This window comes from Electrona antarctica (genome assembly GCF_951216825.1).
Source record: "Electrona antarctica genome assembly, chromosome: 2".
Taxonomy (NCBI): Eukaryota; Metazoa; Chordata; class Actinopteri; order Myctophiformes; family Myctophidae; genus Electrona; species Electrona antarctica.
This window is the reverse complement of record NC_136807.1, coordinates 23373205-23445293: the sequence shown is the minus strand read 5'-3', so window position 1 is coordinate 23445293 and position 72089 is coordinate 23373205. Positions and strand designations below refer to the sequence as shown.

The following is a 72089-nucleotide window of genomic DNA, read 5'->3' as shown; positions in this document are numbered from 1 at the left end:
TACGTCTCTAAATGTTTTGATGAATTGAAAACGGTGATCCCTATTGTAAACAAGTGTAATGCTTTATGGTGTCGTCCACAGTTAACAGTTTTTGTATTGAGTTGTGTTTGAAATGTACTGTAATTCTACAAACTGTTAATAAATACTTCAAATCAATCAATCAATCAACATGAGTTACCTGATCAGCAGCTGTCCTGTGTGCAGGTCTGCCAGGTAGAAGAAGTGTCTGACCGACAGCGCCTTCCGCAGGACAGACAGAGAACACAGGTGGTACAGGTACTGCTCAAAGGCTCTGCTCCGCTTAGCGATGGTCTCCGCTGTGAAGTTCCTGTGCAGCTTCTTCCCTAGCAACACAATACACAAAATGGTTGCTAATTATGGATACAATAACATGTGGGTGAGACTGGTAATGAACAGTAGGTAATGTACAGTAGGGCAGTGGAACATTGTCATGTCAAGGACCCCCAAATTGTAGTTAGAAAAATGCTAAATTATTCAACAGAAATGTATTTGAGAACCACAGCAGCAGAGCTCTTCATGGGTCCAAAATGACAAACCCAAACTCTAATGGACCTGTGAAATGTGTGGACCCTGTCAACAAACAGCATTATGTGGACCTAGCAATTTGGGGCAAACCTAATGATTACAAGATTGCTTCTTCTACCAGTACATGCCAGTATAGGCTACTGTTCCATAATGGAATCTAAGCAATTCTTTTCGATGAAGAAGAAGGAACCCACGATCTCACGTGGTGATCACATGTGGTGCACGCACATTTGATCACATGGAGGTATAGTTCTCACAACTCACAACTCCGCTGTCAGCCTGGTACACATTTGCAGCAAAGAAATAAATTCAAAATCCTGTGTATAATCCACTGCAGTAATCTGATCCTAGGTCAGCCTAATCATGCAAGCACTTCATGCTTTTATCTCTGTATCATGCGGCCACTTTCTTGTTGTTTCAATATTCCCTTTTCCAAGTTCTCTCCCGTGGGGCGGCACCGCTAAAACGGATTTTGGTGTGCGTTAGCATCCTTGTGCACAGTGTTTATCTCTGTATCAACCTTGAGTACTGTCTCCTCGGACCAACTCAGGTAACAATACACATAATGATAAACACACCAAGGATCCACTGAAGGCCTCTAATGTACAAAGCTGTAAAGAATGGATTTAATGGAAAGAAGCTTGTCCTGTGATTTCTTACGGGGGAAGCAGACACGTTCCATGTGGTCTCCATGGTGCCGTCGCAGCGTGCTGTGGAGTCTCTGGAAGTCCGAGTATCGTCTGGTGATGACAGCAGGCGTCTTATCTGAACCGCCCGACTGGCTCACATGGATGGTGTATAACTGCAAGTAAGTAAGTAAGTAAGTGCATTTTATTGTGGGCTCGCTCCAGCGAGCATACAATAGTTCTCTAAAGTCTAGTTTTTGGCATCTAACTACTTCCACATACTTTGTGCTAGAAATCTAGTTCAAACTTCAAAATGTTCAGCTTTATGGAGGCATTTGTGCTTTTTCTTTTTGCACATTTTTATTTTGTAAAGGTTTTTGCATGAGGTAGAGTCAGATCTTTCAGGGTTCACACAGAGGTGCTATCTGTGGTTGCTATAACAACACATAGCGTTGTTAGAACAACGCATTCAAATCTTGATTGGAATTTTTTACTGTACATCATATACATTGCAGGTTTTCAGCGAGCCCACACAGTTATCTAGTTTATATACCGCAGGACTTCTCACAGAGAGAACTCTCAAAGTGGCTTACATACAGTGATGTAAAATAGCTTGTAGATTCCACAATTTTGGAAAATATATTCATTTTTCAACATGGAAATGATTATAGCCATTATGCAAAAATGTAGTGCGATTATTTTAAATATCAGTTAGGAGATTATGTAATATTTGTGACAGACCTATAGCTATGTGTTGTGCATCTGATTTTTTATACTGTACATCTATGTCTGAACTCCAGTAACAGCAGCAAAGCAAAAGGAGGCACTGGCATGTGGGGTGGCAGTGGCTCAGGGGTAGAGTGACCGGATGGGAACCGCAAAGTTGCCAGTTCTATGTAAAGCGCCTTGGATAAAGGTGTACCTGTAGAAAATATGCCGTAGCAGAAGTGATGTGTTGTGACTTGTGAGCTTGTAGATCATCTATTTTCCATGACCAGAGGTTATTGAAGCAGCATCTAACATGGCTACTACATAGCACTCGATGCAAAGAAAAATACATGATGTTATTAATCTACCAATCCTACTAGTTCAAGGTTTCTGTATTGTTACATCTTTACCCACACTTTAACCACTGTTGAAGGAGACTGAACTTGTGACTTATACAAAAGGCTAGTGTTGTTTGTCATATATATATATATATTCATTGTTGTGACTCACCACATATTTGGAGGTTCCATCTTGCACCACGCTGGCGTCAGTCACCTCAAACAACAAGCTGTCCGCCTGCGATCTGCAGGAGACGTTGCTGTCACTCTGCGCTCTACAGGAAGGGGCGGGGCCTCGCAGGCTCCTCCAACTCTCCTGAAGCTGCCGGGTAAACTGGGAGGAGGAGCTTGGGGGAGACACGCCCTCTGGACTGGTCTCTACAGAGAAAGATAGATGAAGAGAGAGTGGTAATTGTGCATAATAGTGGCTGCCATGTTTTTCACCGGCGCAGGTTCCACAGATAGAAATCCCATTCATTTCTCCATAGATGTTTCGGAAAATCCTTATGATTAAGAGTCTTACGCAAGGAATCAAGCCAGGCTCCTGGTGAATCGTGGCCATAAAACATTAGATTCTGTTCATAACAATATTTGGAAAGAAGGTTACATATTTTAAGAGTGAAATAATTATTTCTCCCATGAGCCATATTGTACCTTCCTTCTTTTTCACTCTAATCGTTCTATATTATTTAGTATTTATACCGGTAATGTGTTTTTCGGTACAGAATCTTAAACAATTTGAAAGAGTTAGATTTGATTAAAGTTTGAAATAGGTATAGGTATAGGTAGCCAGGTTGGGAATGGTTAAAAATCAGAACACATCAGCTGCATAATTGTCAATAATGATGTCGTCAAAAAAGGTTTTACTTACGTTGTCGAATAATGGCTACATTTGTAGCGATGATGTATGGAGTGAGTAGATCCATAGAGATCCATAGAGATCCATCAAACATTATTAGGCTGGAGTTTAGTGTTACAGAAATGGCTTCACAGCGAGGTGTAGTAAGTTGAAAAAGGGCACTAAACACTATAAACAGATTCTCTTCAAAAGTAACACTTGGTGCCAAGCAGGAAATCTGCCAAACTAGAATTCAAAGCGACCCTGCTGTTAAACGGAGACCTTTATTATACCCCTACTGCTGGAACTCCTCCCTCTGTCTGTCTGTCTGTCTGTCTGTGTGCTTTTTTGTTTTTGCAAAAATAGCAGATCTACAAGTTCAAGATGCATTGTGATGATGTGATGCAATGTGAGCTTGTAGATCAGTTATTTCTGCTATTTCTGCACGATAAAATCATAATGATTAATGAACACAGACGATATACCGTTATCATGTGTGCTACCATGTGTGCTCATCATCACCAGCCTCATGGCAAAAGGCCCTTCAAACAACTCACACACTGATTGGATCATGAGTTGTACCACTGTGTCATTGTTAACAAAGCACCATAAATCAATCATTGGATTCCTCAAAGATACAGAGAATAAAACGTAGGCATCAAGCACGAGTGACAGAAACGTTCTGTACACTGAATAACTTAAGTGAAGACTCCCACTCCCTGTTGCCTTTTTAAACATTATTCAAGTTCATTACCCCGACGCACTTGTCCGTTGCCATAGGTGTGCAAAAGGACACTTCTCTGGAAAACTGGAAAAGCATCTGTGGCATTTTATACTTGACCACATGACCCGTTAAGTGGTCAGATGGCTGGGCCATGTGCATTTTCAGAGCACTTTTATTATCAACCGGTTGTGCTCTGACTTGGATCAGTGGGACTAATGTAGTAGAGCTGTACGATTCTGGCTCAAATGTGAATCTCGATTTTCCTACACAAGAATTTGATCACGATTCTAATTTTTCCCATGAAAATATTCATAAAAAACAAACATAAGAATAACTAAAATGAATTGGACAGCCAACTAGTGCTGCACGATTCCTCACGATTCTTCACAAAATAAGATTGCATAGGTGTTTGTGCAGCACTATAATGTAGTATACCGGCTTAATCTATTAAAACTATATATTTATATATATATTAGGGATGTCCAGATACTCTTTTTTCATTCCCGTTCCGATTCTGATAACACAATTTCTGTGTTAGCCGATACCGAATACCGATACGGCTGTTGTGATCTCGTGTTGTGTTTATAGCAAATTACTGCTAAACGGCAAAAAAAACAAAGCCATGTTGTTCACTCCAAGCGCTATTGCAGCCCCAGTGAATATCTCCACTCTAGATGGAATCCCCATTGAGTGGATCGAGTGCTATAAATACCTTGGCTTTTGGTTGGATATACACCTTCATTTTAAATTTCATATTGACTCTTTGTGCAAAAAGCTCTCTCTGAGAGAGAGAGAGAGAGAGAGAGAGAGAGAGAGAGAGAGCAATAGTTGGCTATACCAGCCTATTCAATAGTTGGCTATTCAAAAATACTTTTTTTACCTCCTGACCTGGCTGACGCACCACCAGTGCTCAGTCTTGTTGTATTTGGCCAAAAATGATACATTTTGTAATATGATTATTAATAATCACAGAATGTCACTGCACTGAGAGACATGCAGATGCTGTATACTCCCACAGCTGCTCTATACATCTCCTTACAACCGTGTTTTACGGGATTTTGCCGTTTGTGTTAAAAACACCATAAAACGGCCATTACCCTTTTCATGTCACCCCCTAGAGGACGTTCGTACACCACAAGAGGTGCACGCACCACAGTTTGGGAACCCCTGAAATGGATTAAATAACACCGGGCGTTCGGGTGTCTTTGCTTCTCGCGTCCCTGGAACAAAGTAGTTATTTAAAGGAGGGGTGTCCTTGTGTATCTTTAGAAAGCAGGGCAGGACAGTGGGGTAATTAGCCAACATAATAGAACATGCCTGAACAGGCCAAAAAGCCACATCTTAAAATGCATACAAACTAGACCTGTGTTTCCACCATTGCTCCCACTGAAACAACAGACCACATTAGAAAGAAGTTTCATTGTGAATTGTCCTTTTCAATTATGTGTATTTGTATTTTGTTTCGTATCTGCAACTGTTTATTACCTTCTTGGCAATTTGTTTACTTTTTATAATATTATTTTATTATTTTAAATATTATTTTAGATAATTGTATTAAATTATCAATGTTTTTTTTATTAAATTGATTAGTTCAAATAATTGTTGCAGTCCTATCTTATTGCATTTACTGTATACTTGTCACAGAAGGTGTGCAGTTTGTGGTGTTCGTATCATGCAAGCCTTTTGTTTTCTTACTGCATAATTGAGACTAGTATACAAAGCTCACAAAACAGAACAAAGCTACCTCTGAACATGATCATGTCATTTGATCCGTGGTCAGTCATGTGGTCTTTGGTTTTTGATTGAGAAGACCAGATTGATTCAGAGCTGGCAGTTCTTGAATGCACCCACCCTCTGCTACTGTGACATTACATAATTGACAAAAAACTGATTTTAAATCGTCCGTTATGATAACATTCATTCACCAGCTTTTATGTAGTATGAGGATAAAAATGACTTATTCTCTATAAATTACATTCATGGAGAGTTTTTTTTTGTCGCATTCCTAGGAGACATTAGCATCTTTCATCAAAGTATCAGTGTCATTGTCAGATTATCATTGTCATCAAAGTATTGGCTTAGCAATGCGACAAAGACAAAAGAAATCTCCATGAATTCAAGGCTTCATTGGGTGTGTAATTGATAGAAAATAAGTAATTTTTTGGGTGAACTACTCCTTTAACTACATCTATTGCAGTGATTTGATATTGTCTCTGGGACCCGGCCCCCAAAGACCCAAACTACCCTGGAAAACCCTCAGTGTTACCCATTTAGGACTGAGGCCTATTCTAAAAACGCCTTCTAAATCCTGACTACGTTTTCTGAGTGAAAACCTTCAAATATTTATTCAAAAATGACAAAACAAATGTATGTTGCTATATACTGTAGCACACAGCAACAACTACCCCAAAAGTGGTTCCAGTCCTAAAAGGTATTGTTACAAAAAAGTGGTTCCTGTCCTTAATGGGTTAACGCTCCTTTTCCACCAAATAACTTTGGTTCTAGAACTGGTTCTGTCTTGGAACCTTGGTGCTTTCACGGTACCGGTTGTGAACTGGCTTGCATTTAAACCAGTTTTAAACAGAACCATTTTAATCAATGTGTCAAATATGACCGGTCGAAGTGTCCATTTCACAGGGCAAATGCAATAGTCATCCAGTTTCTTTTCTTTTTGAATGATTTTTCCATTGTTTATGTCTTGACTGCATCTTCCAACCTGCAGAATAGTGACATGCCCACTTTGGTTCCCAATTCAGGGAAAGAAAAGTATTTTATTTTATTTTATTATGAAACAAATAACCCAATTAATTTTCAGTGGAAACACTGACTGGTAGAAAAGGGTCCTTGTGGTGATCCCTGGCCCTGAAATTGAGAGATAGTGATCTATTGGGGCTACGGAATGCATGTGATAGATTGAAAATATATTCATCAATAAATATGTATTTATCAATCTGATAAAAAATATATTTCATTTGTATGTGTCAATATGGTTGAAAGTGCTTGTCCTCACAGGCAGGCAGTGCCTGCAGAGCCGGACTAACAATGGAATTAAGCGCCAGGGCCCGAAGCTTGCAGGGCCCGGTACGAGACTATAGGTACAACTGTTGCTTCTGTCGAAAAATATAACGCAACACAGGAACCCCCGCTAGTGTTTTTGGTCTTCTCGTCTGACAGTTTCTGTAGCAGCCTGATACTAGCAGCAAGAGGGGGGCAGTCGGCCTGGGGGGGTTCCCGACGGCTGCGCGTCGCTTCCTCCTCCGACAGAGGGGAAGCGAGTAAGCGACGCCGTCAGAAGCCCCCTCGCTCAGGAAGGCCCCCTCTCTCAGACCGACCAACGTGTGTTGTTGTTGCGACAATAACATAGCCTACAGCCTATGTAAGAGGAATATAAACACAAGACCTTGGCGCAAAACTTCATATTTACCCTGCTCTAATGCAACAAAAGTGTGTTCTTACATCCTCCATTTCACGATTTCAGCACTCGTGAGTAAATTAATGTAATTGCTAATTTGCTATTATGAAAGTTTTCAGTGACGTTGCACCCACCACAACTTGGTTGCATTGTCGTCAATAATTAATCTGTCTTTAAAACGTTCTAATATTAATATAGCATATTGGCATTGTCTGTTGGTACACACGTTATATGGACCTTGTAACAACATGGTCAACAGCACTGTTTGCAAATGTAGCTACATTTGTTGGCCACAAAGACAATTTAGACAAAACATGCTGCTGCATGTTTAATGTTATGTATTAATAACCATAAAGTAATCTCCTAGTCCTTACATAATAGTTTAGCAGAGACTGAAGTTGGAAAGGCTGTGCCCAGTGCGGCTGTGTCTTGTGTGTCAGGCTGTCAGCGGGCAGGGCAGGCAGTAGTGGATATGCGCTAAACGGCGAAATGCATGTTAATTAATTAATTCATTAATTGGCTGAATCTGTAGGGCCTTTTGATTTTGTGAAGCGCCAGGGCCTTGAGAGGGGTTGATCCGTCACTGAGTGCCTGCAACTTTGTTTCTGTCTGATGGCTTCCTTCTGGTATGTCAAACAATAAATAGATAGCAGTTTAATCTTGGATTGTTTAGTGTCACAATGACTTGGGTTGCCAAGGAAACGATGGAGCCACAGTTGATGGCGCAGAATGGAGAAATAAGCCGTCATGGCTTTCTGCTAGAAATATCTACAGGCCTCCCCTACTGGGCGGGGGTTCTTTCGCTTTACAGAAGTCGTTTTACAGGAGTTGGGCCATTGTCACATGTTTTACAGACTAAAATAAAGCTCTCATCATGCCTCACAGGTTGTAAGCCACACCTCCACAACTAAGCCCCGCCTCCACAGTGTCTTACCTGTGCTGCTAAGCACCTCCTCCATGGACTCTCCCATAAAGTCAGAGTCGCTGTCCACTCCTGACCCCTCCCCCTCCTCCTCGTCGCCTCCGCCCCCATCGAAGCACAGTGTTCCAACCAGCCTGTCCGTCACACACTCCTCCTCTTCCTCCAGCTCCGCCTCCCATTGGTCCTCGTCCTCCAGGAAGTGTTCTCCTCCTCCTCCGCCATCCGGATCAATTCCTGGTTGGTCGGGCTCTACCCCCTCGGGCCCCGCCCCCTGGCCGTCTCTGAACAACGAGCGTTTGAGTCGGTCCAGCAGCCGAGATGCCATGCAGGCCTCCTCCTGGCCACCAGGTGGGGCTGGAGAAACAGGAGGAAAGAGGGGTCAAAATCACACATAATAGGGCAGCAAACTATGGATTATTTTCTTAGCGATTGTTCAAATATATTTTGTGTGGTATGAACTTTATATTTCATTTATTTTTTACATTAACCACTTAAACTCTAGCATCCTTATTTTGACGGGAACATTAGCCAAAAATAACAGATCTACTTAGCAGTATAAGGGGGGTAGGGGGCAAGGGGGGTAAAAAGAGCAGACCAAGCACAAGTTTTCTAAGTATTGAACTGTCTGAAAATACACTCAAATAAGCAGCAGAGCTGCCTATAAGCTCCCCTATTCTCAATATTAAATTAAAAACAAAAATCCGGCTATTTATCATACCTTTTCATTTTGCACTAAAACATGCTCAACAGGAACTGTAACCAAATAATGGCCCGGTGCAGGCCGGTGCCTTATAAACGCCTGGGGTCCAAATTGATTTAGCATAATAACAGCCCGACCTACTATTTAAAAAAATACGCTATGTATGCATGCATGTATGTACAGTACTGTATGTATGTACAGTATGTATGTATGTATGTAATATGTATGTATGTATGTATGTATGTATGCATGCATGCATGCATGCATGCATGCATGCATGTTTAGGGTACCAACGTGGCGCTGTTGAGCGTCCCACCGTGCACATGTGCATGATGGGAAGCAAAGTTTCTTTGGGAGGCTGACAGTTTTTTGGGAAGCTAGTAAGCTACAATATTTACCTTCTACGGGCCACATGCATGTTTCTGCATTACCCTCACTCCCCCCCCCCCCCCCCCCCCCCCCTCTACTTCGGACGCTGTGTCATCTGTCATACATACTGCTCTCACCCATTTGGAGGGGGGGGGGGGGGGACTCGTATGTCAGGCTGCTGTTTCTGTATTTCAGTTCTGCGTTTAACACCATCATTCCACAGACTCTTGGCAACAAGCTGCTGCTGCTCGGATTAACACCAAGTCTGTCAAGATCCACGGCACCTCTCCCGTCATCCTCAACACCAGTTCCCCCCAAGGGTGTGTCCTGAGCCCCCTGCTGTACACGCTGTTCACACATGACTGCTCAGCAAAACAACCGGGCAGTCATATTTTGAATTTTGCAGACGACACGGTTGTAGTGGGACATATATCCCACAACGATGAGTCGTCATACCGGCAGGAGGTGACAGACCTAGTGGACTGTTGTGCAGAGAATAGCCTCTGTATCAACGTGGGGAAAGCGAAGGAGATGGTTGTAGAGGAAGAGACCATGCCCCCCACCTCCCCCTGTTCATAAATGGAGCTATGGTGGAAAGGGTCCCTAGCTTCAAGTACAGTACCTCGGGGTGCACATTTCAGAGGACTTGAAGTGGACCACAAACACCTCAAACATCTTAAAAAAGGCCCACCAGCGACTCTACTTCCTCAGGAGGCTGAGACAAGCTGGCCTCAATACCTCAGTGCGGGAGGCGTTCTACAGGTGTGTGGTGGAGACTGGAGAGTATAGTTCTCACATTCTCCATCACCTATGGGAACTGCTCTGCTGCTGACAAGAAGGCACTGCAGAGGGGGTGAAAAACGCCCAGAAGATCACCCACAGCAGTCTCCCGTCCATCGAGGACATCTACACCAGCAGGTGCAAGAGCACTGCAGCTCACATTATGGAGGACCCCACTCACCCAGCCCATGAACTGTTTACCCCGCTCCCCTCGGATAGGAGGCTGCGCTCCATCAAAGCCAGGACTGAAAGGCTCAAACGCAGCTTCTATCCGGGGACTGTCAGGCTACTGAACTCTTAAGTCAAATAAAATGCACTTTAGCTGTTTCTTTGAGTGGTGTAAACTACTCCTACAACTGGCTTTGTTAGTTTACGTGTCTGTCTGTCTGTCTGTTCGTACCAAAAAATTAGCATGGTTGCTATGGTCACCCAGTTCACACGGGTGTGATTTCATTACGTCAGACATCACGTCAGACCACAGCTGATCAGTCTATATAAGACCTTACACCACTCAGTTCACACGGGTGTGATTTTTAATATGCTGCTCAGTTTTAATGCACTGCACTTTGGCATTTTATGCTTATTCTTTTTATTGATAAGTTTTAAATATACACTGCTGGTCCTGAGTACGATTTTCGTTTTATATGTGTAAACATGTGAAATGACAAATAAAGTGAACCTTGAACACACTACCACCGTTTTACTAATCATTCAAGACCCACAGAATATTTTGTTCTATGAAACACCAAAGCTCTAAATATTTAACTTTAATGTTAAGATGATAGTCAGTCCAATTGGGGCCTGGAAATTTAGAGCTGACTGACGTCATCATTGGGAGCCAGTGAGCCACACCGTTACACTCGGTCTTGTTTTGTCTTAATTGTCATTGTCACTGGGCTCCATGGACCCCTGGGGTCTGTAAGAGGGTTCCAGGGGGTCTCCAGCAACGTTGACAGTGTACAAACAAATGGAAACCAATGGAGCCATACAGGTCCATTTGGTTCCATTTGTTCACTGTCAGAGTTATGGGGTATACTATCATGTGGCGTATTGCAAAAACACTGCAGAGGTTCTTGACATTAAAAAGTTTGAGAACCACTGTAGATAACACTAAATCCTAATTGTATACTTTGTTATACTATGTCACTCCTTGGAAATAACGCCTCTACAATCATAGACGTGTTACATACACAGTTGACACTGCACATTTTTGCACTGCACTCTCTTTTTTTCATCTAGTTTGTCAAAATCCCACACCGCACTCCTGTGTGAAGCTGCCTGCCAGCAGCACACACACAAACTTGAGGAAATGAAACTCACGCAGCTGCACATCCCAGTTTCTATCCTGCATGGCAGAGATAAATAACTGCTTTATCATGCTGCCTAATGAGTCGAGAGCATAAACTAAGTCCTTCACATTTTCAAACAGAAAGTCACCATAGATGAGACTGAGAGTAATATTCTAAACTAATACAAATAAAAATAAATCTAATTGTTGTCAACTCTCAGCCCATTCCTAACATATAGGCAGACTGTGAAAACAGACAGATTGACAAAACAAATATAGACAGATTGCTAGAAAAACAAACAGGTCAACTGTTAACTGGGTCAATCAGAGGTTTCCAGTATAGGTCAGTGGAGCTGGATCCAGTTACAGCACTGGGAAGCCAACACTGATGGAAACAATGTCACACATTTAATAATGCAACAGTTACATCAGCCTCTAGCCAGAATAAAACAATACACTAGCATGGACACATTGATTTAGCCTAGTGCATGCTTTGCTGAAATCATGCATTAATTTTAAAGAGGATTTGACATAATTACCACAACATCATCCGTGTATATTGGTCAATCTGTGGTTGGCAACTCAATCAAACTTTTTGTTCCTGTTTCAAGTTTAATGTAAGCCTCATGTCCTAATCCTTTCCCTCTGATTTATTCATCTAAACGCCTCTTCCATTGCAACAATACTATAATTCATTATGAAATTATGTTTTGACTGCTATACACAGATTAGATTAAAGTCTCTCATATGACATCTCTTATCCTGATTCCTTGCCTTAACTAAACGAACAAAACCCACCCATGTCTACCAAACTTTAACCAAAGTTATTCAGACAGATTAGCCTCTGCCACCGCCTTAAACAGTAACAGTTGTGCAAAGTTAATCTACCCAACAATCTAATATAAATTTGATCACTTAACTAGGTTAACAACCTAGTAGTTAGTGATACGAGTTGTTGGGTTGGAGAGTTAACTCAGCTGCTCATCATTATTAAGGAGATATAAGTTACAAACTTACACCAGTTAAACGCTAGATAGTTTAGTCGTGAACTTTTCTACAGTCAGTCTACTGGGATACTAACCAACTAGGTTAGTAAACTGACGGTGTTTATGAACACCATGCACATCATGAATATTGCAACTCACCTCACTCCAACCAGTCCGTTAATGTTAAATAATATTCCATCGTGGTTTAATGTTTATAGAACGCTTGCCCTGTCTGTTGAGTCAGCCCGTCTCTCTGCTGTTGCACCAACGGCGGTGATCTGTTTAATTCTGTGACTCAAGAGGTCGCTACTTTCTGAGGGTTTCTGACGAAAACGTTTTAAAATATTATGTCATGACAAACATTGTAACATGTCACAATGTATCACGTGACCACTGACCAGTGATCTATGTATATATTCTATATATATATTCCGGTTTCCGGGAATATTAAACGCGACATTGACCTGTCTACCGTGACACAATATTTGATAGCTCACCAAGTTCTGTGTGGCAGCTGTGTGGGATCGCGTGTACGGTTCTGTCGGGCACGATGGGCGTGTTCACGGTTCATGGAGGGGGCGCGCATCATTCATGAAAATCATATGGACGAAACTACTTGAATGGCACCGCACCACGTCCACGTTACACTATTGTTATGAAAGAATTATATAGAATAGAATAGAATAGAATATATTTAGAATAGAATAGAATAGAATAGAATATTTGAGTCATGCATCATGCATGATTGTTCATATGAATTGATAGTTTTTTTTAAAGAAGGTTTTTGATCAGCTGTAATAGCATCCAGCCAGGCAAATTGAGTGCATTTGACCTCAGTTAATCAAAAACCTCCATATCAAACATTAGAAAGAAGAAACCTATGGGTGGGTAAGACTGGAGGTCTCCCTTGCATCAGTGCTCCATACCATTCCTGCCAGGCCTGCCTCAAGGAACTCTTCACACCCACACCACCAATACAATCTCCACCTGCAGTCCTGCACCCTCCGCTCTGGAAACACGTCATCCCATGAAAGCCCAAGACAAATTTCCCATGTGGACAAACTGGACAATAATTTACCTCGACCTTGCCCTTGATCCCCCCAAGACGAAGCCCCGCACTAGGGCGACCTGCAGCTCATGCTCCTCGGCTGCTGTAGAATGCCCTCTCTGACCATCTGGGACCATCAGTCCGTTGACAGTTGACTTGACGCTTTTAAACATATTCACTCATACTGAGGAAGGTCAGAGGGCTGAAACAATTTGTAGTCTGCAGCAAGTAAGTAAGTAAGTAAGTAAGTAAGTAAGTAAGTAAGTAAGTAAGTAAGTAAGTAAGTAAGTAAGTAAGTAAGTAAGTAAATAAATAAATAAATAAATAAATAAATAAATAAATAAATAAATAAATAAATAAATGTTTCTTCTCATGCACAGTGTTCTATATTAGGACATGCCTGATGAAGGTCTGACGGCCGAAACGTTGCAATAAAAACCAAACTGAGTGAAGACAGTGTGCGGGATTCTCTTTTTTCTACTTATCAGTTCCTGTTATCCGACGCACCTGTCCTTTGTAGGTGTGCAGAAGGACTTTTCCGTATATTAGGACATCCGACATACTCATACACATGTACAGGGATTTTTAAAATGGAGCCGTATCCCTGGCCCTTTTAAGACCCAGATGTGTCTTCATCATCATCCTCTAATTGATTGATTGATTGATTGATTGATTACTTTATTATATGAAATATCAAATTAATGTTCAAGCTATATATTTTTTTTAATAATGTTTTATTGGGTTTTTTCCATTTTTAAAATACAAGACATTCAAGGAACATAGTACACAAAAAAACAACAAAAAACAACAACATCCATGACAAAACAAAACCAACAATAACTGATCCCCACCCGCCCACCCGCTAGCCCTGAGGGGAGAATAAACTTGTAGAAAAATTTATGATAATAAACAATACTTACAAAAAATAATTAGGAAAGAAACTTGTAGGCGAGAAATTACCATATAAAAGAAGCTAAAGAAGAGAGGGAAATTAATCAAGCTATAGTTAATCAAGCTATATACCAGTTAACCATGTGTCATGTGTCACATGGTGTGTTAATAGAACTAGGCCTACTTTTATCTTCTTTTTATTCCATGCCCACGACGAGTGCTCATATAGGCAGTACAGGATTAGTGAGCAGTCTCTCTGGTCTCCCTGGTGGTCCCCAATGGGTCATTTTTCCTCAATTATATGCCCATGATGAGTGCTCATAGGCAGGTGAGTAATAGTGTAATAAGTGTAATAGTGGAAATGACACTGCACTGTACTGTAATAGTGTAACAATGTGTATATTAATAAGTAAGTAATAAGTAATTCATGAATAAGTAATAGTGTAATAGTGTATAGGCTACTAGTGTAATAAGTGTAATAGTGTAATAAGTGTAATTAATGTAGGCCTAATTAGTAATAGTTAGTGTAGGCTAAGTGCACCAGGGTGGCGGTGGCTCAGGGGTAGAGTGGCCGGATGGCAACCGCAAGGTTTCCAGTTTGAACCCGGGCTCCCCCAGTTAGTGTCGACGTGTCCATGAGCAAGACACTGAAACCCTTCTTCCGCCATCGGTGTATGAATGTGTGTGTGAATGGGTGAATTGATGCACAATCTATGTAAAGCGCCTTGGATAAAGGCACTATATAAATGCACCATTTACCATTTACCATTCTTATAAGTGTTCTGGTATATATGTTTACCCCTTTTATGTTTCTCTATGGACTGTCAACTAATAAAGTTTGCATTGAATTGTAATAGTGTAAAAGCCTAATTAATAGGCTAAGTGTAGGCAGTGTAATAAGTGTAATAGTGTAACATGTTCAGCATGATAAAGGCACTGCTCACTTCACACTTTTTTATGACAGAGGAGAGGACGTTTTCCAATACGTGTTCCTGTGTTGTAGCCTATATGAAGGCCGCATAGGCCGAAACGTTACTATGTTTCCCTTAAAGCACAAATAACATGCATTTTAAAACTGTTTTTAATATTTAATATCATATTGTCTATGTCCCTCAAACTTAATTCTAATGTTTGAGCCTCAATCACCACTCTGATATAACCAGTCCTTGTCTTTTCTTTCTGGACTTTGAAAGCAGTTTTAGCTGCAGTACCACAATGTCCTGAGGTGGTGGGGGTGCTGATATGCAGATTATTTAATATTTGAGTCATTATAATACTGATGCTAGATAAAACCAGGCTTGTTTCCATTCCATGCCAGCTTGGAAAATCAACAATGGTGGACATTGTAAACAAAATGGAAATGCAAATTTGGAACTGAAGACTGAAGAAGAGGTGGAATTATACAAAGTAGGGTGACATTGATGACATCACGATGAGGCCAAAATCAGTCGAGCTGTTCCTGAGAGCAATTTCCATTAAAGCACCCATATGACATGAAAGCCTGATTGTTCAAAATTGGTTATTTGTGGGGATAGAAAACACATATGGGAGCCCCAAAAACACAAAAGAAATAGAAAAAGTTGAATTTTATGTTATAGGTCCTTTAACGTTTTTTTCACTGCATTTGAAGACTGTGTGCAGGTGTTTGTTCTTTTCCAAAACAATTATTTTAAAAAAAAAGTATATGTATCATGTATTAGAAGGAAAACATCAGTCACCAGAAGTGTTTTCGATTAATCGAACATGGTTATTAATTGACTGGGGTTATTTAATCCATTAATAAAATGTGCCCAGCGATTTATAGCAGCTGAGCACCTTTACCGACGGACCGGATGTTATGCCGGATGTGGATGTAGCAGCTAAACTGTAGCCAAACAACAACGGGAGGTAAGATTAAATCTAACGCGACTAGCGACTGGACAGCGGGGGGCCGTCTAACACATGATCTTTTCTTAGAATTGGAAAGGATGATTTAGATCGCGAGTTATTAACGTTTTAAGATTTTCGTTCTTGTCGGAGATTGCGCAACAGGCACTCCTAGGCTGTGGAGCGTTGCGACCGGTTTTGATATCATTAATCTCCGTCATCTTAATCAATCTCCGTCAAGGCATCAGACCGTATTAAGCACCAGGACGGAGATCTCAGTCCCTGGCCCCCAACCAAGTTTTAGTTACAATGGGTTTGGGGAAGGGGGCGGGGCAGCTAAAATGAATATCAAATAACGAAAAACTGAACCGAGCAACTTAATAACTGTCTGGGGTGTTCACAAGCCTGAGTAGATGATAAAATGACCAAAAGTTTTTGAAAGTGACCCCCCCCCCCCCACGCCTCCCTCTCTCTCTCTCGGCCTTGAATCGGTAACAGGTACGGTCGCCCCTTTTCCAACTCGCCCCGCGAAAAGTGAAGAATGGTCAACTCGGATTTTCGAAAAGTGAAGACCGGTCGCCCCAAAGCCGTGGATAGCTCGCCCCCAAAGCGTGGATATCTCGCCCCAACGTGTGGATATCTCGCCCATGTTTATTTCTTTATATTAGAACATTTAGAACCTGCACTCCATGTTTATTTTACCTTATTTCTCATATTAGAACATTTAGAACCAGTTTGTTGTTGTTGTTGATGCATGGGTAATGAATGGCTCACCACCCTCCATTGTTCTGGAAATTCCATTCTGGATAGCCATGGATAGCCAATTACCATAGGCATTACCATGCATCACCTGATGCATGTTGTTGTTGTACCATTTCCATATAGCCATGCATCACCCTCCATTCCTCCATTGTTGTTGAAATTACCTTATGCATGTTGTTTTTGTTGTTGTTGTTGTTGTTGTTGTAGTACCATTGTTGTACCACCATGGAACCCCCTCAAGGACCACTGTTGTAAGGCATGGGGAGAGACTATGTTTTGCACTCCGTCCGTGTGCATTTTTTTATATTACTCTTCCAGATTCTGTAGCGTTCCCACCCTTTTCACATTGGCCTGTTATAGCGCCACAAACTAAATGGTTACATTCCTACAGTTGATCTGTTGTTGTTGTTGTAACGAGCCAGTAGCCTACACTCAAACAAAAGGGGCTGATGACCATTGGGCCCCCTGCACTCTCACTATAGCTAGACACTTTACCTCCTCCTCCCTGTCTAGCCCTCAAAAGTACAGGTACAAATCTCTCTCTATCTCTCTGTTTAAAAGTACAGGACAAATCTCAAAGTACAGGTAAAATATAGTACAGGTAAAAAATCCCTCTCTCTCTCTGTTTAAAAGTGCATGTAAAAATCTCTCTCTCTCTCTCTGTTTAAAAGAACAGGTAAAAATCTCGCTGTTATCTCGAAAATACAACGGTTTTACGGGGCGACTTGTCCGGACTTTTGGGGGCGACTTCGCCGGAGATTTTAGGGCGACCGTTCTTCGCGGTCGGGGCGACCGTTCTTCGCCGTTTGGGGCGACTTGGAATTGGGGCGAGCAGTTTTGTATTCCTTGAATCTACTGTCTCAAAAATGTTTAAAGTGGAGCCTCTATTAGTTATTATTGCCAGTGTCTCCTTTCCGCTTTTGATTTTAGACGTCATTTAGACTCTTTATTTAGATTTCCTGCATTGCATATTGCCCATAGATATCGCCTCAGTAGGCTATCCTGCTCGATCATAAACATTCTGCGGAGCTTCTCTTTTCCCAGCTATCACCAAGGACAGTCTAAGAAGGATGAGACGCGAAGACCGTACGGGCGACGCCATGTTGCTTTGGAAGGAAAGAAACATGCGCAGTTGAGACCAAGGAAGCTGAACGCGGAAGTGTTGGCTGCATATAGCCCATTGCGCATGTTTCTTTCCTTCCAAAGCAACATGGCGTCGCCCGTACGGTCTTCGCGTCTCATCCTTCTTAGACTGTCCTTGGCTATCACGAGCGCTTCTTTTACAGAATGCGTTCAACGTCACGACGTTTTGCAACCTATTATTTGCAACAGGTGGAATGATTCTGATCTGTTTGAGTGTTACCCAAGAGGAGAATTAGCAAGAGAGGCCAACTTTGCTTTACTTCCTGTATCTGCGTGAGGTGGGCGGTAACATTATTAGGAGACAGGAAGAATGTTGGAGTCTATTCATTTCCAATGGGAGAGTGAACGTGAACACAGCTTCTGAACCATTCCTTAACTCCATGGTCACTGAACTAAATACTGGACCAAATCATCACAAGGCACACAATATTTACAAGATATTCATAGTAAAATGGCTTCTTTTAGCGAGACAAATCAGGAGAAAATCTACTTTGTTAATGACATTTCTTTATCCCAGCAACAAACTCTCGCGAGATTTGAGATGAGTCCGGAAGCCTCTCTCTGTCCATCTGCAATTTCACGGACAACACATAGGGGGCTCTGACCCCATATTTAAGATGAGAATATGTGAATATTATAATGTGAAATGAATGGACATATTTAACACGATTAGAAATTATCCTTATGTGCCCAAATTAGAGCTGGCATACTTGGTCTGCATATTGAGACAGGCAGATATGTAGGCACGGTTGAGGAGGATAGATTATGTAGTCTGTGTGATCTAAAGGAAATTGAAATTGAAAAGTATTTAGTTTTTTATTGTCCATTCTACAACTCTATTAGGGAGAGACTTTTTAATGAGATAAATCCAAATCATGAATTTATATGGTTGGAGGACTTCGAGAAACTAAAACGACTATTTCAAAAGTACACCTTGTCAGTTGTTTTCAATGTACTTTGTTAAATGACTTGTCAGTGTTGTTGTCTTCTTCTTCTATCGGGTTTCATGGCGGTTGGCAAACCTAAATGGTGCATTACCGCCACCTACTAGACTGAGTGTGGAAACAGTGTTGTTGTCAGGGGGGGAGGGTGGAGGTTGGGGAGAAGCAAACCACGCCTACTATATTTAGGAGACCATTTGTAGGCTTTGTGTACCATTTCGCCTCTAGTGGCTCCAATGAAGTTGGCCCATCTTCATACATAAACCATCTTTGGTGTTACTTACGAATGAGTGTTGTAAGAAATATGGGCAAAAGTTTTTAATTTATAAAGGCATGGCGGGGGGATGCAAAACGTTTTCATCTGATGACCCAAAAGATACATTTGGTGTCTCCCTCTCTGGGACGGGACTACACTGTTATTTCCAGATCGAGTCAGACCAGACACATATATGTCTATGGTCAGACACACCCACCTGCTGGGCTGTTGATAAACATTACAAAACGTTTTAAATAGTGTTGTTGAACACACCCGGAAGTACGGTGAGCTGGAGGCGTGTCTTCCATGAGCAGAAGTTGATAGACGTGGAGGAGGGACTCCACCCTGAAACCAAAACCAACACACAGAGTAGAGACTAGGCTGCTTTCTACCGACTCACCTGGACAGGTAAGACAACATTGGAATATTTCTCACTTTATGGCGTTTTATACGTGGTTTTGTGTGTGTGTGTGTGTGTGTGTGTGTGTGTGTGTGTGTGTGTGTGTGTGTGTGTGTGTGTGTGTGTGTGTGTGTGTGTGTGTGTGTGTGTGTGTGTGTGTGTGTGTGTGTGTGTGTGTGTGTGTGTGTGTGTGTGTGTGTGTGTGTGTGTGTGTGTGTGTGTGTGTGTGTGTGTGTGTGTGTGTGTGTCATTTTTTGTCCTGTGACTTCACTTGATCATTCAGTGTTGTCAGTAGGCTACACTACACTACAGTAGGCTAGATACAGTAGGCTATTTCCAACATTGAATGGTGAACAGTAGTTGTTTAACATTGTGTCTAGGTCATAGATGCAACACTGTCTCATATTCACTACTGCTGATTACATTTTAAAAGTTCATACAAGGCCAGCATTATTTTGTTCCTGTCGGGCAGAAACCTCTATTTCCATATTCTAACATTTTGTGTGTTTTTTTGTTGTTGTAAATTAACATGATCATACTACGTTGCACAAGCAGATCTACTGTGGCGCAAAGCAACATGTTTTGAGTTTGTTGATCTTGTATCTTTGAATTTGAATCCTGAAAAGTTACAGTTTTGGACATATGCGGTTTTCCACCCAACTCTTCTTCTCTTCTTACTGGTACACTGGTTGGTATCTCTGTTCTCACCTGAATGTGTCCTGTGTTTCATGCCTACTGCACTGCCATGTGACCTGAATGTCCCTATGGCCATGGGCATCACTGTGGCTTCGTGTGGCATTGGCACACACGGCTTGTGATCAAAATCCATCCAAATGCAGTTCATCTATATTAAAATTGGCTTAAAGGAGAATTCCGGCCTAGCACTTTTCTTACCGTAATATTGTTAGTATATCCATTAACCAGTTATTTTTTCCCCACACCTCTACTACTGGTAAATGGGTGTATAATAACTATAGTTTCAATAAGTAGCCCTACAGTTATTTCTGATACATATGCTTATACTTCTCATCATGTAAGATAGTTGTGACTTGTGAATCCATAGTCCTGGCTTTCTTTGTCTGTCTCTATACAGCAGTAATCATCAATTTCCATTTGGGGGTCTGACCGCATGTGGAGTGCACATGCCTCTGTGATGTTTAAGAAAGAACTTAACTGAGTATGAGCATATTAAGTTTATATGTCTTGTCAAGAGATATCACAGATGTCTTGGATATGAGGAGATGTGTGATTCTGACCACAGCAGTACGACCACCTCTTGTTTTCATGTGCTCATGTGTTTCACTGTCAGCAGTTTGCTTTTGTCATGCTGCTCCTGTAGATGGTCAAATGCAAATTTTCTCCAACCGAATACCAGCTCTAAAGGATTTAGGAGATTATTGGTCTAATTTATTTTATACCCAAAACACACCCATGATGACTAATTCAGCGTTTAAAATAAAACGAGGCCCTTTGTGCCTTGCTATGTGGTCATAAAACATGCTTGAACCCTGTGGCATGTGTCCCTGTGCTGATCAGTCATCCAGAGAAGCTTAAAACAATTATTTGCAAAAGTAGAATGAAATGCATTTTCCATGTCGACAACATTGGACTCAGTGACAGTCATTAGGTCATCTGGGCAGACTTGTAGCCTATTTCTTGTGTCAACAAGAACTGCATAGGTGCATACTTAGTTTATAGTACTACTTCTACAATGTGCATTACTTAGGCAGTCTTACTGCCTCAGGGCTGGGAGGACTTCAACTGACTGACTGATTCATTGATTTACTGATAAAGTGACTGACCGACTGACTGACTGATGCAACTGACAAACTAACTGACTGAATCACTGACTAAACGTTATTGGTTTATTGACCGACTAGAGTCTAGTCAGTCTCTAGTCACTATAGAGAGTAGTGTGGCTAGGTGGTGACATGAGGTCATGCTAGCTGGTTTACTGACAGGTTTAGTAAGTGTGTTCAGGTGTTGTTGGGGGTTGGGCTTGGATATGACAGTCAGGGAACATAAAGCAGTGTAGCTGGTTTTCTCACTCACACACTCCTTCACTCACAGCAGGCTACAGCCTGTCTGTCTGTCTGTCTGTCTGTCTGTCTGTCTGTCTGTCTGTCTGTCTGTCTGTCTGTCTGTCTGTCTGTCTGTCTGTCTGTCTGTCTGTCTGTCTGTCTGTCTGCCTGCCTGCCTGCCAGCCAGGTCCAGAGATGTGCATACACTCACGTGCACACACATGACCAGTGTAACATGACTTCCGACTTAACGTTGTTCCATTTTCTTGAAAATCACATTGCGCCAGAGATTAGTCTGTTGTTGGGTTACAGCGCCTGCTGTGGCTGAACAGTATGATGCTTGAGTGGCAGTCTCTGTTGCAGTTTCTGCAGATGTACTGTGCGCCTGCCTCTGTGGGTGCTGATGCGACCTTTTGTCGTCTGCGCTCTTTCCTCTGCTCCCAGAGGTCCTCTCTCCTTTACTCGCTGGGTGCATGCGTTTGGTCCGACATACCATTGGTCCGAACGACAACCTACCTCAAACCCTAACCTAACCATAACCGCAAGCATGGAGCAGCGCACCCCTCGCCAACCTTAATCCGGTCGTATTAATGGACCGCTCACCAACCTTAATCCGGTCGTTTTAACGGACCCCTCACCAACCTTAATCCAGTCAGACCAATGGTATGTCGAACCAAAGTCTGCCTCCCTTTCTCGCTCCTCTGGATGCCTGCCTTGATGGCAATCCTTCATTTGCTGCGGTCCACAGCGAGAGCTTCCCAGCCTGCTGTGTCGATGTTGCCTGCCTTCAGATCTCGCTTGCAGACATGCTTGTAGCAAAGATGAGGCCTTCCTTTAGGTCTGGAGCCAGTGGCAAGCTCCCCATATACAGTCTTTTGGGATTCTGCCGTCCTGCATGCGGCTGACATGGCCAAACATTTGTGTTGTGGCTCTTTTGTTGGTTCTAAACATTTCCACAAAGCCAACAATCCCACTGATGTACCCGGAGACTATGGATGTGCTTCTACAATTTGAGTAAGCAGAGCAAACATGCTTGGTGTTCCTGCCTGTGCCAGAACGTTATTGTTGGAGATACGGTCCTGCCAGGTGATGCCCAGAATCCTTCTAAGACATTATAGAATAAGAATCAGAATCCTCACAGTTTAAGTAAATCAGTGTATGAAATTTGTTTTTGTGCATAGATGGAAGGCAGTCTACGTTCTTGGTGGGAGTAAAGGGTCCATGCTTCGCTGCCATGAAGGAGTGTACTGAGCACACAGGCTTGGTACACCTTCATCTTGGTGTTGATGGTCAGCATGGAGTTGACACACACACACACACACACTGGCATATAGGGATTTTTAACAACTGGTCCTATTGAGATTCCTTGAGTCTTGAGTGTTTGTCAGAAGATTAAATAGATTTAGAAGAAGACAGACACACCCCTGTTAACCATGAGTCACTATTGATTGGCCAATATAGGCTACTAGTTTCTATTATTTGGGTGTCTAAATATATACACAATGTCTTCATCTTATTTGTTTCTTACATGTAGTACAGGGTCTCAGAGGCACTTGCCCATCGGGCAAGTACAGGTCATGTTCTACTTGCCCAAAGGTCATGCCCATTTGGCTGAAAAGTAAATCGTCCATTATAAAATGCTAAGTAAAAATGTAATTCACTTTTTTATTATTATTAACTTTCTGGGGGTGTGCGACAAAAAAAGTCACACGTCAATGTTTACGCCAAACACCTGCTATGAATAGGACTATGGGTTCACACTTGTTATTTTATTTTATTTGTGTAGCAACAGTGAAAACAGCACATTATAGGTAAACAATGCTCAGGCCACGCTCAGGTGTTTAGACAGATATCTCGTGTTGTGTTTATAGACTGTTGCCAAAACGAGCACTTGCCCGAAAGTTTTATTTACCTGGGGCAAGTGGGCAAGCCTTAGTGTCAACGGCTGTAGTCCACCCATACAGTACCACAGCACTGCAGTGCACACAGAGAGAAAATGCTCTAATGGGAGGGGCCCTCCAATTTTGAGGAACATTTTGGCAATAAATGTGACACTTATTTGAGGAACTAAACCAATTTAGTAACCAAACGCAATAGTTTTTTCACCTCGCTGTCCCTCACAACTCACCCAGCTGCTACAAGGACAAGCTCAGATAGTTGGTAACAAATGGTCAAAACTAAAACAATATCTCCTCAGGCAATATCTCACAATATCTCACAGGCACGGGCTGGTAGGCACAGTGTGAAGCGCTATACAAATTAAATCTATTTCTTATCAGATAAATGCCTATACGTATTTATTGATGTATACATATTTATAAATCATCACGTGTGTACAGTAAGCCTCTAAACACAGTGATCCGATGGGTGGAAACCATACAAATGACTATTGTCTCCCTCAATGTTCAAATGCTTTCGTCATAGTGTGTGTGTGTGTGTGTGTGTGTGTGTGTGTGTGTGTGTGTGTGTGTGTGTGTGTGTGTGTGTGTGTGTGTGTGTGTGTGTGTGTGTGTGTGTGTGTGTGTGTGTGTGTGTGTGTGTGTGTGTGTGTGTGTGTGTGTGTGTGTGTGTGTGTGTGTGTGTGTGTGTGTGTGTGTGTGTGTGTGTGTCCGTCCGTGCCCCAGTTGTTTCAGTTTTGTTATTTATGCTTATTATTTCTTCTGCTTTCACTTCTGTTATCAACTGCCATGATTTTAAAACATAATTTCAGAAACCGATATCTTCAAATAATGGCCAACCGCCGTCAATGTCAGGGAAATGCACACATGTTATCCTTTTCCCCTGCTTTATTTGAATGTCAGATGTACTTACAGCGGTTGAGATTCTAATATGGTTAGACTATTCTCTCCTTTATTTGTTTCCTCCACAGTCCAACCATGAGGTGGCGCTGTCCTCTTCCTCTCCTCCTCTTCCTCCTCACAGATGGGTCTTGGGGTCAAAGTTCAGGGTTCAGGATCTGTGCCTTCAATGTCCAGAACCTCGACACAACCAAGATGACAAACACCAGAGTAGCACACACACTGACACGGGTAAACGCACATGCACATGCACATGCACATGCACATGCACATGCACATGCACATGCACACACGTGGGTATTACATACTGGAGCTCTTCACAGGTCCAAAATGACAGACATCAGGTTCTGAAATATTACATGACTGACCGTTGGGTTAATAGGCCGTTCTACCATTATGTTATTTAGAGTTTAGACAGATGCTAGGTTCATTTATTCAACGTATTTATTAGCACGACGCGTTTCGCCGTGCTACAGGTGCTATATAACATATATAACATTATAGTAAACAGTGGTACGATTTTACAATGATTGCTAAAAGGATAACACTAAAAGCTCTTGTTTCCATTGTGGTATTATTACACATAATAAACAGACCTGGGACAGAGGTAATATAATCTGAACCTACCCGGACCAGAGTGGCCATAATTAAACATGAACCTGGAACTGTGAACTCCAGTGACATTGTTGGGTATTACACACACACACACACACACACACACACACACACACACACACACACACACACACACACACACACACACACACACACACACACACACACACACACACACACACAGAGAGAGTAAAGTACAAATGTTTGACAGAAGACATCTCTGTCCGTCTGTTCCCATGCAGCTGGTGTCTCGCTGTGACATCTGTCTCCTACAGGAAGTGAAGGATCCTCAGAATGCAGCCATCAAGGTGCTGGTGAAAGCCCTCAATAGGTACAGTGAAAGGTACAATACAGTTTATCACTAGTCGCGCACTGACCCCAGAACAGACATCTTTCTTCAACAGGTACAGTCACAGGTACAGCAGCTTTAATATCACTAGCACCAGTGGTGGAAAAAGTACTCACATTTTTTACTTAAGTAAAAGTATCAATAGTGCAATATAGAAGCAGAATGGAGAAATCAGCCGTCAAGGGCTTCTGCCAGAAATATGCGAGGAGAAGCCTACTGCGCGAGGCTTCCTCTCCCTTACTGGGCGTGGCTTCTGGCGGGGTTTCTTTCTTTTTACAGGAATTGGGCGTTCTATTCATATTCTAATACAGACCGAATGCCCCATCTCACACCGGCCTCAGTGGCTTGGCTCGCTAATCATTAGACTCTCAACCCACACCTCCTGGGATTGAATCCTGTTTGCGCCACTATTTGGACCGTGGACAATCTTTTTTGCAGATGAAATAAAGTTTTAGACTGTAATGGATTACAACATATGTGGCCGGTTAAGACTCACCCGTGGTGTCCCTGTGCGATTAGGGTTGGGTTAGGGTTAGACGTTAGAGGTAGGGTTAGTAATGTCATATTACAGGCACCCATGCCACTCAAAGTGACTACTGGGTTGGCTGCTGGATGCAAGGTTAGGGGTTGGGCTACTATGTACTTTTACTTTACTTTATTTGTTTATTTAGTCGGGACAATGTACATTAATGAACATTACATTAAAAATGCAGTGTAAATATACCAGATTTAGCAAAACATGCTAATTTCCATCTGCAGTCCCCAGACATCGAACATCAAACGGTACAAACAGGGCTCACATACAGGACATAGCATACAAATACCTGGCAGATATAGTTGACAGATGATTTCTCCCGCGTGCAATATAGAAATACTCTATAAGAAAAAGTCAGGAATTCAAAATGTACTTAAAGTACCAAAAGTAGAAAGTACCCACTATGCAGAATGTCCCATTTCAAGTTTTCAAAAATAGCCGATATCTATATAGGGCTGAAGTGGTTACTGGATGTTTTGTAATAATAATCAGAATCTACAAGGTAACTAAAGTTTTCAAATAAATGTAGTGGAGAAAAGTACAATATTTGCTTCTGAGATGTAGTGGAGTGGAAGTAAAAGTATTGGAAATTGGAAACACTCAAGTAAAGTACAAACACCTCAAGATTGTACTTAAGTAAATGTACTTAGTTACTTTCCACCACTGCTAGCACTGATGCCAGATCATAATACCATATGGACTTTGAAAGACTTAAAGCTACACTATGTATAGTATAATATAATGTAATATAATGTATGTTAATATAACTAACAACTGCCCTACTCTTCTTTTGGGACATTTTGGTTCTGTGGTAGTCGGTAGGGTAGGACCACCATTTATTGGTACTATTTAAGTGGTAAAGGTCAAAATTAAATTTCTCCCCTGAGCAAGCAGGCAAGCTCTATTGGCTCAGTAGTAAAAATGTCGGCACTTGCATGCGCGGGGGACTCGGGGTCAAATCCCAGAACCTGGGGCGACGGTTACTGCAATAATTGCAAGTGTGTAATAATATTGTGTCTCCTGTCTGCCCTCAACAGCAACACTTCTGACAGGTACAGTACAAATTATTACCGTGAAATCACAATTAATCACAATAATAACTAATGTAATACTCCCAATCCCTTGATTTGTTTAGTAATCACATTAACTAATTCATAATCATACCAACTTGATCCATCATGAAACATTTTAGCAAGGCCTTGTCTTAATTGCCTGGTGACCTTTGGGGAAGATTTGCTTTAACCCATTAAGACCGGGAAAGCATCTGAGCCATCTATAGAATTTAACCACTTTAACCATCATACTTTGGTTATTCAAAAATAGCAGATGTACAAGCTCTAAGCTCATATCGCGTCACTTTCTGCCACACTATGCCTATGAGCCCATTTTTTTAAATATAGATTAAATATAGGGGAAAATACAATCTTTACTTCCAGGGTTCATGAAAACATTTGAGCAGCACTGATGGCAACATACATTTTTCAGAAATCTGTTAGGATTTAGCAGACATTTGTAGAATCTGCCTCAGGTCTTAATGGGTAATTGTGATTGGTGGAGATTATCTCACCGCAGTGTTTTACTTTTTGGACAGCTTTTATACATGCATTGATAGAACGCACATGCACACACATACACAATCTTATACTTGAACATTAAAAGTCATACTCCTGGTCAGCAGTGGTGAGACTAGTTTGAAAGAGACCTATGCTTTTTTGGTTCACCAACTTATGAGCCTCCCCTCCACAGTACACTGACGTCACCAAATTTGGAGCTATGTCCCTCTGCACTGTTATTGGTTAGCGAAATTCAAGGTTCACTCCCACTCCTATGCCACTTTTCCTGCTGGGCTCGCCCAGGATTATTTTTCCTTTGAAAACTAAACGCCTGCGGTCCCGACTCGATGTTGGCACTAATGTGTTACTGTAACACAACTACTGATTTAGCTTTGAGGTAACTAACGTAAACTAAACTTTTTCCAGTTAAGTAGGTAATGCCGTTACAGTTGCTGTACGTCATTTGAATGGCCCCATTACTTTGTGAGAAAGCGCATATACCTTCAACATGGAGGAGCGTACAAATCATGTTGAGCCGTCTGCTCCCCAAGGCAGAACTAAAAAGACATTTTTAGTTCAATAATGTTGTTGAAGACATGATTTCTATAAACTAGTAGATACTATATCATATTTAGAATCTACTAGTTTTCATCATAGTGAGCTACAATAGATGCAATTTAAGATTCGCCTTGTGCTGTAGCACCATGAAAATGTAATGGTATACATTAATTTTGAAGGTAATACATAAGTAAAAGTAACTAGTAACTGAACAATTTAAGGGGTTCCATGTAAACCTTTTTTTGTATTAATAAAATGTTTTGTCCAGTCTGTATGGTAGAGTATGTTAATATAATTTACACAATTTTGGTCATGATTCAATTCATCCCCTGAGCAAGCAGTCAGGCTCTATTAGTTCAATGGTAAAACATTTCAGCACTTGCGCAGGAAACCGGGTTCAAATCCATGGTATAAGAGGAAAGTTGCATAGTGCAGCTTTTAAGTAACTTGCTCAACACTGCTGATCAGTAATAATGACCCTGTTACTACCAATATGACACATTTGCACATTAATGTGTATAATATAACGTGAAGGTTCTGCTTGAGCTTTCTTTTCCATCTTTCCTTGCCGCCGTCGACAAGTGCTTGCTCATGGGGGAATTGTTGGGTCTCTGTGCATGTAAAGTGTTAATGATTACCTGGATGTGATTTGGTGCTATGTAAATAAAACAGACTAATCCTAACTATAAATCCTTTGTGTTATGCTTAGTTGCATGACTAAATATTACACGCACTTATTTTTATGTTCCTTTGTTGTTGCGTTATCGTGGTGTCATGTTGTGTTGTGTGCGTGTGTGTAGGTATGAGGATGCGCACCAGTACCATTTTGTGTCCAGTAAATCACTGGGGAACTCCGATAACCTGCAGCAGTATGTCTTCATATACAGGTAAACTGATCTGCAATCAGTTATACATACAGTATGTGTTCATATACAGATCATGTATTTAATTGTTTTAGGGCTTGGCGATAATGATTCATGAATGATTATTTAAAAAAGGAAAAGTAGTGAAAATGGCAGATCTCTCCTTCCCTCCTACCCCTACCCCCAACAGGAAGAACACAGTTAACATGACTGGTGAATATCAGTACCAGACAAAGAAGAAATCATTCGTCCGACCTCCTTTCGTGGTTCGTGTCCAGAGCAACAGAACGGGTTAGTTCCACTCACTCCCACTCCTCCCACAATTATGTTTTGTGTTTGGTTAATGTCTTTTTGTTTTACGTTTACCCATGACATTTCAAAACACCCATGACAAACCCATGACAAAAGTGTACATACTGTACATGAACATAGCGTTGCTGTCGGGCGGGATCCTTTTTTATTACTATAAAACAAAGTAACAAACCAAATAGTTAAATTAGCCGATCTACAAGGTTGTAGATCGTTTATTTTTACTTCTTTTGTGCGTCACTCTTGTAGGATGAAGTTACTAGAAAAAACAAACAGTTGAAATTGGAAAGTCAAGGTTTTTGCCCAGCGACGTATTGCATATCTTTCAAAAAGATAAAACACAAAAAGCTCAAGTGCTTATTTCTTGCGCAAGCAGAGCGTGCAAGTACTGTGGTCGGCTGGACCGAAAGTGGTATGTATGTATGGTATGCATGGTTATAATTGGCTGTTGATGGTGACGTAATTAAGATATGTTTCAATGTTGGGTGGGTAAAAGGTAGCGTATGTATGTATGTCGGTAAGAATGGTGGTCCCTTATTGGCTGTTGATGGTGACGTAACTAAGGTACGCTTCAAGGTAGGTATAAGGTCAATAACGGGTCTAAATGATTTAGAACAGCAGTTGTAATAGACATTAGTTAGTAGCAGTACTTGCGTGCTCTGCTTGCGCACAAGTAGGCCATGTATGGCCTACGTGTGTGCAAGGCGCAAGTCTGCACCTCCACAGAGTGCATTTCTAGTTTCCACTGTGGTCTTTTGAGTTTAAATGTGTGTGTGTAGTTAACAGAGTTTTTGACCTGCCAATACCTATGCATGATGAGACCTAGCCTGGCTAATAAGCCAGACTAATATCACACAACACTGTCGCGGTATATCAGTCTGGGCTGGCTCCACTTGGATTTCATTTCCCGGGGAACATTTTCTCTTTGACGCAATTGGTCAGAGCTACTGTCAGTCAAAAGTCTCAAGCATTGAACGTCACTGTACCAAAGCCCGCCTATATTGCATACCGTGTCCCGATTGGTCCGACCTGTTCTCTGCTGTAGGAAAGAGGCGTGCTACTGAGCCTCGCCAGACCGTAATCCGCTGGTAGGCAACTTTTTTTTGCCAACGGCTGATTCGGTCTGGTTTATTAACCAGGCTAGATGAGACCTGCCTATGTGACCTTGCTCACATATGCCATGTTGTTAAGCGACACTCTCATGTGAGAGTATACTTTAACAGTGACTCTGTCTCTTGGTGACTACTACTAGGAGTAACCCCGTCTCTCTCACTCTGTCTCTTGGTGAGCAGCCATAGGTGAGTTCGTTTTGGTTCCTCTGCACACGGATCCTCAAGACGCCGTCCAGGAGATCAACCATCTGTACGACGTGTTCCAGGAAGTTAGCAAGAAGTGGAAAACCAAGGTGACAGGAAGTAGGAAGTAGCTTGTACATTTAGCTTGTGCAAGTACATTTACTCTAAATACTGTACTTAGCAGTATGTACAAATTTAAGGCATTTGTACTTTACTTGAGTATTTCCAATTTCAAATACTTTTACTTCTACTCCACTACATCTAGCATGCAAATATTGTACTTTTACTCCTACATTTATTTGAAAACTTTAGTACTAGTTACTTTGTAGATTTTGATTATTATTACAAAACGACACGTGTTTCTAGTTCAAATTTGCTTCCAAGACAAACAATAGAAAAGTAAGACCCACATCTTACTTTGTATCTGTGTGACGTATGTGGGCACCTCTTTAGGAGACGTGAAATAGGTTGTAAGTCTATTATTCCAATGGGAGAAGTTAACGTGAACACAGCTTCTGGGTGATTATTTAGTCACCAAACTGAATATTGGACCCATTCACAATGTGAATCAAAGGAGGGTGCACACATCCACATACCGGTAACCATTTAAAGGCATGTGCTGAACTTCAAACGATAAACATCAAAGGAATATAAAAGTTTGCACACTGTACAGTAGCTCCCTTTTGAAGACTTTATGTTGGTACCGCCTGAGTGGGCTGAGCGATGTTTCGAGCCCACTACTCTTCTTCAGACTGTAGTACGTTCACCTGGGATGGTGTATCTTCCTAAAATAATTAAAAAAATAATTTCTGAGCCGGTCAAGCAAAGCTAATGGATTGTCACCTCTTCTGGAAATGTGCGACGAATTTTGTGTGTGTGTGTGTGTGTGTGTGTTTGTGTGTGTGTGTGTAGAATCTAATGTTTCTAGGAGACTTCAACGCTGGCTGTGCTCACATGACTCGCCCCGACAAGAAGAAAATCAGGTTGTTCAGTGAGAAGGGTTTCTATTGGCTGATTGGAGACAAGGTGGACACCACCGTGACTGACATGACCTGTCCCTACGACAGGTAAACACTCACTCAATATTCACCAGTAAGACGCCCTGAGGGCGAGAAGCGAGGTCACGCTGAAACAACAGAGCTTCTTAATACGGCACAGTTGAGAAGCAGGAGTTAAACTATTAATCTGGTGTCAGTTATGGTTGCTGCCAGTCATGGCACGTCATGCCTCGTCACGAGGCGTGATGTCACGAGGCGTGATGTCACGAAGCGTGACTCACGACATTCCCATATATGGGCTTAATATTGATGACATCAGGGATCTCCATATATAACAGTGATTGTAGGCTTGGATATGTACTATCCATGGATATGTGACGCCACGCCTCATGCACATAAGCTAGTACATATTTAAACATGTGCAGATGTTGGACTGTACATCTAAGGTGTGTGTGTGGTGTGTGTGTGTGTGTGTGTGTGTGTGTGTGTGTGTGTGTGGTGTGTGGTGTGTGGTGTGTGGTGTGTGTGTGTGTGTAGGATCGTGGTTCATGGGGATGTCTTTCTGAAGCACATTAAGCCATACTCTGCTAAGGTGTTTAACTTCGCCAAGGAATTCAGACTTTCCAAAGATAGGGTAGGTCTCTTCTGTATTTCTTCTCAATTATCTCACTTTCTTCTCACTTGGTCCAGTAACATTTCCTGTTAAGATAAGATAAACCTTTATGGTGGACATTCAGATGTCAAAAGCAACAATACAAATAAAAACGACATATTTGCAGTGGGTCCCCCAGGGCTTTATGCTAGGTCCGCTCAAAAAAGAAAAAGTCTTAAAATAGCAGACATACAAGCTCACAACTGCTCTCTCAGAAGCATGCACGGATTGCACACTGTTGTGGATTAAATGTGTTCTGGAGGGAGCATGTAGTATATAAACGATCTGCAAGAATATATTAATTCCAAGATAAGTCGCTCTATCTGACCCCACTCATATACAGCAAATAAATAAACAATAATTTGTCGCATATAATAGCCCAGAATAGGGAAAATTGTAACTGGCATGTAGTATGCAGTACTTCTACTTTGTCACAAGATGGGGCACTTTCCTAATATTTTGGTGTGGTCTCATTAGAACTGCATGTCCAAACTGAAACATACTTTTTGTATGTACTTCAAAAGTACAGTATGTTGAAAAGTACAATACTGATTAGTATTCAGGATTTAGTATGTGACCCAACCTGTCTGTCTGTCTGCCTAACTTGGTGTTGTATTGCTTCACTGTGTAGCTGTCTTAACTCAGTGTTCCACTGTTTCTGTCTGTCAGGTGCTGAAGGTGAGCGACCATTTCCCTGTAGAAGTGATGCTCAAAGCTTCTGGCCTCCTGCTCCAGGCCACGCCCCTCCACCTCCTCCTCAGCTTGTCTGTGATCCTCTGGTACTGCATTACAGATCACAGAGCCGTATAGAGCCCTTTTGTCCCTCAACACCAAATCCCTGTGCTGAAAATAGCCAAATCTTTGAGCGTGTAGATCTGTAATTTTCACCAAATGTTTGCCCCGGGATGGGGGCACGAGGCTTCATGTGGTTAAATTGTATTTTCTTATTATCCTTTTAAGTGAGCACAAGCAATTAAGTTTCTTGCATTCAGTTAATTCAGTTTATTGAAGCACTTCACCACCCTTCCCCCTAAGTGTAACCAAACTACATCAAATGAATCATAACCATAAGCTCTACGTCTCTCATTTAGCTCAAACCTTTTCTTGGTCCGGAATTATTTTTGAAAGCACTCTGACTCTGTTAATAATCATAATCATCATGAAATGGAACAGAATAAAAACAGCACAGCAGATCAGAGCAACTGCAACTATAAAATCCTGTGGAATCTGGAATTCAACTGATGGTTTGTTGAGTGAGTTGTAGGCAGATGAATAATACAGGAATATTTTGTTAATATTTAGAAAACTGGGTCCTGGATTAATTGTCAACCTATTTCCCAATGTGAAACATGTTGAGCCAGTTAGTATGACTACAGTGTTGGTCTGGCTTGTTACTTTACTGGTTTCCTTCACTTAATCCCTATTTATTTAGTACCCTAGAGTCCCTCGGGGCTCTATACTAGGTCTGCTCCTTTTTGCTTCTTTACCGAAGATGGCAGATCGAGACGTCGCAACTACACAAATGTTTTGTTTTTCTTCCTTTTTTTATTGCATGCTGTTTTTTTCAGTTAATCGATTAGGAATGTACAGATCTAACTTGTATTTTTTTCGTAAATGAATGCCCTATTTGATCATATTACAGTACCAAAAGCAGCAAATCCACAAGCTCAAAGCGTGGCACGAAGCGACGCGTTTTGAGCTTGTAGATCTGCTACCTTTGCTATTTTTTTTATTTGAATCTTGAAAAGTAACGGTTTTGGATATATGGGGTTTCCCCCCGACAGAGACTATATCTTCATCAGGGCGCAGATTTCAGAATTTAAAAATGCAGACTGATCCTGAATGGCAGGTTGTCAGTTGAGTGCCTGAGCTAAGGAGAGCATGCAGGGGATGAATGTTAAGTGCCAAAAACACAACCCCAAACTGTCCACATGTTCTTTATGGAAAAGGGGAATCTAGTCACAACGTGTCATGACGTGCTGTGAGCTTGTAGACGTGCTACTTTTGACAAATGTTTTTTAACCAGAATAGGGAGGAGGATACAATTCATGTGCAGTTCATTCATGTGCAAAAGGATCCACGATAATGGGGTTCATGTGGTTAAAAATAGACCCAATTGCTAATAACTAAGGGTTCATGTGGTTGAAAATGGACCCATCTTTTACCGTCACAGCCTGGACTGTGTTCTGTTAATGTGATGTGCTGCTGTTGTATCAAAGTAGGACACCAGTTAATTAACAGAATATAATGTAATAATAATAGGACGTAATTATAACGCATATTAGGGCTGAACTTAATAACAATATTCTATGACTACTTTTTAGTTTATTTTTTTTAAATATTTTTTGTTTTTATTACAATTTTTGAACATTTAAAAAGTATGTTATTGTCTCAAAATATTGATATTGATGTATGTATTTGATCAAAAGATCTTGTGATTTGATGTTGTCCATACACTACAGCCCAGGCCTATCACATGTTGGACTATTCTCAGGGACAGACACATTGCACAGTGTGAGGTTTTCTTGGGTTCTAGTTGTATTTTTTAAATATATATAATAAGCTACAATGGATACATGTGGCCTTCAGTTTCAATATTCAGCTTCATTGTCAATCAGTTCTCAAATGTAATTTAAACTATTTTGCTTCATTTTTTTACGAGTTTGGTAATTTGGTGGATTATTTTCAGCACTAAATGTAAACCAACTACAACCATCTGAACGCACTGCCACTGCTTCATATTTTCAGAAACAGACTTGTATTATCTGTACACAACTGTAGGGCCTATATTTGAGATGCCACATTAAATTAATGTTCAAGATTATTTTTGTCTTTATAATTATAATATATATATTTCTGGGATTTTTCAACAGAATATTTTTTAGATGTAACTTGTTTGTTACATTTGTGTTTGTCATGATTTTATTATTCAATAAAACACTTGTCTATTGGATTTTTCTATTTGTATTTTAGAATAATAATTTAGAATGTGTAATGTTTAGCCTACAGAATAATTTTTGCCCAATCATGTCGGATATTTTAATCTTTAGAATATTGCCTCCGTAATTTCCTCATACTGATTGATCCAGAATTCCACGACAAGATTAGACACTGATCTGTATCTGTAGTTCAGTAGTTGAGTAGGCTAGTAGTTGAGAACGTTGAGAACCTGGCAACTTCATTTGTTTGTTTTGTTGGTTAGTACCGCTAGTCAACGCATGGCGGGGCGCAAGTAACCACAGTAGCTTGTTCCCCGCAGCAGTAGAACACTTTGTACCACCGAAGGAGAGCAGTGCAGTTCAGTTCCTCCTCACAGCTTTAAGTAAACGTGGCCTTAAAAAACAACAGAAGAGAACAACACCGGTGTAGTTAGTTGCTCAACCTATTAAACCCCCCAAAAACCTACTAACCTACACCGATCGGAACGAACCGAACCCCGGCATCATCATCATCATGGCGGAGGTGGACCCAGGCTCGGCAGCGGTGGTGGTGAACGCCACCAACGGCACCGAGGCGGTGGTGAACGGCACGGCGGCCAGGTTCGTGGCCAGCGCCGAGGGCACGGCGCTGGCGTACGGCAGCCTGGTCGTCATGGCCCTGCTCCCCATCTTCTTCGGGGCGCTGCGGTCCGTCACCTGCTCCAAGTCCAAGGTACGAAACCCAAACCCCGGGGCCGGGCCGAACCAGAACCCCTGAATCTCGAACCACATCCCTCCCCGAATCCTAGCCCCTTTCGGACCCGCTTATACTAAGGTATACTACAGGTTACCACCACCCGAATCAGAACCATAGATATCAGAACCACGAATCCCGGAACTTGACAAAGCAATTAAGAAAAGAAAAAGAAGACTGGGCACCTCGGTGTTGACTTGGCTATGTTTTGCCCTAAATGTTAAAAAATAAAATATTTGGGAAATGTTTTGGTTGATTGTAATGATTAGAGCATGCTTAAACATTCGACAATTATGGTCTAATATTTCTACAATTACTTCAAATTGCTTTGGGGCATAAACAAGAAGTTGAATGATATTAAGTCTGATGATGTACCGTGCATGTTCTCACATCATGCAATACTTCATATTATTTAAAAGACATTTTTTTAAATATGGGCAAAATGGCCTGTTTTATGTCGAGGTGACCGTGTCCAGATGTTCCTGGCGGTGCTGCAGGTGCCCATGCTATTCTGTATCCCAAATAACTGACAAAGGCATTAAGTTAGACATCATTTGGGCCGAAAAATATGAGATGTAGGAAGGATACAACCTCACAGGCGTTGCGAAGCTGTTGCAGATACAACTGAAACCCGCTGCTACATGCTATTTTCGGCGCATGCGACACCGGCGTACGTCGTTGTATAAATGCACGAGGCTTGCATTTGGTTTTTAATAAACGTCGTGGGGTAATATATAAATACACTTTTCTAAATGTATCAAACACGCTTACATATGAAGGGTTTACGTTGGTATTTCCTGGTTAACTTGTTTTATTAATTGAGGGTAAAATATTGTCTTAAATGTCGTTTTGTTTAGGGATATCTATATCATGTTAAAAAGGCATGAATATAAGTTTTCCTGGAGTAAACCGAGATGTTGAATTGATTAAAGTTGTCATGGATATATGTTATACAATGGAGTAGACAGCTGTCACACTGTGATGTCTAATAACACAACAGTACAACTGTTATACACTCACAGGTAAACTGTAATTTTGACATTATTTATTACAAAATTACAGAACAGTACAGCTGTTGGAGGTTGTAAACGACAATGATTGATAAAACAAGGTGTTATTTCTTTGTTCAAATTGAATAAGTAATACAGCAGAGTGCAGACCTATGATGCATTGCTGTAGACAGTGTTTGTTCAGTAACAGGGGTCTCCTGTCTCTCCAGCTCTTTAGCAAACACACACATATATTGTTTCACTTAGTGATTCCAGTTTTATCCAATCAGGAGAGAAACAAGCTCATACAGGTCAGGACACAGGATCATCAATTGAAATAGGCTCTGGGCTTAACGGTAGTTAAAATCTACATGATAGCATTGTTTGATTGGCTCTGCATCAGAGTTGAACCGGAAACACAATATGGGTTTTTCTTCTTTTCTTTCTTTTCTGGGTTCAAATCTGCTGCAGAGACACTGAAAACAAAGCTATTGTACAAATGAACCCAAACGGGACATCTTGGGGATGCCACCTTTGGGAGACCTGGTCCTACAGTTATGCACAGTCTATTGGAATTGATGAAACAAACAAACACGCTGATATATCAATTATCGTCGTGGGATTCTCTCCTGGTTGATTCAAATTGGGTATCCTCATGACCTGAAAATGTATCGTGGTGTTTATTAAAGAGCTGGGGAGATCAGATGGGGAGACCCTCCTGTTACTGAACAAACATTAACAGTACAGCTGTTCTGCTCTCACAACAGTAATGTAATGTTAACATAAGATTAGATATCCTCACATCAGAGAGCCCACTGTGTGACCATGTGGTTTACGGTAGGTCGACTAAGAGCATTCATTCTCAAACCCCCAGTTTGATATGCACTGGGCGGGCCACAAACTGACTGTCACCCACCCAATTTCAGACCATCTTCATCTATAGGATCCCAATCTACCCCTACTAAAAAAAGAATGAACTCTGAGAGTACTAGTGTTTAAAATAACTTTTAAAAGAAGGCTGATGCACACAGGTGCATAGTACAACCAGAAAGGTCCAAATGTTCAGAAAGGGATCTTTGATATCAAATATCAAAGACAGTGTTCCTGCGGTGCACAGGGAACACTGTATGGCACTTGCAAAAAGAAAACCGTCCATATTAAGTCAATGTTTCTGTCGTTAGATCTTAGGTGCTCTGCGGGACCTCTTTCCATTCTTTGATATTTGATAATCGAAGATCCCTATTTCCTTTATGAACTCTGAGAGATGCACCTGTAAGGGTCCATTTGGTTCCACTCTCGAGTTACACACCCATACAGATACTTTGTACTGTTGTGGAATTCTGGATCAATCAGCAATTGATGAGGCAGTAGGAGTCAGAGACGATATTCTAGGTGGTGATGGTTATGCTTTAATGCATTATGCACAAGATATCATGGGGAGAAGTACAATATCACTCAGGTCGGTGGTATGGTAGTTCTGCCAAGAGGCACAGGGATCAGACCCGGTTATACTAGCTGCTACAATTTACAATTTAGGCATTTAGCAGACGCTCTTAATCCAGAGCGATTTACATTAACAAGAACAAGAACAAAAAGCATGGGAATACATCACATATGTAAAATTCATTTATCGCGAAACATGCGTAAGCTAAGAACGTAACTAGAACATATCTATATAATGACACTATACATATAAACTATAACAAGAACATATCTATATAATGACACTATACATATAAACTATACATATATGCTATACTATGCTGTACATATATACTATGAAGTGCTATGACTACATACAATGCACTTATTGTGCTGTCTACATGACATGCTATAAGTCTGTTTCAAATGCTATATAAGTCTAAGAAGTGCTGTCTAAGGGGGTAGGGTAAGTGCTATGGGCCATGATGGAGTCTGAAAAGGTGGGTTTTCAGACTACGGCGGACAAGCTTAACCATAACACTATAGGCTGTACCAAAACGATAGCTATCAGGCCTAGTGGAGACGTCTAAGGCTGTTGCAAGCTTCCAAATAATAATAAAGTACAATAAGTGACGTAAAATATAAAGGTTAGATATAAACAACCATAATAACAATATAGTAATGAACAATTATTCTGCAGTACCCCTGGTGGTTCCCCGGAGGTCTGCATGTTGAGAAACGGTGACGTAGACTTAACAAAGCACTGTATTGCCCATGTGCTTTAGGCAGATTAAGATTGTACACGGTGTGACTGTGTGGTTTGGGTACACATACGCAGCAGTGTGCCGATCATGTGGTTTAGGTAGTAGAGAGTGAGAGAGTGCATCATTTCCTCATGATGAGAGTGATCTGATTGGACAGCACCGAATGATGACGCAGGCAGGGGGTTTTTAAACTTGTGGGCTTTTGGTTTCAAACTACAGCAGGCAGTACCCTGCATGCTCATTTAGTGGGAGACAGTGGAGTGCTCTATTTATTTGTACCACTTCTATCGTCATCCCTCTACCTCCCCAACACCCCTAAGAACCTATAAAAATGAAATCACACAGCTCGCAATTTATCTCCATATTTCACTTATACTTTTTTTTCCTTCTAAATGAATGCCCTACTTTGTTGTACAAGGGTGTTACGCAACAGTATCGAAACTAGCCTATGTACAAGATCATAACACGTCACAATGTAAAACTATTTGAGCTATTTTCTAAATATTAAGTGAAAATTAAAGTTGTGAAGTGTGTGAGTTTTACAATATTGAACTAATTAAGTATTAGTAAGAGCTTGTGACTAAATAACTACGTTGGATCAGAAGTTTTTTTTTTTTTTTAATATCCTGAAAAGTAATCGTTTTGGAGTTGTACAGTAAAAGGTTTCCACCCGACAGATGAGAGACAAAATATAATATTCAACTTAACTTGATGTTTTAGATGACATTGGCCAATGCCAAGCTGCTTGTCCTCTGCAAACAGACTCTCATTTAACTGTACAATGACAGCAAGAGGTGGCACAGTAAGCTTCTTTCATACGTGTCACATAACTGCCTCATTATGTCCCCTCTGCCAGATTTGATCTCATGAATATGTCATAAACAGGGCGAGTTTTTGCAGAACACTTAACGACTCACGACAATGTTCCACTAAGGGCTGATGTGATGGACAGACACTGTAGCTTTCCATTCATTTGTAGTGATAATAAGTAGGCTAATAGTATAGTACGCTAACTAGGCTATAATAAGTAAGTTGACAATTCATTGTCCCACAAATAATTGCGATAACCAATGTGTGTTTTTTGCATTGAATTTGTATTTCTGTTTGCCTTTTAGGCTTCGTAATCACACATTGCACAGGGCAGATATGACAAATAACTTAAATATACAAAGAAATCAGTGACATTTTTTTAATATTTTTTCTTTCTAAAATAGCGGAAATAATTGATCTTGTAGATGTGCTATTTTTTGAAAAATGTTTGAAGATTTCTCAACATGGAAATGGTTGACGATTATGCAAAAATAATAGCGATTATCTCAAATATTTGCGATTATGTTATAATTATGACAGGCCTAATAATAAAGTGCCACAGCAGAGCAGATGATGCCTTGGACAAGTCAGCAGTTATTTTCACGTTCGTTCACTCTGAGCAAACATGTTTGGTGTGTTTCCACTTGCCAGCAGCATATCCGATGGCTACTGGACAATGCTAGCAGGCAGCGCAGCAGGCACTCTGCTTTCGTCTTCAATGGCCGTTCATAGACTTCATACCAGCCAAGCACTAGAACTATAACTATGAATATAATTTAAGATAAAGTTGTTGTTTTTTCCCAAAATATATTTATTGAGTTTTACATGTTTTACAAAGACACAAACAGCTTGGTGTAAAACACAACAAATGGTCTACCGACCATGAATAAAAATATATAAATAAAAAAGATAGAAATATACTGTATGCGTATCTGTGCACATACATAACAATGATGAAATGAAGAAAAGACATGCGCATTATAATTACTGTTTGTGACGGAGAAAAGAGCAAGAAATGGGAGGTATAATTACAGTAGATGTACAGTATAGAAGTTGAAATACACAATTAGTCAAGAAGAAAAACTCAAGTGAATGGATCTGTCACTATGTCATCCAATTGGAATTAGAACATTTTGTGAGTGGTGCTAATTGTCTCCACCAGGCCGAAGGCATGTGGAGAGAGTATGTTTTGCACTCCGTCCGTGTGTGTGTGTGTGTCCTTCCGTCCGTCTGTTACCAGCTAATCTCCGGCACAGTTAACCCGGTCGATGCCAAACTTTGCACACACACTCCCTGGATGCCAACGATGAACCTCTGCCCCACATTTTCCAGAACGGCCTGTTATAGCGCCACCATGAGGCAGCTTTTCACATGTTTTACCTAAAACTGCACCGATCTGCGTGAAACGTTGCATGCACACTCCCTAGAGGCCAAGGACAAACCTTTGACCTGCATTTTCCGCATCTGCCTTTTATAGCGCCACCAGGAAGCCGACTTTTGTAAAACACATTTTTTGATATTACTCCTCCAGATTCTGTCCAAAAATCTCACAAATCGTTACACATTATCTCTATGGTCATGTGCGCAAGTCGGATCTGTCCGATATTTCATATTCCATCCTAATTGGCTATAATTTTTGCAATTACAAAAAAAGCCTGAATAGTGGCACTATTTTACTTTTTATGTATTTTCGAAAATCAACACCCTACTTGATCATACCACAGCGTCTCACCAAACCTGTTTTGAATTTGAATCTTAAAGTACGTTTTGGACAGTCCCATACATAATATGACGCACACAAATGGTGTTGTACACACATGACATTTCATGAATCAGATGTTGGTCTTTACTTTAAAAGTAGGGTTACACTAAAATATAGATGATATTTAAGAAGTGTCCTTATGGGGAGTGAGGAAGAGAAGAGGTCAGTGATGGAGGGGGGGGTTATAGGTCCGAATAGGTAGAGTTTTCAGAGATTGTCGTAAACATGGGGAGTGAGTCTGCTTGCTGTCCTGACGGGTTATTCCCCAGCTTAGGAGAGAGAAGCGTCTAGGATGAAGTTTTGACCAGGGTGTGGTAGGGAAGGGAGAGACAGACTTCTTGTTCTGCATATCCATTCTCAACTCATCTTGGTAGCAAACAGACAGGATCAATTACAATAAAAAAAACTTACATTTTATTTACTAAGATAATGAGGTGAATGAAACCACTCCTGCCCTGATGTTTACACATGCAGTCCTTCTGTTCCACTTTCCTACCTGTCCTGATCCCTCTCTTTTTCTCTCTCTTTGTCTGTCTGTCCTTCCATTGATCTATCTGTAGGCCTTGGGAGATGGTTTGGATTCTAAGTACAGAGTGAGTATTAGAGCAAGCACTTACTAAAATCACAGCTGGTTTATTAACCAGCCCACATCTACAATGATTAACACTGAACAGAACATAAAAATGTTATTTTAAAAGTGTCTTGGGTGTCTTATACCTGTAATGTTCACAAGTCTGATTACAGTGAAGAAAACATGTAGAGCTACGTTGTTGAATTGTATCAATAGACCCCAATCACAAATATATCAAAATGGCAGTATTGACTTGTGAGTGAATATCTGCTGCCTGAGCCTTGAAGCCTTAAAGCAGGTACACTATTTCAGCCAGGTTGCTAAACACACCTGTGCAGTAGCTGTCTGTGTTCTTGTGTCACAGTCATACTGCAAAAAAAGGGAAGAAATCGTAACACTTCTTTATTTCACCTTTATTTTACCAAGACTAGTCCCATTGAGATTCAGAATCTTTTTTTTTACAAGGCAGTGCTGCCAGTGCACCAGCATAAAATGCTTAACATGAAATAAACTTCAAACAACAACATAAAAACCCACACTTAAAAACGTAAACCAAAAACAGTACAAGGTGATTTAAGTGCCATACAGTATCAAGAATGGAGCACCATGTTAATCAGCTGCTTGTCTTTTGCAGACACTTCAGCTTCTGCAGTGCTCAGACAGACATCCACTTTTAGTGGTGCATGTGCGCATAAGCCTCTCGAGTGCGTCTGCCTAAACTAGCTTGAGGCTGCGACGCATCATAATGTCTGGTTGTGCTTTATAGATAGATAGGTAATGTATGGTTTAGGTGGAGTGGTGGTTAATGGTCATTCAGTGTTTCATAGCTATCATTGTCGTGTGCAGCTACTATTAGAGAAACAGTCGTTTGAAGAACGGGTGGCAATTCTTTCACACCTTTCTCTACTTAAAGGAGCATTCAGTGATTTGGAAAAAAACCCGGTCCACCCGGTAACAAGATGTGCACATGCACACGCTCTACAGTGGGGGAAGTACAACAGACCAACAGCACGTGCACCAATGCCCGCCCCACTCGATCATGATTGGAGGAAGGCCCCTCTAATCCTGATTGGATGAAGGCTTTGCCACCCAAAGCCCAAACCAAAACTAGGGTTTTTTGACCCCAGGGGCTCACTGGGGACAGGGAGGAACTCCTTATATGGTCAGCACACTTTATAGTAGGGAGGATTATCCAAAAAATAAGAAAAAATAAGTGATATTTGAATTAAGTGAAATCACTGAATATACCTTTAATACTATTATTACTACTTTCCTTTCCTCTCGCATGTTTCTCTCCATCCCTATCCTCCCTTCACCTGTCCTCGCCTTTCTCATCACCACCTCTCCCCTTTCTTTTCATCTATTCTCCTCTCCTCTCCTGTAGTGACCTAGTTCTCCTCCCAGAGGACTTGATGGTGGATGTTAGTAGAGTTTGAAGGTTGAACAACAGGGTGGTTTTAACCCATTTAGTTATACCTTTCAATGCGGGAGCTACCTCTGGGTCTCTCATTAGTTGTTGATATAGGCCTACATGTAGCAAAATAATAATTCAATAAAAAAGAAAATAATAAGGTTTTCAGAAAACTTAGGTTAGGTTTTAGAAGGCGTTTCTAGAATCGGCCTCGGGTCTAAATGTGTTAAACCCCATTATACTTAACTTGACTTGGTGGTCCCCCAGGGCTTAGTGATTGGCCCACTCCTTTCCCTTCTGCACCAAACCTCTTTGCCAGGAATAGCTGAATATGGATGCTAGGGGGTTAACCACTTGAAACCCACCATCCAGATTCTGCGGGGTCGGGGGAACATTAGCCAATCAGTGGTCTTGAGGGGGTTCCGGGTGGTCCCCAGCTAAATGATAGAGTTGGTAACCATTAACCAAATAGACCCTTAAATCTCTCTCTACTCTCTCTCTTTCTCTATAGAATGCATCAGACATGCCAGAGACTATAACCAGTAGAGATGCAGCCAGGTTTCCTATCATAGCCAGCTGCACTCTGTTTGGCCTCTATCTGTTCTTCAAGGTAAGTGCCACGTACTTATGCGCACACGCACAAGCACACGCACACACACACACACACACACACACACACTTTTAAAAAAAAAATTCATGTCCACATAAAAAGAAAATACATGGACACAAATGGTGCTGTTAACCGTCATGTCATGATTAATACATTTTGCGCCATGCGCTGATTACACATGACGAGCAGGCTCGTCATAAGGCGTTTAATATCGCTGTAACATTGCCTGGCTGCAAAACTTTCTCAATAGCCATTAGCCTCTGTTTTAGGCCGCGTCCTTGAAGGCTTTTTTCTCGGAAACTAAAGCGCTGTCCGTGATGTTGAACAGATCGGCAAGGTCTTTTCTGATTTATCCGTTGAGCGTGATAGAAACATTGGTGCTGTCTAGCTCCGTAGCATTAACCCTAATAATTTAGCATTCAAGATGGAAGCCAAAACCAGACACAAGTTATTGTGGAATAGCCTGAAATCACCCGGTACCCAAGCGCCATACCTGCTTCGTCCAGCAGGAGGCACCCATTGTATTAAAAAACAAACATTGATCATAATCGTTTACACTGGCAGGGGTGTCAAACTGGCGATCCGTGGGCCGCATGCGGCCCAGGTAGAGGTCCAATGCGGCCCTCGAAATGATTTTCAAAAAGGAAACAACGCTGCTACTCCTCCTCCCCCACCTGCCCCACAATGGCCCTGCTGTAGACGGCTTTGTCTCTGCCCAGGTGTGGAATGTTGTCACTGATGGGCTCTAACTACTATAGTTGAGTTGTGGTGGATACTCTCCTCACACTCTGATGCAGCAGGACATGGAGAGGCTAATCATAGTTGTTACAGCTCAGTAGAGTTTCATTTCAGTTACCAAGTGTAGTGAGGAATATAGTCTACTTACACACGATGATAAAATAATAATTGCATTTTTAACTAGTCTATTATCGAATGGTTTATTGGGTCTTTTTTCCAACTCTCATACCAAATGTCTTGTAGCCTACAACTGTAATACAAATAAAGTCAATTCATTTCAATAAACAGTCTAGAAAACAAAGCCGAGTGACAACTGTGTAAGTCAACGCACGTGAGCTGCAACTGGTCATCAAGTCACCTTGCGCGCATTGTGGCCCTCGCCCCAAAATGAGTTTGACACCCCTGGTTACAGATACACACCTACCCCCCAGCAGGGATATAAGTAATAAGGTTCAATGTTGCACTTTATTGTTACATCTTGTGTACAGGTACATAAGAGTAAAACTTATTTTAGTTTTGGCTTCCTTACAGACAATGCAGCAGCATAGATGGCATAACATTCAAAAACAACAAAACCACAGCAAACAAGAATTAAGAGTGCAAGAAAGAGCAATCAAAGTGTAAAAATAATAGTAACATATATGTAATAATAATAATAAAGCTTTATTTGTATAGCACCTTTTTAAGAACCAGTCACAAAGTGCTTTAACAGAGAAACATATATAAAGACATAGCAAGGAGGCAGACTATAGAATAAAATACATTGTCAATAATGCACAAAATCACAACAGAAGAAATCAATAAAAATATAAATAATAATAATAATAATAAATACAAATCACAAGGGTAGGGGGTCGAATGCAGCTTTGTAGAAATGAGTCTTAAGGAGTGATTTGAAACGGGGCACAGACTCTGCAAGCCTGATCTCTAGGGGCAGGGCATTCCAGAGAGACGGTGCACAGATAGCGAATGCCCGGGCGCCTACAGTTTTTTTGCAGCCTGATTTGATAGATATGTGCATGTTTTCCCTGTAGTAGCAAAGTTAGGTAAACCTAAGCTTATGTTCCATATATACAACACAATTTAGTTTAAGAAGTCTTTCTTTCACCCGGAAAATAAATTGTGTAATCGCGATCATCCGTTCTCTAGTTATGGGAGGTTGAATAAAGCGTGTTTTGACCAAAAACGCAATCTTCGAAAAGAATCCGAGATCAAGCATTTTTTTTAATTTTTAATTTACAAAATTACATCACTTCCGGTTCATTTCCGGTTGCATCGGTCGACTAGCAACCTATGTTGTACATAGGGAACATATATTTGCATATTATAACCACATCAGGGGTATATGTTATGTAATGTTAACCTCATAGACACATACAAATCAGAAAAAGTACAAAAACGATGGCACATTTCATGAACTTTGTTATGAAAGCTTCCTCTAAACAATAATCAATGGTGCAGGCCACTTGAAATAGAAAAACTGACATCTGGTGTTAGTTGTAAAATAATAAAATGAAAAAATGTAAAAATGCACATAAAGTGCACAAAGACCCGCACACCGTCGGCACTTGCAATAAGAACTTTATTGGCAACGTTTTGGTCAAAGACCTTCTTCAGGCATGGGTTATTTTACGGTGACGTGTGACTTTACATACACGGTATGTAAAGTATTTTATAGGAATAGCAGCCATTCAGAATGTGTGACATGGTTTCTGTAACACGTCCTGTGGTGTGATGCAAGCAATGAGTGGAAGGGAACCCGATAGAAAAGGTTGAGTCTGGTGGGAAAGGATTTGTAATCCAGCTTTTACTGTACATGTGATAATATCCTCATTGAGAGCAGAGTGTTCCTGAGAATTGAATTTCACACACACACACACACACACACACACACACACACCGTAGGTTATGTGTGTTAATGTGTTATAATTTTTGTTCAGGTCTTTTCTCAGGAATACATCAACATGCTGCTGTCTATCTACTTCTTTGTTCTGGGAATCCTCGCTCTGTCTCACACCATGAGGTAACATGCGCGCACACACACACACACACACACTAATTGGTGGTTATAGCTCAGTAGCTAGAGCGGCCGTCTGTGTGTGGGTTCAATCCCTGGCTCTTCCTGGCTTTGTGTCACTGTTGAGTAACACACTGGACAACTAATGCCTGGTATGATGCAACTCACTCAGGTGTACCTCGTCATGAGCCTCAAGGCCTGGCTGTCAGTGTACTTGCTTTGTACCATGGGGCAGTATGGTTTGCAAAAAATCTGTTTATACGGATCCCCATTAGCTGACGTCTTATTGTCAGCTACAGCTAGACCAGCTGATCCTGTGTATATTATTGTACACCATAGCAAATATTACAAGCACAGTGTATCACAATACAAAAGATTACTCAAAAACACACAATAAAAAATGTTTTTCCTGTTTTCTTTTTCTTTTTTACAAAAGTCAAAAAGACTTTTGTAGTGTACGGTATATAAAGTCTTTAAGTTGTTAGCTTGTAGAGCTGTTTTGCAAAATTGTGACGCGTTTTGCGTAGCGTAGGTTGGGCCTAAATAATGGAGTTTTATATTAACTATACAATATGTAAATTCATTGAAGGCAAGGATATAAGCATAGATCAGCGGTCCCCAAACTGTTTTGTCTGTGCACCCCATAGAGTATATAATATATAATAGAGACTGAACTAGCGCGAAGCTCCGCCCCCCCAGCTATTCATGTCAGTGGAAGTTGCTCAGTGGCGTTTTGAAGCACCCGGAAGACTGCCGGAAGTCCCTCCCAGGACCTCAACTTTGAGGTCCTGAGTGACGTAGGGCAACCGAGCGCTCAACGTTAAAGCCCAGCTGCACGGGGTTTCCCGGTCATGAATCCACGGGTCCGCCTGTAGTCCCTCGTCCTACCACTAGGACCTAGAGCTTCAACGTTGGAAAGCCTGCCTGCCCCCTTGGTGCACCCCCTGTTACCTCCTGACCTAGCTGACGCACCCCCAACGCTCAGTCTTGTTGTATTTGACCGAAAATAATATCTTTTTTAATGATTATGGCAAAAATCACAATGTCACTGCACTGAGAGACATGCAGCTACCCGTATACTCCCACAGGTGCTCTATACATCTCCTTACAACAGTGTTTTACCAAAGTTTGGCGTTTGTGTTAAATAAAACTATAAAACCGCCATTACCCTTTTCATGTCACGCACCACAGTTTGGGAACCCCTGGCCTAGATCATAATGATGAATATTATGTGGCAGGTTTAGAGCCAAGTGGAGTGCTTGTGAACTGGGTAATGGACACCACGGCATATGGGCATTCTAGTTATAGGAGTAGGATGTGAATGGTACACCTTGCATGGTTGCCTCCACCATCAGCGTGAATGTACAGGTCATTTTCCACTTATGGCGTATGGTGTATATATGAATGTCTTTCTTTCCATCTTTCCTCTCTCTCTGCTCCAGTCCTCTGATGACCAGAATCTTCCCAGCCAATCTGCCCAACAAACAGTATCAGCTGTTATTCACACAGGGCAGTGGAGAGGCCAAGGAAGGTAACACCTCTACAACACTCTCAACCGTTTTAAATTCAAGGAGCCCCCAGTCAGATTTGCATTAGGCCACTGACCCCCATTTGTTTTTTAAATCTGTGGGACTCCAGTTATAATTAATTGAACTGACTGTGCAAATGGAACCAAATGGACCCGTATGGGCAGTGGTGTAATGGTGATTTTTTTTCTCAGTACCACGGCACACCAAGCGCACACGTGCGTGCGTGCACTTGACGTGTGTGCATGCACATTGTGCACAGAACAGCTGATAAGCCTATATTGTTTATAGTGTTTGAGAGTTTCAGACACGCAAAAGTAGACTTAAAATAATCAGATAAACTTCTTTACTGTGCTGCAGTAGCGAAACTAAAATACATTCTTTGTATGAATCTCTTCTTTGATGGTGGAGGAGGCAGGGGGGGAGGGGGGGGCAACGCCAGTAAACCTAGACCGTCTTCTCTTAAAGCTAGTGGAAGCGTTCTAGTGTTCATGCGGGTGCAGTCGTGCACTGTTCTGTTCCGTACCTGCGCGTGCACGTCACAATTATTTTGATACCACGGCGTGGTACTGCGTTCTATCATGACCATGACTGACACCACTGCGTATGGGCGGTCAGTGTTGTCCAGTCTCTGTAACTCAAGAGACTTTACAAATGGAACCATATGGACCCGTCCCATGTATCAGCTTTTTTGACAGCATCGGTAGGCCATAACGTTTTCAAACATTTAAAAAAGTAACACTTGTATAAGCAGTCTTGTCTGTTTTTCTTGTCCTGTCTGTCTGTCTGTCTGTCTGTCTGTCTGTCTGTCTGTCTGTCTGTCTGTCTGTCTGTCTGTCTGTCTGTCTGTCTGTCTGTCTGTCTGTCTGTCTGTCTGTCTGTCTGTCTGTCTGTCTGTCTGTCTGTCTGTCTGTCTGTCTGTCTGTCTGTCTGTCTGTCTGTCTGTCTGTCTGTCTGTCTGTCTGTCTGTCTGTCTGTCTGTCCGTCCGTCCGTCCGTCCAGATGTTGTCAACTATGAGTTTGACACCAAGGACCTGATCTGTCTCATCATCAGCAGTGTGGTTGGAGTCTGGTACCTCCTCAAGAAGGTACTGGTCAATATACAGCAGTGGTTCTCAATTCATGGGCCCCCGAATAATTGGCAAAACACTAAGATCTTAACCCATTAAGACCTGAGGCCAATTCTACAAATGTCTTCTAAATCCAGACAGTTTTCTGAAAAATGTATGTTGCTTTATCAGTCAGTGGTTCTCAAACCTTTTCATGTCAAGGACCCCCATTTGGCCACGGACCCCATCTCAAAATATTTTGTTCCAGGGATCCCTCAGAAGCAAAGATTTGAGTTAAGAAAGAAAAATAATTAATGTATTCACAAAGATTTGCAAAAAACAAACAAAAAATAAACAGTTTTTCCATAAATAGCAGATATACAAGCTCATGAGCTTGTATATCTGCTATTTTTGAATAGCCAACTATTGTCACTGCACATTATTCCTACGGATGTTGTCAGAGAAGGTCAGAAGGAGATGCATTGTGTCTTTGTAGATCTGGAGAAAGCATATGATAAGGTGCAGAGAAAGGAACTGGTATTGTATGAGGAAGTCTAGAGAAGTATGTTAGAGTTGTGCAGGACATGTATGGAAGTTGTAAGTGTGGTGAGGTGTGCTATGGGTGTGACAGAGGAGAACAAGGTGGAAGTGGGTCTGTATCAAGCATCAGCACTGATCCCCTTCTTGTTCGCCATAGTGATGGACAGGCTGACAGATGAGGTTAGACAGGAATCCTCGTGGACCATGATGTTTGCAGATGACATTGGGATCTGTAGTGAGAGCAGGTAGAGGAAAATCTAAAGAGGTGGAGATGTGCCCTAAAAAGGAGAGGAATGAAGGTTAGCCGCAGCTAGATGGAATACATGTGTGTGAATGAGAGGAACCCAAGTGGAACAGCGAGGTTACAGGGAGTAGACGTGACGAAGGTGGAGGACTTTAAGTACCGTTACTTAGGGTCAAGATTTCAGAGCAATGGAGAGTGTGGAAAAAGGGTGAAGAAACGAGTGCAAGTAGGTTGGAATGGGTGTCAGGTGTGATGTGTGATAGGATCAGCAAGTATCAGCAAGAATGAAAGGGAAGGTGTACACTGTACAAGACGTGGTGAGACCAACTATGTTGTATGGTTTAGAGACAATTGCACTGAGGAAAAGACAGAAAGCAGAGCTGGAGGTAGCAGCGACTAAAATGTTGAGGTTCTCAACTTCTCTCTGGGTGTAACAAGGATGGATACGATCAGGAACGAGTACATCGGAGATGGTTTGGACACGTACAGAGGAGGGATAGTGAGTATATCGGTAGAAGGATGTTGAGGTTGGAACTGCCAGGCAGGAGGCCTAGAGGAAGACCAAACAGAAGATTTTGTAGTGAAAGAGGACATGAAGTTAGTTGGTGTGAAAGAAGAGGAGGCAGAGGACAGGGTGAGATGGAGGCAGATGATTTGCTGTGACAACCCCTGAAGCGAAAAGCATAAAAGAATAATAATTCCTACTGATCCAAGCCAGAGCACAACCAATATTGATAAGTATTCTGAAAATGCACATGGCCCACCCATCTGACCACTTCACAGGTTATGTGGTCCAATGGGTGGGACGCAAACGCTTTGGAGTTCTGTGGGCCACTTATATACAGTATATTGTGTTTGTTTGTTACCACATTATATCAACATTTAGGTCATATAAGCTGACAGTATAGTTCTGATAGCCAATGAGCTGACAGCATTGTTCTGATAGCCAATGAGCTGACAGCATTGTTGTGATGTCACAGCACTGGGTGGCCAACAACCTGTTTGGTTTGGCATTTGCGTTGAACGGAGTGGAACTGCTTCACCTGAACAACGTCAGTACCGGCTGTATCCTGCTGGGGGGGCTGTTCGTCTACGACGTCTTCTGGGTGAGCAAAGAATGCACGTCACACGCACACATGTATTTGTAATGTTCTGTTCTTCAAAAAGTGGGTTATCATTCATTCAAAGTGTCATGCTAGCTGTGGTTTTCTCTTGTAGTTTTCTAAGCAAAATGTATTCAGGTAAAGGGGCAGAAATCATGGAAGGACGTTCTGAAGCCCAAACTATTTGTGAACCACTGCCTTATTATGTCTTGTCTCTCTGTTGCTAGGTCTTTGGAACCAATGTCATGGTGACCGTGGCCAAGTCCTTTGAGGCCCCAATCAAACGTAAGTGTGTGTGTGTGTGTGTGTGTGTGTGTGTGTGTGTGTGTGTGTGTGTGTGTGTGTGTGTGTGTGTGTGTGTGTGTGTGTGTGTGTGTGTGTGTGTGTGTGTGTGTGTGTGTGTGTGTGTGTGTGTGTGTGTGTGTGTGTGAGTGATTTTATGAGTGCATTGTGGACTTTTATTTGCCGATATGACTAACAAACCCCTCTGCCCCTCTATGTGTCTCTGTCTCGGTGTTAATTTCATCGACTAAAACTGGCGAAAGATGTCGTCGACTACCCTTTTTCACTAACAAACTGAATAAAAAGAGTAAATGTATTGACAATTCCGTAAAGAAATCTAGAATAAAATGTTAGGGAGGGACAAGTGGAGAAGAGATCCAGTAGAAGTCATTTTATGTTTGGTTGCGCTCGGGTGTTGCATTCTGAAAATAGCAGATCTACAAGCTCACAACGTGTTGCTCTGCGATGCGTTGTGAGCTTGTCTGAAGATCGTCTCCTTTCAGCATGCAACCAAGTGTAAAAATGATGCATTGCGACACCATCGTAGACTACAGAATTTGCTGTCAAAATGAACACTGTTCTCTCTCTCTCTCTCTCTGCCCCTTCTTCTATCTCCCCAGTGGTCTTTCCTCAGGACCTGTTGGAGAGGGGTTTGGATGCCAGTAACTTTGCCATGCTGGGTCTGGGAGACATTGTCATTCCAGGTAACATGCACAGTGACATGACAGCGATTGGACAATATATATTGGCAGTCTGCGATTGGATGAGTCCAATCGTCGGTTGTTTTTATTCAATTTGGAAAATATATTTCTACAAAGGCCTTCTAAATCAGTAGTCCTCAAACTTGTGTCCTCACTGTCACACTAGTCAAAACAATGTGAGTTTGTACATCTGCTATTTGTTTAATAGCCAACACTAAAATCTAAAATGACCCAGATAATGGGTTAACAAAGCTTCCAGTCGCTGCTGCCCTACATACAGTATTTGTATTCGTGCAGCTGAAAAGCAACTATTTTCAAATGATATTTGAATTCTAGACAAAGACGAGTGGAGGAGAGAGAGAATGGCTTTTGGTTTCCTAGTTGCCTCATTATCAGCTACAGTTTAAGAGAAAAACCTTGTTTCTATATACTAGGGTGCAAAGCCTCGCTGTGCTACGTAAGCTCGACGACGTATTTTCCCCTGTCTTTTAAGACCCTGCTCTTAAGTCTGAACTATATCTGCGTGTAATGTTTTTTTTAGATCACCTGTCAATCAAATTGTATGACACAAGTCTCTCGCTGCCCTTTTGTTTCAGCAGAAAGAAAGAGATACAGAGAGAGAGAGAGGAGGATTGGGTGATCAGCCCACAGGATTTAATATTATTGTGTGTTTTAATATTTGTGTGTGTGCGTGCATGTGTGTGTGTGTCTTCCAGGTATCTTCATTGCTCTGTTGCTGCGCTTTGATGTCAGGTGAGTTTCCAACCATGTTGCTGTATTGGCTCAGTGTAGTAAACTCTACACGTAAAGATTACACTCAAATCTGTATCACATTCCTTCTCTCTCTCCAGTCTAAAGAAGAACAGTAGAACATATTTCTATTCCAGTTTCTTGGCATATATCTTTGGATTGGGTCTAACCATCTTCATCATGCACACCTTCAAACATGCACAGGTAACTGTCTGTCTGTCAACCTGAGTCTGTCTGTCATCATATTTTGTTTTCCCATAAGTGTGTCTCTCAGACTGCTCTGTTGTCCCTGGTCTCTAACCTGTCTGTCTCTCCACCCTGTCTGTCTCTCAGCCTGCTCTGTTGTACCTGGTTCCAGCCTGTATTGGCTTCCCATGCCTGGTTGCTCTCATCAAAGGAGAACTCACTGAAATGTTCAGGTAGGTCATCATGACTTATTGTTGTACATAGATGTGTTGGCAACATATACAGGCGAATAGGTTTGCAGACCAATACAGACAGACAGTCCGGCAAACAGACTCATTGCGGTAGTTTCACCTGCACCGCTTATCAAAAATGGCAGATCTACAAGCTCAAACGTTGTGGGATTGTAGATCTATTTTTGTCAAAGGTTCACCTAAGAATAGGGACTCCGGGATTCATGTGGTTAACAAATACAAGGAACAAAATTGCATTTATTTGACCAACACATAATTTGCATGCAAGTCTATTCCAGACAGTGAATTTCAAGGAATATCAGCGATTTTTTTTCTTCAAATGCACAAGCTATTCACCAACTTAAAATCTGTTTCATTTGATTTGTTCATTTTGTTGACTCGTGTGCATTGATGGTTGTTCCGGTTAAATGCTAGCCTCGCGTTGCGATACTAATATACCGCTGGGCTGCGTGCGTCGGGCATATGCAATAGGGGCGGGTTTAGTGTGGCTGCGCCAGGCTAGTTAAATGCTACCCCAGAATATCAGTGTCGGTGCATCCTTTTTGCTGGACTAAGAAAGCAGTGATTAGGGGCTGTGTTCATAGAAGGCATTTTATGAGCAGAGAGGCGCTCGCATCCAGTCACATTTATTGACACACCTCATGTTCGAACCGATCGACCTCTGCTGTGCTCGAATGTCCTGTCACCTGCGTTATCAGCACACATAACTTATCTGAAACCATAGTAAACAAGGGCTTCTCATGGTTGTGATAAAATAAACGGAAGACCCCCAGGAGCACTGAAGCGTGTTGCTGGGCTCTGGGTAAAGGAGCACCATGCAGCGTCTTCATCACCACAGAAATGCATGGCAGACTGCTGCTGCCAGCCCAAAAGGCATTCTCTGTGGACATGCCCCAGTGTGGCCTTTCCTCCTTTATTTGCATATACAAATGTGGCAATGAATGCTGCTGTGGATAACCAAAGTAACTAAGCCAGCTTATATCATGGGCCAATGCTGTTACCTGATTGGCCCATTCAGCTACAGGTAGAATGAATGGCAGGTAGAAATCCAGACATTTCACATCTTCCTTCTCTTCTCTTTTCTTTCTTCTCTTCTTCCTTGCGTTTAATGAAGACTAACAGCTTTTCTCCTTTTCTTTCCTTATGTTCCATTTCTCACCGTCTGTTTTTGATTTCCCTCCTTTTGTTTGGTTCTGCTTTTTATCCATCACTTTCTTTCTTTATTATTCCTACCTACCCCTCTCTCTCTCTCTCTCTCTCTCTCTAACTCACCCTGGGTGTAATATTAGTTATGAGTCATCACAGGAAGTGCTCCCTGGTTCTCCCAGGCTGACTTCCTACCCAACAGTCAGTGGTTCTCCTGCCAGCCTGGCTAGCTCCATGGATACCGTCTCTATGGCAACCGGCTCCTCCTCCTCCCCGCGCCGCCGTCGCTTACAACCCACCTCCATGTAGAGGCCCCACCCCTTCCCTCCGTAGGCCCCATCCCCTTTTCCTCACATGGCCAGGTAAATGGCCCATTAACAAAACTAGAGACACCCCTCGCTGTCTGTCTGTTGCTTGTCATCCTTCTATCTATGGTGTCAAATTACACCACAGGCTCTCTCAGCTGTCTGTCTCGCCTACACTGTCTCCCTCTCAGCTGTCCTACTGTCTGTCTCTATTACACAGTCTCCCTCTCAGCTGTCCTACTGTCTTGTCTCTCCTACACTGTCTCTTTTTCAGTTTACCTACTGTCTGTCTCTCCTACCATCTTCCTCTCAGCGTTCCTGCCGTCTGTCTCTCCTACTCTGTCTCCCTCTCAGCTTTCCTAATGTCTCTCTCCTGCACTGTCTCCTTCTCCGCTTTTCCTACTATCTGTCTTGTCTACCCCCTGGTAGGGTTTTAATTATTTCTCGCATCCTAAAACAAAGTAGAGGTAAAACATGAAACTTGTGATGGTGCGTTACAGAAGAATGTGACTTCCGCTGACTGGCAATATGAACACCTACAAAGAATGGAACGCTTCTGAAAATTGTCTTGTATTGGTGGAGGACCTGGTCTGTTTTTTTTTTAACGTTTTTGTTTTAATTACTTTATCCCGGTAGATCTGCTGTCCTTTTTTACTGAAAATACTTAAGTACAGCACTTGAGTAAATGTACTTAATTACTTTACAACACTGCTATTATCACACATCTCCAAGCTTGAAACTTCCTTAACTGAAATACATTAAATAGGTTTATCTATAAATGGCTGCATAGCAACTGTCTACTTCACAATCAGTGTTGTGTATGAATCTGGTTTTAGAGTTGAACTGAAAGTAATTATCTAAACCACATGAACCCTACAGCGTCCCTATTCTGGGGTGAACATTCAGCAAAACATTAGACGGTGGCAGTGGATTTTTATTACAACCGACCGATATCATAATACGCATTCAAACGTAATGTTTGCAGCTCATGAAAATAATTTGTGTGTGAATTCTATCTGCTTCACAGGAACACTAATTTGGTTCACTTTTTTGGAAAGAAACAAAATGATTGATCTTGACTTATTAATGTGTTGTTTTTCTCCACTCCCTCCCCCCCCCTCTCCCCTCCAGGTATGAGGAGACACCAGAGACGGAAACGGAAACGGAAACAGAAACAGAAACAGAATCCAAAGATGAGTCATCAGAGTCATCAGAGAAGAAGGACCAATAGAATCCCTCGCTGCTGCTGCTCCCCCCCTCCTCCTCTTGACCCAATCATTTCACAGAATTTCTTCAGCCTTTTTCTCTTTTTGTTGCTAGGGGGAAGGACTTGTCTTTGCCACTAGGAGGGACTTCTCTTTGTCGCTAGCAGGAGGGGCTTGAGTTGTCGCTTTCCCCCCCCCATCCTATCTCTCTGGGAAACCACGGTAACGGTCTCCACAGCTGCTGTGGGCCGAGGATGGATAGTGATTGGTCAACGCAAGTTGACGAAACGGTTGTTTCCCCATACAGGAACAGGAAGTGAGGTGGTTGTTGTTTTTAAAACACTCATTCTCAACTGTTGGATACAGGGCCCACCAGGAGGTCCAAATAGACTCTTGAACATTTGTACTCTCTCAGAGTTCAATTATCACTGAGGATTCTACAGTGTAAGTTGGGGTCCCAGAGATAAATAAATAAAATATCAAAAACTGGGGGTCCTTGAACTTAAAAAGGTTGAGAATCACTGTTTTAAAAATAAACAAACAAGCACACAAAGTGAGAATTTTGAGTCTAAGCTGGGTGGTTTCACTCTCTACCACTGGTTATTCTGTTCTACTAGCTTCCACAATGGAAACCAGTAGTCCTCCAGTACTGGACTAGAAACCAGTTTTAGAACCTTGGATTGTAATATCACTTGTACCGTGAAGCAAACGCTCCTGGCAGTAGGTTTTAGGTCTGTCTTTGACCTTTGACCTTACACTACCGCTCAGTCATTCAAACAACACAATGCAAAATGGCAGTAGGAATTCTTTGTGCGATGGCTTCTGGAATCTAAACTCTTTTAAAACAAACGCACCAATTAGTCTGTTTCATTTCAATCTAACTGATCCTGGAACAGTTTTAGTCCAGGGTTTATCTTTGCACTCTTGTTGTTAGTGTAACCGTTAGATTTGACCTGCTTTGACTTCTTTTCCCTGTAAAAGAGCCTGAACGTAAGACCCGACGTTTGAGTGTAGGTGGCTTTGGGTTTGAGTCTTGTCACACAGCCAAAAAAAACACATAGTATTATCTTTGCTAAAGATGGAGTTATCTGTAGTCAGAGTGGTGTAAATGCATGCTAATCTGACCTCCAATCAGCATGCTACATTAGAGCAGTGGTTCTCAACCTGTGGGTCTGGAACCCCAGGGACAAGCTTGTGTAGAACTTCTATTTTCACAATATATTGATCTGTGGAACCGAGTCAAGCAAAATTGAATGTCTCAACTCCTACAACTAGTCAAGGTGGGGGGTCCCCAGGTCAAATATGATTATTGTGGTGGGTCACCAGGTCAAATATGATGATTTTGGGTAAATATGATTATTGGTCATGGCTCCCAGGTTGAGAACCACTGCATTAGGGGTACGGGTGGGGGACACACTTTCATACAGTTGTCCCAATTAACCACCTTAACCTGGCATCCAATTTTGGGCATGACGACATAGCAGGCAAAAAAAGCTAATACTGTAACAGACCTCTATTTGTACAAACAGAGTTACAGACCCGGATGTAAAACGGATCCATTTTCTTAAATATCCTTTTGTTGAAAGATTTACAAATTTGTTCGTCTGATTTTGAAATAATTAGAATTGTTTTGTGGTTGAGTGGGTCAGTGGGTTAAATGGATATTATTCCGGCCAATGTTCTGATGGCTGAGAAGCATTTAGTTTAGGAGGGATTATGAAGTGGTGGAGTGATTGTTCAGTTTGTTCTGTCCACCTCCTTCCATTCAGTACCTCAACTTATCTGGAATGTCTAGCTGTGAATGTGAATCAGAGGCCTTTCCCTTTTTTAGGAAGAAACGTTAGAAAGTTAAAAAGAACGTTATACAGCGACAAGTTTATTTAAATTTTTAAATTAAAAAGGGACCAAATGTTTCCTCTGAGCTTCGCTTTGCTTCTGTTTTGTTCTGTTATCAAACCATTTGTTTTTAATAATGGTTTTAAAATATATTCTTCTCTGTCTAGAGGTGCTGATCTGTTAAGCCTCAATTAGTTGCACGTGTGCCATGTCGTGTCTCGAAACTAGCAGATATACAATCTCAGAACACGTCCCCCCGATGCCACGCCTTCTGAGCTTGTAGAGCGGCTATTTTCGGTGTCCGACACGCATGTATGCAAGTATGAATCAGCCTTTTAGACGAATCTCCTCCTGTTGTATTCTACTACCTGTCTCTGTGCAGTTCTCACTTCCTCTTCCCTGTTGTAACCCTCGAACGCCATTGGTGAAGCCACGAGGGGGTGTGCGACATCCGCCTTTCTCGTCCAATGAGCTGCGAGGAGAGAAGTGAGGACTAGGACTCTCTTGAAGTTACAGACGTGACTGATCTGGGATCAGAGAGTGTAACGTTAATGTGAATGGCATTTGGATCACCGGTCGGGTTGATGGACTGGATTAAGATTCTATGGATACAATCAAGTCTGCCTGGTTGATATTCCAGACCTGTGTTATTAATCTTTAATGTTATTGATATTAACGTTTTATTATATTGACAAGATGGATTTCTTTTTTTTCTTTTTCTTTTTCATTTGTTTGTATTTTGATGTAAAAATAAAGAGAGGATCATCTTCAGTTTGGTGTAGTTGAATCGGTATTATTTGAAAAGCAACTGTACTTCAAAATCTGATTTCTTACTTTATTCTCCCGTTGTATTTGTGTGGGAGCCTTACGTGGCCTCAACTGTATTTTATTTTATTTGCAAATAAATGTTTTGGTGCTTTGATCACCATATAGGGAAGCATTAATCTGGATTTGTCTCATTGCTTTTTATTTATTTTTAAGATGATGTTATAGGGACTTTATTATATACATGATAACATGAAACACAGGACATTACATCTAGATCTGTATCCTCTAGTCTCAGCTCAATGTGGGTGTTGTGATGCCAGTTCAGGGGTGCCTCGGAATACTGTGATAGGTTAATCACTTTCAACCTGGCTTCCCTATATTGGGAATGTCATGATGTGCAAAAGTATAGAATATGCACAATTCAATCACATTGCGTGTGACTGGTGGTCTATTTTCTCTATTTACGAAGAAAAAAAAGTAACTGTTTTGGACATGAGGTTTGGCTTCCAGCTGGAGATACGTGGAGACTCCTGTCCTGTTACTGAACAGTGAACAAGCATTCTAAGCATGAGGCAATGAGCTACCAGTATTATTTTAACCAAAGAAAACCACTTACCCTACCTTATTTTTGTAAGCTATTTAACAAAGCACCTCACTCGCTGACATTCAGACCATTTTTTGGATTCCAATTTGTTTATAAAAGGTTGGATGATAGGGATTTATTCTATCTACATTTAAGCACTTTATTATATTAATGATTTTTTTTTTGCTTTTACACATAACACTATCCGAACAATCGGTCACCATTGTTGTACTAGTACAAACCTTAGAGTATATACTCTAACTAAGGCACAAACCCATCTAGATTGAGATCTAGATGGGTTGAACTTGAAGTTGAGACCCATCTAGGTGCCTCTAGGGGGCGGCAACGTGGCGCCACTGCAGCTAGTGTAGCGGAAATGCCAGAAGAAGAAGAAGAATAGACGGCTAAGAGAAGCGGCTAACTAGTTAGCTTGTTATGTGAGAACCAACATGGGGGAGGCAGAGGTGGCTTTAACTCCAACCGACGAGAAGCCTCCAGACTCGGCTCTGGTTCCCGGGGAGGACTCGGTGGTCTGGAGCCACGAAGTAGAAGTGTGTTTATTCCACGCGATGCTCGGACACAAACCAGTCGGTAAAAAGCTGAAGCCCACACTCACACACGCATAAACACACACACAAACACACACATAGACAGACACACGCACGTAAACACAATAAGTTAACCGGTTAGCCTCAACCGTTAGCTACGTCGATGCTAAATGGCGACAAAGCTGCCCAAGGTTTAGACAGTGACGTCACAACTGAATGTCACTGTCAAAGTCTTACGTCACGCCGTGGCTGTTTGAAGTCTGAGCAGAATGACGCAGTTTAAGCAGAAAAAAAACCCCAGCAACTTAAAACCTGCGCGAGGAACAGTCAGGACCTGCAGTGGTGATCCCACATACTGATCCTCGTGCACGTCCGGTTGTTTATTATGACGTCACGGTCCTGTCCTACATGGCTGTCTGTCTTCAGTCTGAGACAACAAATGCATTTTTTTTATTTGACGACCGTCTTTTATTGCAACACTACATGTTACTTTGTTGGAAATAAATTAATACATATAAGCAATTCATTCTTTCAGCCGAGTTTTAATATTGTTCATTTATTCTCCCTCCCTGTCTTCCCTCACCATTCTCATCTTGCTGGGTTTTAATATAGCCTACTACTGGTTGTTGTTTATTAATTTACCTTTTTAGACTTGAGGCCGATTCTACAATTATCCAATAAATCCCCACATAAATTAAGTTGCTATATTATCAGTGATACTCAAAACCTTTTCATGTCAAGGACCCCCAACATTATATATATATATATATATATATGATAACAAAATATTTTTGAATAGCCAAAGTATAAAAATAATGACGCTTTCCTGGTTGGTTTAATTACGCTGTCATTAATCTTCAGGCTATGATCTCCTCATGAAAAATCTATCTTTTCATAAATGCCCAAGGGGTGTAATAATCTATAACCTAATGAAGATTGAATGCACCAAAACACTGTTACCGGTATATTCCCAATGAAAAAAAAAATCTTACATTTGAAGATTGAATATAAACAGATTTTGTCCTCGCAATTCTCAAGATTTGACAATGAAAGGGGAATTCCGGTCAAATGTCCTCTAAACCTTGTCCCCGACCGTCTCAATATTTGCCATTGACAATGAACGGAGAAATTATGTCAGAATTCCCCTAATATGACGTAAATTAAACATCAAAACATATTAAACGCCATTGACATTGAAGGGAAAATGTACGTCATATGTAAACGAGCAAATCAGCCAACCAATCACAGGCAACAGGCATTCTGTTTGGCAAGTATGAGATGATGTATGATGATAAGAGCTGATAATTCCGCTAAATATGACGTAAATTAAACATCAAAACATTATACGCCATTGACATTGAAGGGAAAACATACATCATATGTAAACGACCGTCTCAATATTTGCCATTGACAATGAACGGAGAAATTATGTCAGAATTCCCCTAATATGACGTAAATTAAACATCAAAACATTAAACGCCATTGACATTGAAGGGAAAATGTACGTCATATGTAAACGAGCAAATCAGCCAACCAATCACAGGCAACAGGCATTCTGTTTGGCAAGTATGAGATGATGTATGATGATAAGAGCTGATAATTCCGCTAAATATGACATAAATTAAACATCAAAACATTATACGCCATTGACATTGAAGGGAAAACATACATCATATGTAAACGACCGTCTCAATATTTGCCATTGACAATGAACGGAGAAATGATGTCAGAATTCCCCTAATATGACGTAAATTAAACATCAAAACATTAAACGCCATTGACATTGAAGGGAAAATGTACGTCATATGTAAACGAGCAAATCAGCCAACCAATCACAGGCAACAGGCATTCTGTTTGGCAAGTATGAGATGATGCATGATGATGTATGATGATAAGAGCTGATAATTCCGCTAAATATGACGTAAATTAAACATCAAAACATTATACGCCATTGACATTGAAGGGAAAACATACATCATATGTAAACGAGCAACTCAGCTAACCAATCACATGTTGGTGGGGCTGTGGGAGCGCTTGGCCAATAAGGGCGGGACCACCTTATGTAGCAATGTCAAATGTCCGCTAACATAAATTGATGTACGATGACAAGAGCGCCCCTCATTTCACACGGGTGTGAGTTCAATTGGTGTAAATCTGTCACATATAGGACTCCAAATGATGTGCCATCACAGCCACAATGAGATGCCTCTCCCTAACTATGACTGATTTCTGTATTGCATTGTCAATGCATTGTGTGATTAGGTATAGTTGTATACACACTGTATGTATGTATGTATGTATGTATGTATGTATGTCGTTAGTTTGTTTATGTCATTTGTTTGTTTATGTATTGTGTGATTGCTATGTCCTCTATGGCTGTTTAGCACAAAAGTAATTTCCACAAGGACTAATAAAGAGTCTTATCCAGTAAATGACAATTTATTAAAAAAAAAAAATGTAGGGGGAAATATATGAATTGTCATTGTTATATTATTGTTATGATTATTATTCACATGTGTGTGGGGTTGCACGCATGTCTAGGAGTGAACCGTCATTTCCACATGATCTGCATCAGAGATAAGTTCAGCCAGAACATCGGCAGGCAGGTCTCCTCTGCTGTCATCTGGGATCACCTGGGGACCATGTACGACATGCAAGCCCTGGTGAGGAGGGTGTGTGTGTGTGAACCCATCTGCATTTTAAATTATTACTACATATTGCAATGTTGTTACTTTATCCAAATAAAATTTGTATTTATAATAGGGCTTAATATGAATGATAAAATAGCCTAATAACAGTTTGCTCCCAATCAGACACCATGCATGGCCAGTGATGTTTATAATTAACGGCCAATGGTCAATGGCCGGTATATACCAGCTAACAGAAACCTTGGTGTGTGTTTGGTTTCTGATTGTTCTTATGGTCTTTCAATGCAGGTATTTCTCCATTAGCTGACTCTTTTGTGGCGCTTTTCTGTTTTGTGTGTGTGTGGTGTGTGTGTGTGTGTGTGTGTGTGTAGCATGAGTCAGAGATTTTGCCGTTTCCCAACTCGGAGAAGAGCTTCTTTCTGCCTGATGACATCATCCAAGACGTTAAAGAAGGTATGAGGTCATCAACTTCCACATGCAGTAGTCACACTCCTCGGGACTCCTTGGGACTTTGGTGTTTCCTATCAAGTAACACCGAGGGTCTCTCTGGACCTAGCCTGAAAGAGCCCTATGGTTTTCTGAGGGGCAGACCATCTCCCGGCTGAGACAGCCCTCCTCCCCACCTCCCGCCCCCCTCTGCTCCGGTTAGCAAAATACAGTTAGCAAAAATACAAGGTTCACGCCGCCTTTATGCCAGTTCTCATGCGTCCAGGCGTTTTTATCTCCTTTTAAAATAACTGAATATCTGAATCTGTATCGGGAAGGATTTTTTTTATCCGCACATCTCTACATGTGAGTGGAGCTGTGCGGGGGAAATGCCATTCCACACTCCTTGATCTCATCAGCCCACACAACCAAGTTTCGTAGAAATTGTTATTGAATAATAAGACGGACAATATTGAATACTGTGGGTTTATGATTAATCACCAGACCATCTGTGCTACCGGGCATGCTCAAACATGTGGTGCGCCCCCTGCTCCCAACCGGAACGGCTGGGAGCAGCAGGCGGTCCTCGCTCCGAGTTCCTTCTTAGAAACCTGCTCGCTGCTACTTTTAAAATTGACCCGCTCCACTCCAGCCCCGATCCTCGATGCTCTGTCAGACTGAGATCCTGTGTGTGTGTGTGTGCGCGCATGTGTGTGTGTGTGTAGGGAAGCTGGGCTCAGAGGAGGACACTAAGGAGGAGTTCAGGATGGAGAGAGAACCGCCCAGTACTCATGAAGAAGGTGTGACACTCCCCTTCATCAGTGTTTTAACATGAGCCCTCGTGTCACTATTCAGTTACTACCTTACAGTACTGTAGTTCTAACTGGTTAAGGATTCATAGTCACTAGTCTGCAGCAGTGTTGATTTCGTTAAAAATAACTTTTTGACGAAAACAGTTTGACTACCTTTTTTTCACTGACAAACTAAATAATAACTAGTCTATGATGATCAAGACTAAATGTATACTATTGACAATTCTTCAACAATTAAACTAGACTAAAATTGACAGACTAGTGGAGACGAGAGCATGCAATCAAGTGTAAAATCAGGCATTACGCCATCAAGGTCCGCCAAAACACATTTTCGACAAAATTGACTGTAGATTTAGTCGACTAAAACATTTCAGATGACTAAAATATGACTAAAAACTAAATTCAGTTTTTACTCCTGAGGACAACCAATTAACGTGATTATCATTTTAGCAAAGCAAATAGCGATATTTGTGAATCAGTTATTTAACCATTATGACAAGCCTTACCCCTCTCTCTCTCTCTCTCTCTCTCTCTCTCTCTCTCTCTCTCTCTCTCTCTCTCTCTCTCTCTCTCTCTCTCTCTCTCTCTCTCTCTCTCTTCCCCCCCCCCCCCCTCCTCCCGGGCAGGCAGTAACTCCTCCACTAAGCTCTCGGAGCGAGGGAGCAGCAGAGACAAGGAGAAGGAGAGGGACAGAGAGAAGGGAGGAGCGGAGTTGGGCGGAGGAGTGAAGGAGGCCGACAAGAAAAAGAGGAGTCGCGCTGCGGAGAAGCTCCTCTCCTCCAACCCGGCCAGCCCAGGAGGAGTCAAGAGGAGGCGCAACTGAAGACAGAGGAGGTCTGGGGGTCGATCTACTGCAGTGGTCCTCAACACGTTTTTGATTTCAAGGACCGAGAGTGTACAGATGGAACTAAACAGGGTGCATTTGGTTCCGTTTTACACGCTATCAGAGTTTCAGACATGTAAGGGTCCTCCTGTAACCCTTTCATGGAACCGTGAAGGGTCCCTCCTGGACCCCACCTGTGGTTCCTAAACCTACTATCCTGCCAGGACCTCTGGGGCCGCTGGGGTTGTCATCATCATCGCTCGCTCTCGGGTAGAAACCTTGTATGTCCAAGAACCATTACTTTTCAGGAAAAACAGCCTCAAGCTCTTGTTAACCCATTTAGACCTGAGGCCGTTCTAACCCATTTACTGCCAGGGTAAATAAATAATTCAGCCCGTGCCAGTGATTTAGTCACAGGATATTTTTATCCAGTACGATCGACCCCCGATTGTTGATAAACACGCAGGTTTTCTCTGTGCTTCCGCTATTTTTATTTTTACTTTTTATTTTTTGTCAACACGACCATCCGTTCAATAGTCAGGGTCCATTGAAAATACCATGCTGGCTGACGGAAGAGGAACGACGCAGAAGCCGAGATACAGGCATTTTTGAAAGTGCAGTAAACTGGGAGTGGACGGGAGCTGTTATTTCCTTGCAATCACGAGATTTCCTGGTAGACTGTTTCAATGAGAGTCAAACGTTGGCAGTGTGGGCTTTGGATTGACATGTGTCTAAAGCGTAAAGTTTTCAGGAAATCTATTTTTTTATTAAACAAATGAAACAAAATTTCCGTTGCTATACACACAGCAACATCTAAAATGACACCAATGCTTTCACGGTTTTAAATCTATAACGTATAGGCTTTCCTGGTCTTAATGGGTGAATACTTTTCATAGGTTCAATAGTTCTAAAACCAACAGACACTGTCTCTCTACGTCATCCTCAAGATGAGACCTCCAATTGGCGACACACCTTAACCACTTTCACTTTCAAAATGTTTCAGAAGTAGCAGAAATGGCAGATCTACAAGCTGACAACACCCCTTGAAGTGTTGTTTTGCATGCCTCCGTTGTACTGTAGGTCATTATTATTAACCCATTAAGACCTGGGCCGATTCTAAAAACGCTGTTCCTATATATCGTCTCTGTCGGGTGAAAACCCTCATAGTGTATGTCCAAAACGGACTCAACTTTAAAAAATGGGAAAAGTAGCAGATCAACAAGCTCAAAGTGTGGCACGGTGGATACTTTTGATGCTTTTGTGTGATGCTGTAGTATGATAAAGTAGGTAGTAGTAATTTATGAAAAAACACAAAGTTAGACTATGGAGATGAGAGGTTTCTTCCCGACAACAGTGATATATAGCATAACAACTAAAATCACACAGCCGCTTGAAAGGTATAACAACGTTTACTGTAGGTGTAACAGGTCTAAATGGGTTAATTTAAAAAAAAAAATGTTTGGGTAGATAGGGCAGCTCCAGTACCAGGGATGGTGACTGTCCTGCAGCCCAACGATTGCGAGTTAAAACCCCCACTCAATGGCTACTTTCCATCAACAGCCAATCAGCAGCAACAAGCTGTTTCCTCTGTTGAATCTCTGGATCAATTACACACATGCAGAATAGCAGGGGGTGGCATACTCCAACAACAGACGTGTGTTTTGTGTGTGTGATGTACTTGTGAGGGTCAAATGTCCCCACAAGTATAGTAGAATTTGAGAAATGGACATTGTGAGGCCCGTTTTCCTGGTCATCACTGGAGAAATAGGTGTTTTGTAGTATATACAAGCTCACAAGACGTGAGCCTGTAGATCGGCCTTTTTTGGGCTATTTTGGGCTATTGCATTCCTAAGATTTGGATGTCCTCACAAGTACGTGTGTGTGTGTGTGTGTGTGTGTGTGTGTGTGTGTGTGTGTGTGTGTGTGTGTGTGTGTGTGTGTGTGTGTGTGTGTGTGTGTGTGTGTGTGTGTGTGTGTGTGTGTGTGTGTGTGTGTGTGTGTGTGTGTGTGTGTGTGTGTGTGTGTGTGTGTGTGTGTGTGTGTGTGTGTGTGTGTGTGTGTGTGTGTGTGTGTGTGTGTGACCGTTGATGTGTAGTTTTACATCACAACTTATGTTTGTTTGAGTTATCTGTTATCAAACATAATGTAGTTTTTTTTATGACATTGACTTTGTGTTAATTTATTGTTACACTTGTGTTTGGACATCTGTCATTAAAGCCGTGTATCAATTGTGTTTGGCTTATGGACTGTTTTCTGTTGAATGCACTGGTGCACAAAGTACTTGAGTCATTGCAGAAAGTCAGTGTTGATGCACAAATGCAGGGTAAGTCATTTTTTAAATGTGTTCACTAACAGGGGTGTACTCTAACAGGGGTGTACTAACGGGTCTTCATGTCTCTTCTGCTCTTTGATAAACAGAAAATACATGTTCACATTGGGATGCCGATTGAAATTGGAAGTGATGACACAGAAATGAGCACATTTTAAACTGGAACAATACAAAAATGAAGCTGATACCGTATATGGGTACTCTTTCCTGATTGGCTGAAATGTTGTCACCTACCTGAAAATGTATTTTCTGTTCATTTTTTGGGGTAACATCAGTATGTCAGTATTAGTAACATTGTTTAATTGGTCATTTGTTCAGGTCAAATGCAGAATAAATCTACACATTACATAATCACTGTATTCATTATTGTGCATGACTGAATTTAGACAATTTAGAATCATGACTAAAACATTAGATTCTAGATTTTAGTTTTGAATATTTATGATATACTATATTTAATAAATACCCTTTATTTAGCGGTTTTCAATTGTTTTCTTTACAGACTGGTACCATATAGGATGAGTCATGAGACAACAGCCCTGGGGAATTTGATCTCTCATCAATAGTGTTTTAGCCTACTTCTCCAACTCTTCTTTCCCTTGCAGAAATGCAGAGAGATCATCTTAGTGTTGAGTGCATGCATACAGGTGTGTGACGCATGCCTTCGGAAACAGTTGACTAGCAGCCAGGCAGGGAGGGAGGAGAACATCAAGAAGTTGAGACAACAGCCCCGGGAAATTTGATCTTTGACATCACTGGATAATAGTGTTGTTTCAGCCTGCTTCTCAAACTCTTCATTCCCTTCTTTGTTTTCCCTTTCCCAAGTTGAAGAGAGCGAGTGAGAGACACACACACACACACAAGGAGTAGTAGAATGTTCCGTTTTCTGTGGTCAGCTGTGCTCCTGGTGCCAGTCCTGGCACTGTGCCAGGCTCTGCCAGCCCACTGGCTCCCTGGGGCTTACACCATGGTGGACGCTGAAACGTTCCTAGATGACTACAACAGCACTTATGAGCAGGTCCGCTACCAGCTGGAAATGGCCACATGGAACTGGAAAACCAACTTGACCCACTTCAACTCTCAACTCCGGGTGGGTACAGTTATATTAGGACAGTGGTCCTCAAAGTAATCAACAAACTACTATTAAAAACTGGCCAAACATTGGGCAAATTATATAAGAACAACAAGGCTATTTTCACAATTTCCTTTTTTGAGTCAAACTAAATGTAATGCCTCAACTTCTACAATCCCAAATGCTTGTTGGGGTGAGGGGGTCCCCAGTTCAAATATGATTCTTTTGGGATGTCGTGGCACTGAAAAGATCGAGAACCACTGTAGTAGGACAGTCATCAGAAATGCAGAGAGATCATCTTAGTGTTGAGTGCATACAGGTGTGTGACACTTCAGAAACCTTTCATCCTATGTTGTTGGTGTATTGAAGTTTGTTTGCCTGCTCAGAGTGGTGTGGTGTTGGAGCACTTTATTTGTTTGAACCGGTTCCTTCTGATAGCAAAGCAAACACGCATGGTCCGGTCCAGGAGGCTTCTGTAGAGAGTTGGGCCCCTGCTGCTACTCTACATCCCAAAAAGAAATGCCTGTGGCATCTAAGTGTCTTTGTGTCATGAATGAATCACCAAGGCTATAGGAGGCTGGAAGGCTGGGAGGGGAACAGTTGAAGAAGTCCATGAGACAACAGCTCCGGGGGCAAAGTGAACTCTCATGCCTCACTGGGGAAAGTGTAGGTTTAAGCTTCTCCAACTCTTCTTCCACTCTAGTTCTCCCTTTCTCAGGTTGATGAGAGTGATAGAGAGCGTAAATTAAAGAGAGGCTGGGAGAGAGTGAGTATTAGAATGGTCGGGTTTGTGTGGTCAGCTGCTGTGCTCCTGGTGCCAGTCCTGGCACTATGCCAGGCTGTGCCAGCCCACTGGCTTCCTGGGCATTACACCAACACCACGGCGGACGCTGCCAGGTTTGTTGATGACTACAACACCACGGCTGAGCAGGCCCTCTACCGCTACGTCTTGGCCGATTGGAGTTATGAAACCAACTTGACGGACTTTAACTCTCAACTCCAGGTTTGTACAGTAGGACAACATCAGTGGTAGAAAGGCACTAAGTTCATTTACTTTTTGTGGTATTTTTTGAGGTATTTGTACCAATTTCCAATACGTTTACTTCTATTCCACTACATCTCAGAGGCAAATATTGTACTTTTATTCCACTACATTTATTTGAAACTTTTAGTTACTTTGTAGATTTTGATTATTATTGCGATCGAAGGTCGCATTTCCTATGAAATCTATGGTTGCCAATCCATCTTTTTCATCCATTTCCATCCATTTTTACTTGCGCGAGCAGAGCGTGCGCAAATACTGTTTTCGTCTGCGTATGTCGGTGACATCCTCGGCCAATCGGGGCGCTGCGTGCGTTCGCTCGTGACTGGCTCGACCAATCAGAGCGGGAGTTGGCAGCTTGCTGCGTATGTCGGTGGTCCCTTTGACCCTTTGGATCGTCTCCTTGTGTTGGTGGCGTTGCCCGGCCAATCAGATGTAACTATATGTTTATGTAATTAATACATTCATTAATTTATTATAATTCTTGCTTCAGCCAGTTCAGACAGATAGATAGATAGATAGATAGATAGATAGATAGATACCTATATTATTCCTTAGGACATGAACTAGATTAGTAGATTTGTTTTGCAATTGATCCTAGCTACATGTGGTCTCAACAATTAAACAAAGACGGCATTAAAGCGGAAAGTCAAGCTAAGAAATTCAGCCAACATCAACCATTCAATCATTGGCGTTGTTTATGAATATACTGTAAGGCTAAACACTGCATTGTGTTTATGCACAGAGAGTGACATCAACTACCTGTTTAAGATGGCCCTAAAGAAAATTGCTTTCCTGCCGTTTGGCTACCTCATCGACCAATGGAGATGGAGCGTGTTCAGTGGGGACACACCCCCAGAGCACTACAACTCTGAATGGTGGCGCCTCAGGTAGGCTATATCAAATTAATCCCTTTTTTCAGTCATGCTATGTAACATTCATGCTAGTAATCTTTTTGACGACACCTCTTGTAGCTCCGTTACATTATAGTTGTAGTCATTATATTATTTGTCTATACGGAAGTACTGCTCTATATGGTTATATAAATATGGTTGGGAAGTTGCCAGCTAAGGTGGACCCGACTCCGGATAAGCTGTTTAAGATGGATGGATAGATGGATGAATGGACAAATATTATGGGTGTAACGATATAGTAACAGAAAGTAACTGCATCGAAAAATCGATTTTAATCTCAATCTAAAAAACCTGCACTATCCACACAGATTTAATTGATTTGCTACATTACTGTATCGATTTTAAATAATTGAATCGTATCACCACAAACCTGTACTGTACCTGTATCACATGGACAGTAAGAATCACATTGACTTATATGACACGCACACCAATGTCATTCTCTTGTGCCTTTTTAAAGGACAAAGTACCAAGGAATCTGCCCACCCATCAAGCGTACAGAGGAGCACTTTGATCCTGGAGCAAAATACCATATTGCTTCAAACACACCATACATCAGGTAAGAAATGCTACATTCCTTCAAACACTCCATATATGATACATCAATACAATACATCATACATTTTGATTAACATTCACAGCACAAGATTGATTGCGTCTCCACACTGAAAAGTGGAAAATGAAATGCATAGCAATCAATAAATTACGTCTTGGGCTCAAATGTACTGTATTGTCATAGTAGAAGGAACTGTTACAAATTACAATAACCCTAACCTAATCTCACAACCCTAATCTCTGTTGATTTTGACAGCAAATTTAGATTTTAGTTTTAGTCATAGTCTCTTGAATAGTTTTCAATTAGTTAGTCACATTTTAGAATGTTTTAGTGTTAGTCTAGTTTTTAGATTAGATTTTAGTCGACTAAATCTACAGGTGATTTTGTCGACTAAATGTATTTTGGCGGGCCTTGACGTCACCGTAATGACTGATTTTACACTTGCTGAAAATAGCTGATCTACAAGCTTGAGCTTGAGTTTCCATTTAGATTTCGTCAGTGCAAAAAGGTAGTCGACGAACATTTTTCGTCATAGTTTCAGTAGACTGAAGTGAAGAAACACAAACAAAAAGAGTAGACAGAATTAGAATTGTCAAACTATAAAACTGAAACTGATAAATTGCCTACCCACTTGAAAATAGATTTTGTGTTTACTTAAGAGCTGAGGAGATGGAGAGAGCCCTGCTACAGAACAAACACTACACTTATGACTCATCATGATGGCACCCTCATCCGCTCTCCTCATCCATTCATTTTCTCTCCCCTTGAGCTAGCTGAACTCTCCGTCTAACCTGACGGGCAGTATTTTTGTCTGGTTTATTTTTATGTTGTGTAAATTCGACTAAAGTAAATATATAAAGATGACTCTGCGACCGACCGTCTCCCCTGCAGGTATTTTTTCAGCTACATCCTGCAGTTCCAGTTCTACGAGAAACTGTGCCAGGCAGCCAATCACGTTGGCCCCCTGCACACATGTGATATCTACCGTTCAAGGGAGGCAGGAGCTGTCTTAGAGTAAGTCCTGACTCCTCCTATATAGAGTTTATAATAATAATTTATAATAAACTATTTATATAGAACTTTGCAAAAACACTTTTACAAAGTGATTCACAACACTAACCCTCCGACTGTCATTAGAACGACAACCTACCTCAAACCATAACCGCAAGCACGGGAGCAGCACATGTTCGACCTCATGTCCGACTGTTGTTTCCGCATGTCAGACCTTTGGTGTGTGCGTGTGCATCCCAACTTGTGTGCAAAGCGCAAGTTGGCAGCTCGACAGAGAGCATTTCTAGTTTTGTATTGTATTTATTTTGTAATAATGCTAGAACAATGCCTATTTCAGCATGCTACCATGCAGGAATAGAAAGCCTGCTGTTTCTATTTAGCTTTAATTCCTCATTGATGATGTCACTGGTAGAAAGGTTTCTGAACTGATGCCATATTATGATGAGCATTATTGAGGACCATTGATTTGAAGATACTGTAGGTTGAAATGGGATTGATTGATTGAAGTGGGCGATAACTGAGTAAATGTACTTGAGTACTGTACTTAAGTACAGATTCTGAGGATCCACAGATACTT

The 72089-nt window shown here is 41.5% G+C and overlaps 4 protein-coding genes and 1 long non-coding RNA gene across 9 annotated transcripts in view; 4 read left to right on the top strand and 1 right to left on the bottom strand.

Moving 5' to 3' along the window:
- snx21 (sorting nexin family member 21) overlaps nt 1-12614 on the bottom strand; it is an 18013-nt gene extending 5399 nt beyond the window's left edge. Inside the window, exons 1-5 of the mRNA XM_079517949.1 lie at nt 12397-12614; nt 8127-8468; nt 2391-2596; nt 1207-1348; nt 179-344 (exon numbers count right to left, since the gene is read on the bottom strand). Of these exons, the coding sequence (XP_079374075.1) occupies nt 179-344; nt 1207-1348; nt 2391-2596; nt 8127-8439 (827 nt within the window). The 5' untranslated portion in view covers nt 8440-8468; nt 12397-12614. The remainder of the gene's footprint in view (nt 1-178; nt 345-1206; nt 1349-2390; nt 2597-8126; nt 8469-12396) is intronic.
- A 6814-nt stretch (nt 12615-19428) lies between these two features.
- On the top strand, nt 19429-35041 carry LOC306936957 (deoxyribonuclease-1-like 2). Of its 4 annotated transcripts, none has more exons than XM_079520624.1 (10): nt 19429-19552; nt 24435-24594; nt 25221-25309; nt 26900-26914; nt 28774-28860; nt 29027-29127; nt 30438-30550; nt 31353-31507; nt 31976-32072; nt 32760-35041. In XM_079520624.1, exons 2-10 carry the CDS (start codon nt 24442-24444, stop codon nt 32898-32900), a joined length of 951 nt encoding a protein of 316 aa, XP_079376750.1. In that variant the 5' UTR covers nt 19429-19552; nt 24435-24441; the 3' UTR covers nt 32901-35041. The 4 variants fall into 4 exon arrangements, with proteins under 4 accessions (XP_079376750.1, XP_079376749.1, XP_079376752.1 ...); XM_079520623.1 differs by having other exon boundaries at nt 25221-25321; XM_079520626.1 differs by lacking the exon at nt 26900-26914.
- Nucleotides 35042-35329: 288 nt separating this feature from the next.
- hm13 (histocompatibility (minor) 13) lies at nt 35330-58924 on the top strand. Of its 2 annotated transcripts, XM_079521549.1 has the most exons (13): nt 35330-35741; nt 42070-42102; nt 44003-44101; nt 46780-46862; nt 48299-48387; nt 49385-49470; nt 51196-51321; nt 51546-51603; nt 52221-52304; nt 53018-53054; nt 53153-53255; nt 53385-53470; nt 56071-58924. In XM_079521549.1, exons 1-13 carry the CDS (start codon nt 35544-35546, stop codon nt 56168-56170), a joined length of 1182 nt encoding a protein of 393 aa, XP_079377675.1. In that variant the 5' UTR covers nt 35330-35543; the 3' UTR covers nt 56171-58924. The 2 variants fall into 2 exon arrangements, with proteins under 2 accessions (XP_079377675.1, XP_079377676.1); XM_079521550.1 differs by lacking the exon at nt 42070-42102.
- LOC306942708 lies at nt 44776-45187 on the top strand. Its single transcript, XR_013792323.1, has 3 exons — nt 44776-44912; nt 44971-45105; nt 45142-45187. It is a non-coding gene; the product is annotated as an uncharacterized lncRNA (long non-coding RNA).
- An 805-nt stretch (nt 58925-59729) lies between the features above and the next one.
- mrgbp (MRG/MORF4L binding protein) lies at nt 59730-66821 on the top strand. The gene is made up of 5 exons (XM_079513391.1): nt 59730-59922; nt 62421-62542; nt 62899-62980; nt 63679-63753; nt 64392-66821. The coding sequence occupies exons 1-5, from the start codon at nt 59781-59783 to the stop codon at nt 64586-64588; spliced, it is 618 nt and encodes a 205-aa protein (XP_079369517.1). The 5' UTR covers nt 59730-59780; the 3' UTR covers nt 64589-66821.
- Nucleotides 66822-72089: the final 5268 nt, after the last annotated feature.

Coding starts and splice junctions, on each gene's coding strand:
- mrgbp (XM_079513391.1), top strand. CDS start 59,781: ATGGGGGAGGCAGAGGTGGCTTTAACTCCAACCGACGAGAAGCCTCCA. Junction 59,923..62,420: donor GCTCGGACACAAACCAGTCG/GTAAAAAGCTGA, acceptor ACGCATGTCTAG/GAGTGAACCGTCATTTCCAC. Junction 62,981..63,678: donor CATCCAAGACGTTAAAGAAG/GTATGAGGTCAT, acceptor GTGTGTGTGTAG/GGAAGCTGGGCTCAGAGGAG.
- hm13 (XM_079521549.1), top strand. CDS start 35,544: ATGGCGGAGGTGGACCCAGGCTCGGCAGCGGTGGTGGTGAACGCCACC. Junction 46,863..48,298: donor GCTCTGTCTCACACCATGAG/GTAACATGCGCG, acceptor TCTCTGCTCCAG/TCCTCTGATGACCAGAATCT. Junction 48,388..49,384: donor CAGTGGAGAGGCCAAGGAAG/GTAACACCTCTA, acceptor CCGTCCGTCCAG/ATGTTGTCAACTATGAGTTT.
- LOC306936957 (XM_079520623.1), top strand. CDS start 24,442: ATGAGGTGGCGCTGTCCTCTTCCTCTCCTCCTCTTCCTCCTCACAGAT. Junction 24,595..25,220: donor TAGCACACACACTGACACGG/GTAAACGCACAT, acceptor GTTCCCATGCAG/CTGGTGTCTCGCTGTGACAT. Junction 30,551..31,352: donor GCAAGAAGTGGAAAACCAAG/GTGACAGGAAGT, acceptor GTGTGTGTGTAG/AATCTAATGTTTCTAGGAGA.